The 60,948-nt window shown below is 44.4% G+C and overlaps 2 protein-coding genes across 2 annotated transcripts; one reads left to right on the top strand and one right to left on the bottom strand.

Annotated features, from left to right (window-relative positions):
- Nucleotides 1-29,898: 29,898 nt before the first annotated feature.
- On the bottom strand, nt 29,899-50,987 carry LOC138663995 (zinc finger protein 773-like). Its single transcript, XM_069750393.1, has 7 exons — nt 50,928-50,987; nt 42,533-42,682; nt 42,224-42,403; nt 42,017-42,140; nt 41,836-41,933; nt 41,546-41,636; nt 29,899-31,737 (listed from the first exon to the last, which is right to left on the bottom strand). Exons 1-7 carry the CDS (start codon nt 50,985-50,987, stop codon nt 30,635-30,637), a joined length of 1,806 nt encoding a protein of 601 aa, XP_069606494.1. The 3' UTR covers nt 29,899-30,634.
- A 5,315-nt stretch (nt 50,988-56,302) lies between these two features.
- On the top strand, nt 56,303-57,779 carry LOC138667441 (uncharacterized). Its single transcript, XM_069755646.1, has 3 exons — nt 56,303-56,480; nt 56,641-56,797; nt 56,918-57,779. The coding sequence occupies exons 2-3, from the start codon at nt 56,670-56,672 to the stop codon at nt 57,414-57,416; spliced, it is 627 nt and encodes a 208-aa protein (XP_069611747.1). The 5' UTR covers nt 56,303-56,480; nt 56,641-56,669; the 3' UTR covers nt 57,417-57,779.
- Nucleotides 57,780-60,948: the final 3,169 nt, after the last annotated feature.

Raw genomic sequence — 60,948 nt, forward strand, 5'->3', positions numbered from 1 at the left:
AAATGATTTCTGGACTTTATAAAATGTTGCCATCTAAATATTTGGAAAATTATCCCCTTGTAAGTATGGGTAAATGGAAAAGGGACATTGAGCCCGTTACTGATGACCAATGGACAAACATCCTTGAAGTGGTCAGATCTACTGTATATACACTACCTAAAGTAGCAGTCTGTCACAATTATATAATCCATAGGGAATATATGACCCCTCTGTTTCTCCACAAGGACGGAATACATACGGTGGCCAAATGCCCGAAGTGCTTAGCAGAAGCTGCTGGTCTTATACACATGCTGTGCGATTATACTTTTTTAGAGTTATTACATTTGTGTAATTATAATGAGCAGGTTTGGTTGGAGACACCAAAATATTTTATTACAAGGGGCAAGGTTCCTCCTTGTGGAGAGTGACACACCAGCTCTAGCTTGTCAAGGTAAGGAGGCTTATTCGCCGTGCAATGCTCTTCTGGGAAATTTAATATGCAAATTGCCTCTTCAGAGAAAAAGAGGACTTGAACTCTGTAGGGCCACCTGTTGGAAGTAGCGATCCTACAAGTCACAATCAACCGATAGCAATGCGACTTAGGATAAAAGCCAAATCAGTATCTCAATTCACAGACACGGTGTTTCGGGCTGTTGGCCCTCATCAGTGTGAAGCATGAGAACTAATTTGGCTCGGTGAGAGGCTCCGGATTGGGGTCTAAGGGGTAAAGTTTCTCCTTGTGGAGAGTGACATAACAGCTCTGGCTTGTCAAGGTAAGGAGGCTTATTCACTATGCAAGGCTCCTGTGAGAAATTTAATATGCAAATTGCCTCTTCAGAGAAAAAGAGCACAATAATATCAGATACTATGCAAGATATATTGATGATCTGATTTTCATTTTTTCTTCTCATTATTCTTCCAAATATTTGCATGAGAACAACATAAATTTGAAACTTACAGCAAACTGAACTGCCGTATGAATATGACACCCTTTCTGGATGTCACTCTGGCAAGTAATGTACATACTGCCAGAATTGATACAAAACTTTAAAGAAAACCAGTGAGTGGATATTCTATCCTGCACGCAACTAATTGTCATCCCCCAATGCAGTAAAGAACTTACCAGTTGGAGAACTTATAAGAGCGACCAGTTAGAGAATTTATAAGAGCTCGGCGGGCGTGCCCTGAAGACACCAGTTTTAAAAAGAATGTGTAGTGCTTAACGAGAGACTTCTCACCCGTGAGTATAGTAAACTACGGTTAACCAGACCTTAGGCCATCGTCAACTCAAAAGACAGACACAATCTTTTGCATGGTAAAAAAATATGTGATCAAAAAAAGGAAAAGAGATATTCTTTTCATTGTATTACATTCACCGCCACATCTAGCTCTAATTATTATGATATCCTAAATATTTAAAAAATCTTCTATTATTATACCAAGATCAAGTCCTGCCTAAAATTCTAGTTTCTGAGGTTAATTTTTCAGCTCCCAGAGATGTTATCCTTGGCAATCTCCTATCACCTAGCATGTTTCTCAGTCATAGAAACAAAAATAACAGCACACGGCTGTTGTGTAAAGGTAACTTTAAGGCCACGTACACACGTTCAGTATTTGGTCAGTATTTTACATCAGTATTTGTAAGCCAAAACCAGGAGTGGAACAATCAGGGGTAAAGTATAATAGAAACACGTCAATCGCTTTTGCATTTTTCACCCACTCCTGGTTTTGGCTTACAAATACTGATGTAACATACTGACCAAATAGTGAACCTGTGAGTGTGGCCTAAAGTAGGTAGAATAGATGTGGTTTGTGCAAACATAGGAACAAGACATCTGTGTTCTCATCTTCCTATCACAATCACACATGTGATATCACAAACTTTATAAACTGCAATACAGCCCATGTAATACATTCAGCCATGTGTTCTTTGTGCAATATGCAATATACTGGATGAACGTCTTAAGTTAAAAGCATGGCTGTGGAGTAAGAGTCCATTTTGGTGGACATGGTATAAAATGGACCGACTTCGACTCCTAAGTTATGAAATGTCCAATAAATGTCTGCTCTGTCCCTGATCTAAGCATCTCGGCTTTAATTTGAGATGAATCTGTGCTGCACTTTACGTACATGCTCAGTAGTGACCAGTGCTGTAGAGTCGGAGTCATGAAGTTGAAAGTCAGGGAAAACGAGAAGCCTTTCGGATTTTTTATATAGCCACAAGATTTCTCAGTGGGTTAAATTATAAAAAATATTTTAATGTGTCTTTATTGAAATGCTTAATTATTATGTAAATATGCCATGTTTTTTGCCACTTTGAGAAAGTGGGATCGGGTCTGTCGAGAGAAGAGAATAGAAAATATCATGATTTTTTTCTCACTAAAACAGTTTTAATACAGCTTTGTACACGAGTGAAATAAGTAATTCTGGTATAAAGATATATCAACAGATTTATTTACTTATCAATATGATCATGATAAAAGTAGAAATGCTTTCCTCATGTGATGTATGTTTTCTGAGATTGAGAAGAACATGAGTTATTTGTATTATACATACAGTACAGACCAAAAGTTTGGACACACCTTATTTAACCCCTTCATGACCCAGCCTATTTTGACCTTAATGACCTGGCCGTTTTTTGCAATTCTGACCAGTGTCCCTTTATGAGGTAATAATTCAGGAACGCTTCAACGGATCATAGCGGTTCTGAGACTGTTTTTTCGTGACATATTGGGCTTCATGTTAGTGGTAAATTTAGGTCAATAAATTCTGCCTTTATTTGTGATAAAAACGGAAATTTGGCGAAAATTTTGAAAATTTCGCAATTTTCACATTTTTAATTTTTATTCTGTTAAACCAGAGAGTTATGTGACACAAAATAGTTAATAAATAACCCACATGTATACTTTACATCAGCACAATTTTGGAAACAAATTTTTTTTTTGCTAGGAAGTTATAAGGGTTAAAATTTGACCAGCGATATCTCATTTTTACAACGAAATTTACAAAACCATTTTTTTAGGGACCACCTTACATTTCAAGTCAGTTTGAGGGGTCTATATGGCTGAAAATACCCAAAACTGACACCATTCTAAAAACTGAATAGAAAACGAAGAAAACAAAAGACTCTACTATAAGATGCACACCACCCAACATAATATACAAAATACAAATTTTATTGGCACATAAATTAAAACACAATTTGTGTTTGCAATCAACTTGAATACATAGTACAAATCCCTACAAAATATCCATTATACAGCCTGAGACACAAATACAATAATATGTATACCCTATAAAGTCAAAAACACCCTGCCTAATGGCTCATGGGGTATCTAAATGTGTATGGACACCAATAAACAGAACCATGCAAGGGTTAACAAACGCCGTAAACCAATACAAACCAGCGTTTGAAGAGAACAGGCTGGAGGATACAGGAGGATTTAGCAAGCCATAGTCCATTCTAAAAACTGCACCCACCAAGGTGCACAAAACCACATTCAAGAAGTTTATTAACCCTTCAGGTGCTTCACAGCAGCAGAAATAACATGGAAGGAAAAAATGAAGATTTAACTTTTTAGTCACAAAAATGATCTTTTAGCAACAATTTTTTTATTTTCCCAATAGTAAAAGGAGAAACTGAACCATGAAAGTTGTTGTCCAATTTGTCCTGAGTACGCTGATACCTCATATGTGGGGGTAAATTACTGTTTGGGCGCACGGCAGGACTTGGAAGGGAAGGAGCGCCATTTGACTTTTTGAATGAAAAATTGGCTCCACTCCTTAGCGGACACCATGTCACGTTTGGAGAGCCCCTGTGTGCCTAAAAATTGGAGCTCCCCCACAAGTGACCCCATTTTGGAAACTAGACCCCCCAAGGAACTTATCTAGATGCATATTGAGCACTTTAAACCCCCAGGTGCTTCACAGAAGTTTATAACGCAGAGCCATGAAAATAAAAAATAATTTTTCTTTCCTCAAAAATGATGTTTTAGCAAGCAATTTTTTATTTTCACAAGGGTAACAGGAGAAATTGGACCCCAGTAATTGTTGCGCAGTTTGTCCTGAGTATGCTGGTACCCCATATGTGGGGGTAAACCACTGTTTGGGCGCATGTCGGGGCTCGGAAGTGAGGGAGCACCATTTGACTTTTTGAATACAAGATTGGCTGGAATCAATGGTGGCACCATGTTGCGTTTGGAGACCCCTCAATACTAACCCCAACACACCCCTAACCCTAATCCCAACTGTAGCCATAACCCTAATCACAACCCTAACCACAACCCTAATTCCAACCCTAAGGCTATGTGCCCACGTTGTGGATTCGTGTGAGATTTTTCAGCACCATTTTTGAAAAATCCGCAGGTAAAAGGCACTGCATTTTACCTGCGGATTTACTGCGGATTTCCAGTGTTTTTTGTGCGGATTTCACCTGCGGATTCCTATTGAGGAACAGGTGTAAAACGCTGCGGAATCCGCACAAAGAATTGACATGCTGCGGAAAATACAACGCAGCGTTTCCGCGCGGTATTTTCCGCACCATGGGCACAGCGGATTTGGTTTTCCATAGGTTTCCATGGAACTGTAAACCTGATGGAACACTGCTGCGAATCCGCAGCGGCCAATCCGCTGCGGATCCGCAGCCAAATCCGCACTGTGTGCACATAGCCTAATTCTAAAGATATGTGCACACGCTGTGTTGTGAATTCTGTGGCTGAATTCACTCCTGTGGTCACAAGTGGTACTGCAGCTTCTGAGCTTCCTCCCTCAGGTGTTCTGGTGAGCTCGTTAACTGCTTCATTACTTAACTCCGCCTGATGCTGCTATCCTTGCTCCTTGTCAATGTTCCAGTGTTGGATCTGAGCTTCTCCTACGTTTTGTCTTTTCATCTTACTCACAGTCATTATATGTGGGGGGCTGCCTTTTCCTTTGGGGAATTTCTCTGGGGCAAGTCAGGCCTATTTTTCTATCTTCAGGCTAGCTAGTTTCTTAGGCTGTGCCGAGTTGCCTAGGTAGTTGTTAGGCGCAATCCACAGCCGCTTTTAGTTGTGTTTAGGATAGGATCAGGTGTGCAGTCTACAGAGTTTCCACGTCTCAGAGATCGTTCTTGTATTTTTGGGTATTTGTCAGATCACTGTGTGCGCTCTGATCGCTAAGCACACTGTGTTTCTGGATTGCCTTCATAACACCTGTCATTAGCAAACATATCAGTACAAGGAGCCCAACTAATGATTCTCAATAGAGGGAAAGAAAAAGTTCTGACATCATTTTTTTTTTTTTTCTTCTGCTCTGTGTTTACTTTTTTTTTCCCCTAGACATTTGGGTGATTCTGGACACAGGTGTGGACATGGATATTCAGGGTCTGTGCTCTTCAATGGATAATCTCGTTATAAATGTACAAAAAATTCAAGATACTATTGATCAGAAATCTATGTTAGAACCAAGAATTCCTATTCCTGATTTGTTTTTTGGAGATAGAACTAAGTTTCTAAGTTTCAAAAATAATTGTAAGCTATTTCTGGCCTTGAAACCTCATTCTTCTGGTAATCCTATTCAACAGGTTTTGATTATTATTTCTTTTTTGCGCGGCGACCCTCAAGACTGGGCATTTTCTCTTGCGCCAGGAGACCCTGCATTGAGTAGTGTCGATGCGTTTTTCCTGGCGCTCAGATTGCTGTACGATGAGCCTAATTCAGTGGATCAGGCTGAGAAAAATTTGCTGGCTTTGTGCCAGGGTCAGGATGATATAGAAGTATATTGTCAGAAATTTAGGAAATGGTCAGTACTCACTCAGTGGAATGAATCTGCGCTGGCAGCTTTGTTCAGAAAGGGTCTCTCTGAGGCTCTTAAGGATGTCATGGTGGGATTTCCTATGCCTGCTGGTTTGAATGAGTCTTTGTCTTTGGCCATTCAGATCGGTCGACGCTTGCGCGAGCGTAAATCTGTGCACCATTTGGCGGTACTGCCTGAGGTTAAACCTGAGCCTATGCAGTGCGATAGGACTATGACTAGAGTTGAACGGCAGGAATACAGACGTCTGAATGGTCTGTGTTTCTACTGTGGTGATTCCACTCATGCTATTTCTGATTGTCCTAAGCGCACTAAGCGGTCCGCTAGGTCTGCCGTCATTGGTACTGTACAGTCCAAATTCCTTCTGTCCATTACCTTGATATGCTCTTTGTCGTCGTTTTCTGTCATGGCGTTTGTGGATTCGGGCGCTGCCCTGAATCTGATGGATTTGGATTATGCTAAACGTTGTGGGTTTTTCTTGGAGCCTTTGCGGTGTCCTATTCCATTGAGAGGAATTGATGCTACACCTTTGGCCAAGAATAAACCTCAATACTGGGCCCAGCTGACCATGTGCATGGCTCCTGCACATCAGGAAGTTATTCGCTTTCTGGTGTTGCATAATCTGCATGATGTGGTCGTGTTGGGGTTGCCATGGCTACAAACCCATAATCCAGTATTGGATTGGAATTCCATGTCGGTATCCAGCTGGGGTTGTCAGGGGGTACATGGTGATGTTCCATTTTTGTCGATTTCGTCATCCACCCCTTCTGAGGTCCCAGAGTTCTTGTCTGATTATCAGGATGTATTTGAAGAGCCCAAGTCCGATGCTCTACCTCCGCATAGGGATTGTGATTGTGCTATCAATTTGATTCCTGGTAGTAAATTCCCTAAAGGTCGAATATTTAATTTATCCGTTCCCGAACACGCCGCTATGCGCAGTTATGTGAAGGAATCCCTGGAGAAGGGACATATTCGCCCATCGTCATCACCACTGGGAGCAGGGTTCTTCTTTGTAGCCAAGAAGGATGGTTCGCTGAGACCGTGTATTGATTACCGCCTTCCTAATAAGATCACTGTTAAATTTCAGTATCCCTTGCCATTGTTATCTGACTTGTTTGCTCGGATTAAGGGGGCTAGTTGGTTCACTAAGATAGATCTTCGTGGTGCGTATAATCTGGTGAGAATCAGGCAAGGAGATGAATGGAAAACTGCATTCAATACGCCCGAGGGTCATTTTGAGTATCTAGTGATGCCGTTCGGACTTGCCAATGCTCCATCTGTGTTTCAGTCTTTTATGCATGACATCTTCCGTGAGTATCTGGATAAATTCCTGATTGTTTACTTGGATGACATTTTGATCTTCTCAGATGATTGGGAGTCTCATGTGAAGCAGGTCAGAATGGTTTTTCAGTTCAAAAACCTGACCTGCACATCCAAACATAGACTGAGTGTGAACAGGTGCTGAACCCAGAGTCGCCAACTCGTATATAGTTAAATAAATAGGGCAGCACACTGCAGCGCCAAAACATGCAAACTTGAAAAAACGAAATTTGAACTGCATTACTGCACTAGAAATATGAAAAATGAGAGCTTTTAGTGCACAAAAATGGCCAATTTTATGTGTACCTCGTAGCCACGTTAAGGCATCTCTCTTATACGAGGTCCTACGCTTGACCTACCTCACTGAGAATAAACGTCTCCATCTGAATGGGTACATGTGAAACCTCTTCTTGGACTCAAATTCTCTCTCTATGTGGAGGGGTATTGGACCTACTATAATTAAAACACCTGAAGCTAGGAGGCGGGGAGTGCACGATCAGAAGGCTAGAGAATACATTTCAAAAACCTGACCTGCACATCCAAACATAGACTGAGTGTGAACAGGTGCTGAACCCAGAGTCGCCAACTCGTATATAGTTAAATAAATAGGGCAGCACACTGCAGCGCCAAAACATGCAAACTTGAAAAAACGAAATTTGAACTGCATTACTGCACTAGAAATATGAAAAATGAGAGCTTTTAGCGCACAAAAATGGCCAATTTTATGTGTACCTCGTAGCCACGTTAAGGCATCTCTCTTATACGAGGTCCTACGCTTGACCTACCTCACTGAGAATAAACGTCTCCATCTGAATGGGTACATGTGAAACCTCTTCTTGGACTCAAATTCTCTCTCTATGTGGAGGGGTATTGGACCTACTATAATTAAAACACCTGAAGCTAGGAGGCGGGGAGTGCACGATCAGAAGGCTAGAGAATACATTTCAAAAACCTGACCTGCACATCCAAACATAGACTGAGTGTGAACAGGTGCTGAACCCAGAGTCGCCAACTCGTGCTGCTGTTAACCTGCAATTTCTGAGGATGGTGACTCGGATAAACTTATCTTCAGAAGCAGAGGTGACTCTTGGTCTTCCTTTCCTGAGGCGGTCCTCATGTAAACAAGTTTATTTGTAGCGCTTGATGGTTTTTGCCACTGCACTTGGGGACACTTTCAAAGTTTTCCCAATTTTTTGGACTGACTGACCTTCATTTCTTAAAGTAATGATGGCCACTCGTTTTTCTTTACTTAGCTGCTTTTTTCTTGCCATAATACAAATTTTAACAGTCTATTCAGTAGGACTATAAGCTGTGTATCCACCAGAATTCTGCACAACACAAGTGATGATCCCAAACCCATTTATAAGGCAAGAAATCCCACTTATTAAACCTGACAGGGCACACCTGTGAAGTGAAAACCATTACCGGTGTCTACCTCTTGAAGCTAATCAAGAGAATGCCAAAAGTGTGCAAAGTAGTCATCAAAGCAAAAGGTGGCTACTTTGAAGAACCTAGAATATAAGACATAATTTCAGTTATTTCACACTTTTTTGTTAAGTATATAATTCTACATGTGTTAATTCATAGTTCTAAAGCCTTCAGTGTGAATGTACAATTTTCATAGTCATGAAAACAGAAAAATCGTTAAATTAGGTGTGTCCAAACCTTTGGTCTGTACTAATTATATATATACACACACACACACACACAGTGGGGGAAGTAAGTATTTGATCCCTTGCTGATTTATTAAGTTTGCCCACTGACAAAGACATGGACAGTCTATAATTTTAAGGGTAGGCTAATTTTAACATTGAGAGGTGGAATATCAAAAATAAAATCCAGAAAATCACATTGTATAAATTATATAACTTTATTTACATTTTGCAGTGAGAAATAAGTATTTGATCCCCTACCAACCATAAGGCTGGGTTCCCATTGCGTTATGGGACCGCGTTTAACGGACAGCGTTGCACGGCGAAATTAACGCCGTGCAACGCGTCCGTTAACGCGCCCATTGAAGGCAATGGGAACGCGCTTCACTAGCGCGTGCCATGTTCGGCACGCGCTAGCGACGCGCCAGTGATTCCTGGTGCGCCGCGGACGCTGCTTGCAGCGTCCGAGGCGCGCCCGCGGTCCGTTCCCCGCTCTCGCAGATCGGGGATCTGCGAGAGCGGGGACGTTTTTTTTTTTTTGCTGGAAGCTGCATATTGTGGTGGGGTGTTGCATGCTATTTGCATGCTGTGTGGCTTGTATTATACTTGACTGTGTGCATATTTGTTGTTATATGGTTGTATACAGCGTGTTCATTTCAAATTTTGACTATATATAGTTACATTAATAATATTAAGTGCAGAGGGCAGGGACACGTCTGGAAGATTTCATACGTTTATATATCTATGTATATTTTGGCATACAGTGTTCACAGGGGCATCTGCACGGAGGTTATGTGTGATTTTAGATGTTTTTAATTATGTTCCCAATAAAGCTTATATTATTTTTATCATAACTTTGGTGGTGTGCAGATATTTTGATGGCTCTTGTTTCTTGTGCTTTTGTTAGAGAGCGGGGACGTTACCGCGACCCCGACCGCAGCCCCATAGAAAACATTGCGTTAGCGCAATCCGCTAGCGCTAAACGGATTGCACTAACGCAATGTGACCCTAGCCTTAGGAGTTCTGGCTCCTATAGACCAGTTAGATACTCCTAATCAACTTGTTACCTGTATTAAAGGAAGCTGTCTTACATAGTCACCTTTATAAAAGACTCCTGTCCACAGACTAAATCAGTCAGACTCTAACCTCTACAACATGGGCAAGACCAGAAAGCTTCATAAGGATGTCAAGAACCAGATCATAGCCCTGCACAAAGCTGGAATGGGCTACAAAACCATAAGTAAGACACTGGGTGAGGAGACAAATATTGGTGCAATAGTAAGAAAATGGAAGACATACAAAATGACTGTCAATCGACATCGATCTGGGGCACTTTGCAAAATCTCCCCCGAGGAAGCGACAATTTGAACGCGAAATGCGCGGCGGGGTACGTGGCCGAGGTAAAGGCAGGACATATCATCATCACCATGGGTAATTAACCCTTTTGTTTCTTACTTATACCTTCATGCATTGATACCGGGTACATCAGTGTGAACCTGCTTTCATCTGTGAAGAGCACAGGGCGCCAGTGGCGAATTTGCCAATCCTGGTGTTCTGTGGCAAATGCCAAGCGTCCTGCACGGTGTTGGGCTGTGAGCACAACCCCATCTGTGGACGTCGGGCACTCAGACCTTCCTCATGGAGTCGGTTTCTAACCGTTTGTACAGACACATGCACATTTGTGGCCTGCTGAAGGTCATTTTGCAGGGCTCCGGCAGTGCTCCTCATGTTATTCCTTGCACAAAAGCTAAGGTAGCGGTCCTGCTGCTGGGTTGTTGCCCTCCTATGGCCCCCTCCACGTCTCCTGGTGTACTGGCATGTCTCCTGGTAGCGCCTCCAGCCTCTGGACACTATGCTGACTACCTGAGCCACTTGTGTGGGTTGTAGAGTCTGTTTCATGCTACCACGAGCGTGAAAGCACAACCAACATTCAAAAGTAACCAAAACATCAGCCAGAAAGCATTGGTACTGAGATGTGGTCTGTGGTCCCTACCTGCAGAACCACTCCTTTATAGAGGGTGTCTTGATAATTGCCAATAATTTCCATCTGCTATCTATTCCATTTGCACATCAGAATGTGAAATTGATTGTCAGTGTTGCTTCCAAAGTGGACAGTTTGATTTCACAGAAGTTTGATTTACTTGGAGTTATATTCTGTTGCTTAAGTGTTCTCTTTATTTTTCTGAGCAGTGTATATATATATATATACAGTGCCTACAAGTAGTATTCAACCCCCTGCAGATTTAGCAGGTTTAATAAGATGGAAATAAGTTAGAGCCTTCAAACTTCAAACAAGAGCAGGATTTATTAACAGATGCATAAATCTTACAAACCAAAAAGTTGTGTTGCTCAGTTAAATTTTTATAAATTTTAAACATAAAAGTGTGGGTAAATTATTATTCAACCCCTAGGTTTAATATTTTGTGGAATAACCTTTGTTTGCAATTACAGCTAATAATCGTCTTTTATAAGACCTGATCAGGCCGGCACAGGTCTCTGGAGTTATCTTGGCCCACTCCTCCATGCAGATCTTCTCCAAGTTATCTAGGTTCTTTGGGTGTCTCATGTGGACTTTAATCTTGAGCTCCTTCCACAAGTTTTCAATTGGGTTAAGGTCAGGAGACTGACTAGGCCACTGCAACACCTTGATTTTTTGCCTCTTGAACCAGGCCTTGGTTTTCTTGGCTGTGTGCTTTGGGTCGTTGTCTTGTTGGAAGATGAAATGACGACCCATCTTAAGATCCTTGATGGAGGAGCGGAGGTTCTTGGCCAAAATCTCCAGGTAGGCCGTGCTATCCATCTTCCCATGGATGTGGACCAGATGGTCAGGCCCCTTGGCTGAGAAACAGCCCCACAGCATGATGCTGCCACCACCATGCTTGACTGTAGGGATGGTATTCTTGGGGTCGTATCCAGTGCCATCCAGTCTCCAAACATCACGTGTGTGGTTGGCACCAAAGATCTCGATCTTGGTCTCATCAGACCAGAGAACCTTGAACCAGTCAGTCTCAGAGTCCTCCAAGTGATCATGAGCAAACTGTAGACGAGCCTTGACATGACGCTTTGAAAGTAAAGGTACCTTACGGGCTCGTCTGGAAAGGAGACCATTGCGGTGGAGTACGTTACTTATGGTATTGACTGAAACCAATGTCCCCACTGCCATGAGATCTTCCCGGAGCTCCTTCCTTGTTGTCCTTGGGTTAGCCTTGACTCTTCGGACAAGCCTGGCCTCGGCACGGGAGGAAACTTTCAAAGGCTGTCCAGGCCGTGGAAGGCTAACAGTAGTTTCATAAGCCTTCCACTTCCGGATGATGCTCCCAACAGTGGAGACAGATAGGCCCAACTCCTTGGAAAGGGTTTTGTACCCCTTGCCAGCCTTGTGACCCTCCACGATCTTGTCTCTGATGGCCTTGGAATGCTCCTGTGATGTGCTGCTGCAGTGCAGTATAGAGCAATCTCCACCAGGGGGTGCTGGCTAAGGAAAGGAGGTTGCACACACAGCACAGCAACAATGAACAACAACACAGGTGTCACAGGTAATGAAAGGGACATGAAACAAGCCAAGGTCATACACGGAGATAGCAGCGCGGTACAGAAGGGGCGAGCAGAGAATTGTCGGGGACAAGCAAGACGTCAGAACCTACCGGGAACGTGGTAACCAAAACGTGAGACGGAGACGGAGTCGGGGTACAGGCCAAAGGTCAGAACAAGTCATAAACGGGTGTAGGCAGTCAGAGGCAAACAGGAACACATTAACAGGGATCAGGTCAGGAGCTCAAACCTTGCAGCATGAACTATAGCTGACACTGGCCCAATGGCTACAGAGGACTTAAATAGTTCAGCCAGCTCCAGGGTGAGGCAGAGAGGATTAACTCCCACATGACCAGTCCAGAGACAAGAGCTGAACATAATCTCAGAACTGGATCATGACAGCTCTTTTGTCTTTCCCATGTTGACCATGTATGAGTGCTGTTCACAAGTTTGGGGAGGGTCTTAAACAGTCAGAAAAGGCGATAATTAATCCAAACATGTGAAGCTCATTGTTCTTTGTGCCTGAACTACTTCTTAATACTTTAGGGGAAACAAACAGAATTCTGGTGGGTTGAGGGGTTGAATAATAAATGACCCTCTGAAAAAACTTTTCAGAATTTAAAAAAAAAAAGAAAAAAGAAATAACATTCTTTTTTGCTGCCGTGCATTTCACACTTCCAGGCTGATCTACAGTCCAAATGTCACAATGCCAAGTTAATTCCAAATGTGTAAACCTGCTAAATCTTCAGGGGGTTGAATACTACTTGTAGGCACTGCATATATATATATATATATATATATATCTATATAATTGTCCAACGGTTTTTCCGTCTGTCCGTCTGTCTGTCTGTCTGTCCTGGAAATCCCGCGTCTCTGATTCAGCAGTATGCCTTCAATTTTGAATAAATCCCCAACGGTGTCACCAGCAAAGCACCCCCACACCATCACACCTCCTCCTCCATGCTTCACGGTGGGAACCAGGCATGTAGAGTCCATCTCTTCACCTTTTCTGCGTCGCACAAAGACACGGTGGTTGGAACCAAAAATCTCAAATTTGGACTCATCAGACCAAAGCACGGATTTCCACTGGTCTATCGTCCATTCCTTGTGTTCATTAGCCCAAACAAGTCTCTTCTGCTTGTTGCCTGTCCTTAGCAGTGGTTTCCTAGCAGCTATTTTACCACGAAGGCCTGCTGCACAAAGTCTTCTCTTAACAGTTGTTGTAGAGATGTGTCTGCCGCTAGAACTTTGTGTGGCATTGACCTGGTCTCTAATCTGAGCTGCTGTTAACCTGCGATTTCTGAGGCTGGTGAATCGGATGAACTTATCCTCAGAAGCAGAGGTGACTCTTGGTCTTCCTTTCCTGGGGCGGTCCTCATGTGAGCCAGGTTCTTTGTAGCGCTTGATGGTTTTTGCAACTGCACTTGGGGACACTTTCAAAGTTTTCCCAATTTTTTGGACTGACTGACCTTCATTTCTTAAAGTAATGATGGCCACTCGTTTTTCTTTACTTAGCTGTTTTTTTCTTGCCATAATACAAATTCTAACAGTCTATTCAGAAGTACTATCAGCTGTGTATCCACCAAACTTCTGCTCAACACAACTGATGGTCCCAACTCCATTTATAAGGCAAGAAATCCCACTTATTAAACCTGACAGGGCACACCTGTGAAGTGAAAACCATCCCCGGTGACTACCTCTTGAAGCTCATCAAGAAAATGCCAAGAGTGTGCAAAGCAGTCATCAAAGCAAAAGGTGGCTACTTTGAAGAACCTAGAATATAAGACATACTTTTAGTTGTTTCACTCTTTTGTGTTAAGTATATAATTCCACATGTGTTAATCAATAGTTTTGATGCCTTCAGTGTGAATTTACAATTTTCTTAGTCATGAAAATACAGATAAATCTTTAAATGAGAAGGTGTGTCCAAACTTTTGGTCTGTACTGTATATATATATATATATATATATATATATATATATATATATATATATACTCGAGTATAAGCCGAGATTTTCAGCCCACTTTTTTCGGCTGAAAGTCCCTCTCGGCTTATACTCGAGTTATACCCAGGAGTCAGCAGGGGTGGGGGAGCAGGCGCTGTGAAATTATACTCACCTACTCCTGGCACGATCCCTGCAGGTCCCTGGCTTCCCCGGCGCGGGCAGCAGCAGATTCTTCCTGTACTGACTGGTCACATGGTACTGCTCATTACAGTAATGAATATGCGGCTCCACCTCCCATAGAGGTGGAGCCGCATATTCATTACTGTAATGAGCGGTAACCGCTCAGTACAGGATGAAGCTGCAGCATCGGGGAAGCAGGGACTACACAGCGCCAGGACCAGGTGAGTATACGGGGAGGGGGAGCGCTGCGCGATAGTCACATGCTCCTCATTCCAGGCGTCGCTCTGTCTTCAGCAGTGATGCTCAGGTCAGAGGGCACTGTGACGTGGTTAGTGCGCGCCCTCTGCTGAATGTCAGTGCTGAACATGGAGCTGCACCGGAACAAGGAGCAGGTAACTATTGAAAGTCCCGGGGGCCTTACCGACGGAGAGGTGAATGATTTTTTTTTTATCACAGCAACAGCAAATGGGGCAAGTGTCTGTATGGAGCATCTATTGGGCCATAACATTTGTGCAGCACTATATGTGGCCATAACATTTGTGCAGCACTATATGGGGCCATAACATTTGTGCAGCACTATATGGGGCCATAACGTTTGTGCAGCACTATATGGGGCCATAACATTTGTGCAGCACTATATGGGGCCATAACGTTTGAGCAGTACTATATGGGGCCATAACATTTGTGCAGCACTATATGGGGCCATAATGTTTGTGCAGCACTATAAGGGGCCATAACGTTTGTGCAGCACTATATGGGGCAAGTGTCTGTATGGGGCGATAATCAACGTTTGTGCAGCGCTATATGGGGCAAATATCTTTATGGAGCATCTTATGATCTTATGGGGCCATAATCAGCATTATATTGGGCAAATGTGTCTATGGAGCATCTTATGGGGCCATTATTAACCTTTATGCAGGATTACATGGGGCATATTTTAATATGGAGCATCTTATGGGGCCCATCATAAACTGTATGGAGCATTAAATGGGGCTCCTGATTCAATATGGATATTCAAAAACACTTAACCTACTGATGTCTCAATTAATTTTACTTTTATTGGTATCTATTTTTACTTTTGACATTTGGTAGCTGCTGTATTTCCCACCCTAGGCTTATACTCGAGTCATTAAGTTCTCCCAGTTTTTTGTGGCAAAATTAGGGGGGTTGGCTTATTCTCGGGCCGGCTTATACTCGAGTATATACTATATATATATATGTGTATATATATATATATATATATATATATATATATATATAGATGCTTCTCACAAAGTTAGACTATCGTAAAAAAGTTAATTCATTTCAGTTCTTCAATACAAAAAGTGAAAGTCATATATAATCGTCAACCTTAACGGAAATAAACACTTGGAATAGATCACTGTTTGTAATGACGCTATATAATATATTAGTTTCACTTTTTGATTGAAGAACTGAAATAAATTAACTTTTTGATGATATTCTAATTTTGTGATATGCACTTGTATATATACGGACTTATTTTACAGGATTTAATTTAATCTTGTGAAACATACTTTTTTTGAGGTTAATATTTTTCTCTTGTGTACTATTCTCTTTTTCCGGTTTTTCCTTTCTCACTTCAAATCTTTCTCTCTCCCCCTCCCTTCTTCCACTGTGCATACATAAGGTTAACAATTAAGTACATCTGTGACTGTCTATTCCACACCTACTTTCTATGCTATATATTTTCACGTCCTCCGCATGTTAGTTGTCAAGATTACGAGCTAGTGTAGCTTTAAACCATTTATATGATGCAATCACTTTTGACAGCAAAATCTAAGGGGTTAAACAGATATGGACGTTGTCGCCTGATGAAGATAGGACGCCACGGACTGGACCGCAATGCCCATCGGACCAGAACCGGACCGGGACCGCCAGGGGTGGATTATGGTGTGTGTGTGTGTGTGTGTGATTGACCCTCTGCTAATCCGCCCGAGTGTGACTGTGAATGCTCGCCGGCATTTATGTGCCCCCGGACCTGGTGGGCAGAGAGAGGGGACCCGCATCGGTGCATGCTGGAGGACACACTGGGGCAGATTATTGTTGGAGACACTGGGGCAATGCTGGAGACACTGGGGCAATGCTGGAGACGCTGGGGCAGATTGCTGGACACACTGGGGCAATGTTGGAGGACACACTGGGGCAGATTGCTGGACACACTGGGGCAATGCTGGAGGACACTGGGGCAGATTGCTGGAGACACTGGGGCAATGCTGGAGACACTGGGGCAAAGCTGGAGGACACACTGGGGCAGATTGCTGGAGACACTGGGGCAATGCTGAAGACACTGGGGCAATGCTGGAGACACTGGGGCAGACTGCTGGACACACTGGGGCAATGCTGTAGGACATACTGGGGCAGACTGCTGGACACACTGGGACAGATGATTGCTGGAGACACTGGAGCAATGCTGGAGACACTGGGGCAGATTGCTGGACACACTGACGGCAATGCTGGACATACTGGGGCAGATTGCTGGACACACTGGGGGTAATATGCTGGAGACACTGGGGCAGATTGCTGGACACTGGGGCAGAATGCTGGACACACTGGGGCAATGCTGGATACTCTGGGGCAATATGCTGGACATACTGAGGCAGATTGTTGAACACTGTCTGGGGGCAATGCTGGAGACACTGGGGCAATGCTGGAGACACTGTGGGCAATGCTGGACAATTGGACATACTGGGGCAGATTGCTGGACACACTGGGGGCAATGCTGGACACACTGGGGCAGATTGCTGGACACACTGGGGGCAATATGCTGGAGTCAGACACTGGGGCAGATTGCTGGAGACACTGTCTGGGGGCAATGCTGGACACACTGGGGCAGATTGCTGGACACTGGGGCAATATGCTGGACATACTGGGGCAGATTGCTGGACACACTGGGGGTAATATGCTGGACACACTGGGGGCAGGACTGGAGGCATGGGCAGAATGTAGACACAGGGCATGATTGGAGACACGGGGAAGAATGAAAGACATGGGGCAGGATTGGATCACGGGGCAGGATGGATACGATGGAGACAGATGGGGCAGGATGGGGAGATCATATGGTGTAGAATGGATACTCATGAGTGCAGGATGGGAGAACATATGGCTGGAGCCAGGAATAAGACACACGGGGCCAGGGTGGGGAATATTATTACCATAGGGGCTAATTAAGGGATATTATTACTGCAGTGATGTATTTATTTTATTTTTTGAGTATACTGTTTTAAATGGGGGGGGGGGGGTGGTCCTGTTACTGTGCAGAGTGACACTATATTGCCTTTTTTTCTTCATGTGGTGTAATGTAGAAGTTGTGAAAAATTAAGTAATGTGTTCTGCAAGCAGAGCTCAAGATAACTGTGTTATTTCCTGTAGAAACGAGTCCTGGCTGGAAGAAATGATGGCGGTCTGTGCTGGATGAAAGATGAAGGACTTCACCTAGAGACGTCACTGGTGAGTCAGTGTTACCTATACACTGACACTATACACTGTATACTATATACAGAGGTCCTGTGTACAATGTCACCAGTGATCACTGTATTACCTATACATTATATACAGAGCTCCTGTGTGTAATACCACCAGTGATCTCTGTATTACCTCTACACAGACACTGCATACTAAGTATAATCTCCTGTGAATACTGGCACTTATGGTGATAGTATTGTGTTTTGTTTTTTAATTACTGATCAGTATTGTAGTATTCAGTCACTATGTGGTGGTAATATGTGGTCTGGAAATGGTGTTGTGGTATTTGTGCCTTGTATGTGCTATTTGGTCACCAAGTGGGGGTAATATGTGGTCTTGACATGGTGCGGTGGTATTTGTTCCTTGTATGCGATATTATTCGATCACTGTGGTTGTAATTTGTGGTCTGGTCATGGCGCGGTGGTATTTGTTCCTTGTATGTGATATTATTGGTCAAAATATACCTAAATTGTATTGCAGATTTCAACAAATATTTAATAGGTTACAGTAGAGTAGGGCCCGTTCATTTTTGTCGAATAATCTGGTTCGGGTGTATCATGACCCCCGTCACATGCCCGCGTCACCCCAGGGGGGGGGGGGGGGCCCACAGTGTCTGAACAGCCTGGGGCCCTGGCTACCCTTAATCCACCCCTGGGGACCGCCCCTGGGTGAGTATAATCTAACCTCTTTTTCTCATCTTTTAGGATACATGATGAGGGTGACAGGTTCCCTTTAATGAACCTTGCTGGATTTTCCACATTTTCTCACGGCAGCTTAGTCTATTCCTGTTACCTGGATTACGCCGGAAGGTGGAGATGCCTTTCTATGCTCCAATCTTAACCCTTTTCTGCTTCCTCCCATACTCAGGTACAGTTATATGAAAAAGTTTGGGCACCCCTATTAATCTTAAGCTTAATGTTTTATAAAAATTGTTTTTTTTGCAACAGCTATTTCAGTTTCATATATCTAATAACTGTTGTACACAGTAATGTTTCTGCCTTGAAATGAGGTTTATTGTACTTATGCACCTGTCAAATTTTGTTTGAATGCAGATTGCACATTTTCTGTTAGTACAATAAACCTCATTTCAAGGCAGAAACATTACTGTGTCCAACAGTTATTAGATATATGAAACTGAAATAGCTGTTGCAAAAAAAAACAATTTTTATAAAACATTAAACTTAAGATTAATAGGGGTGCCCAAACTTTTTCATATAACTGTAGGTGTGAAGCCAAAGTGGAAAGGATTACACTAATTAGACAAGGGAATACAGACAGGGATACATGAAAATTACAATCATGCAAAATACACTCACCTATCAATAGAGTGGAATACAGGGGAGGGATAGGTAGGAGACACAAAATAGGAGAGGATAAGGATGAACATCCAAACAAACTCCATGCAGAAATCTCCAGAACAAGTCTCAAACTGCCAAAGTCAAACACTGAACTTCACCTCCCACTTCTAACCAGGAAGCAAAACTATCACTGGCAATTCCCAAGTGCCAGTGGCAAACATATACACCAGAAGGTAGTATCCAACACAGACAGCTGAGGTAATTTCAGGATGGAGAGCTCCAGGAGATCAACTGAACTGATTAACCCTTGCAAATACATAAGGAAACCTTGCACTGTTTAATAGTACGGTGAAGCAAGAGTTAGTGTGACTAAATGCAATGATCTTCTGGCCCCTCTGTTGCATATGTTATCCCCGTGACAGCGGTTCATTAACCCCATAGTGATAGAGCCAATTTGGTACTCAATGACCAGGCCAATTTTCACGATTCTGACCACTGTCAGTTTATGTGGTTATAACTCTGGAACGCTCCAACGAATCCCACTGATTCTGGGACTGTTTTTTCGAAACATATTCTACTTCATATTATAAGTAAAATTTCTTCGATATTACTTGCGTTTATTTATGAAAAAATGGAAATATGGCGAAAATTTTGAAAATTTAGCAATTTTCAAACTTTGAATTTTTATGCACTTAAATCAGAGAGATATGTCACACAAAATACTTAAGTAACATTTCCCACATGTCTACTTTACATCAGCACAATTTTGGAATCAATTTTTCTTTTTGTTAGTAAGTTATAAGGGTTGAAATTTGACCAACGATTTCTCATTTTTACAACACTATTTCTTTAGGGACCACCTCACATTTGAAGTCACTTTTAGAGGTGTACATGACAGAAAATACCCAAAAGTGACACCATTCTAAAAACTGCATGCCTCAGTGTGCTCAAAACCATATTCAAGAAGTTTATTAACCATTTATGTGCTTCACAAGAACTGAAGCAATGTGGAAGAGAAAAATGAACATTTAATTTTTTTCACAAACATTTTATTTCAGAACCAATTTTTTTTATTTTCACAAGTGTAAAAAGAGAAAACAAACGACAAAAGTTGTTGGGTAACTTCTCCTGAATACGCCGATACCCCATATGTTGGGGAAACCACTGTTTGGGTGCGCGGCAGAGCTCGTAAGGAAAGGAGCGCCGTTTGACTTTTTCAACGCAGGTTTGGCTGGAATTGAGAGCGGATGCCATGCCGCGTTTGGAGAGCCACTGATGTGCCTAAACAGTGGAAATCCCCCACAAGTGACACCATTTTGGAAACTAGAACCCCTAAGGAAAATATCTAGATGTTTGGTGAGCACTTTTAACCCTCAAGTGCTTTACAGAAGTTTATAACGTACAGCTGTAAAAATAAAAAAATCATTTCTTTACAAAAATTTTGTTTTCGCCCCCAATTTTTTATTTTCACAAGGGTAACAGGAGAAATCGGACCCCAAAAGTTGTTATGCAATTTGTCCTGAGTATGCTGATGCCCTATATGTGGGGGTAAACCACTGTTTGGGTGCATGGCAGGGCTCGGAGTGGAGAGAGCACCTTTTGACTTTTTGAACGCAAAATTGTCTGGAATCAATGGTGGCGCAGTGGCGCGTTTGGAGACCCCTCATGTACCTAAACAGTGTTAACACCCAATTCTAACTCCAACCCTAACACACCCCTAACCCTAATCCCAACCCTATCCCTAACCACAAACCTAACCCCAACACACCCCTGAGGCTGCCGTCACACTAGCAGTATTTGGTCAGTATTTTACATCAGTATTTGTAAGCCAAAACCAGGAGTGGAACAATTAGAGGAAAAGTATAATAGAAACATATGCACCACTTCTGCATTTATTACCCACTCCTGGTTTTGGCTTACAAATACTGATGTAAAATACTGACCAAAAACTGCTAGTGTGACGGCAGCCTAACTCTAATCCCAACGCTATCCATAACCTTAACCACAACCCTAGCTTCAACACACCCCCAACCCTAATCTCAAACCTAACCATAACCCTAACCACAAACCTAACCCTTACATCTCCTAACCCTAATCCCAACCCTAACACTAACCCTATATTTAGCCCAACTCTAACCCTAATGGAAAAATGGAAATATATATATATTTTTATATTATTTTTTTTCCCTAACTAAGCGGGTGATAAAGGGGGTTTTATTTACTATTCTTTTTAATTTGATCACTGTGATAGGGTCTATCACAGAGATCAAAATGAACCAATAGGAAAAATTTCCTATTGTTGTCAGGTGTCGGCCGGCAGATCTCGACGGGCGCACTGCGCATGTGCCCGCCATTTTCTCCCGGACGAAGACTCCGGCGCCCTGGGGGACGGCAGAGACTCCAGAGGTACAGGGACGTGATCAGGGAACCCTATTTCTCTGTCCTCTGATGTGGTATTACATCAGAGGAGAGAGAAATTAACCCCTTTACCCCCACGGGTGCTTTGCATGTTAATGACCAGGCCAATTTTTACAATGCTGACCACTGTCCTTTTATGAGGTAATAACTCTGGAACGCTTCCATGGATCCCAGTGATTCTGACAATGTTTCCTTGTGACATACTGTACTTCATGATAGTGGTAAAACTTATTTGATATGACTGGCGTTTATTTGTGAAAAAAACTGAATTTTTATGCCCTTAAATAACAGAGGTATGTCACACAAAATACTTAATAATTATTATTTCCCACATGTTTACTTTACATCATCACAATTTTGGAACCAAAATTTTTTTTTGTTAGGAAGTTATAACGGTTAAGGCTAAGTGCACTCGTTGCGGATTTTGATCCGTTTCTGCAGCGTTTTTGGACACGTGGAATTGCATCAAATCCGCAGTGTAGTGCACAAGCAATGTTAGTCAATGGGAAATTGACAATTGGTGTGCACATGTTGCGGAACAAAACATGTGGATTTGCAGCGTTTTATTTTCTGTGGCATGTCAATTTTTTTTGCGAATCTGCAGCATTTCTGCACCCATTGACTTCCATTGATTAGTCAAATCTGCAGGTTTGAATAGATCTGCAGTTTTGCTGTGGAGTTGGGTGCGAGAAATGCTGCAGATCGGGAGGAGACTGTGTGTGTGGGTGGAGACTGTGTGTGCGGAGATGATGTGCATGTATGTGTGCCGGTGTCTGTGGGTGTGCGGCGGTCTGCGGGTGTCTGTATATATTTGTGTGTGGGGCTGTGAGTGTGTGCGGGGGTCTGTGTGCATGTCTGCAGGTGTGTGCAGGGTTGTGTATGCATGTGTGTGTGTCTGTATGTAGGCAGGCATCGTCCGATGGGACTACTAGTCCCATCCGGCTATGCCTGCTAGAGTGACAGCTAGACAATGATGGGACAGTAGTAGTCCCATCATCGGGCTACTATTTAAGTGTAAAAAACAAAACACATACAGAAATATACAGTATATACTCACCACACAGCTAATCCCCCACGCCCTCGATCATCTGTAAAAAAAATAAAATAAATAATAAACCAACAGTATACTCCCTGTTCCGATGTAATCCATTTAATAACGAGTGTCCCACGACGATCTCCCGTGGAGAGCTGTCAATTCGGCAGATGTGACCACTCTCCAGGGGCTCCGGTGATACAATGACGGAAGGTATCCTCCGCAGTGTATCACTCCGCCTTCAGAGGTCGTGGTCACCGGCAACGCTGCATGGCAAAATTCTCACGCAGCATTGCTGTAAAGTGAGAGCCTGAACTTGGGTAACCTGTTCAGTGATGCATTGCAGGAGCCATTGTCGCCTGTCAGTGTGTCACTGGAGGCCTATAGAGCAGTCAAATCTCCTGATGTGATTGCTCTATAGAGGAGATCGTCGTGGGACAGTCATTATTAAATGGACTGCGTCGGACCAGGGATTATTTGTGTTGTTTTTTTATTTTTACTTCCACAGTTGATCGAGGGCATTGCATGGATTGGACGTTCAATAAATATGGTAAAAATGTGTTTACTGTTTTACTTAATTAAAATACTTTTTCTGGCTGTGTGTTTATTTAATCTATAACAACTATAGGATTAGTAATGGATAGGTGTCTTATTGACGCCTCTCCATTACTAAGCCGGCTTGACGTCACCTTACAATACAAAGATGACATCAACCCCCTATTACCCTATATGCCATCGCTACAGGGCAGTGGGAAGAAAGAGGCTAAGTGCTGGAATTGGTGCCATTTCTGGGGCGGCTGAGTGCTGGTGTCTTTAGCGAGGGGGGGGGGGCAATATCCATGGCCCCTTCCTAGGCTATGAATATCAGCCCACAGCTGACCCCACGTCCTTTTTTTTTGGGGGGGGGGGGGGGGGGGGGAGTGTGCAACTGCATGTATTTTCATGTAGCTGTCCGAGTGCCGGGTATTGAGGTGCGAGACTCGTGCGAGTTTCTCGCAAATATGACCCTGGCTTAACAGATTTTTTGTGTGTGTGCGTGTCTTTATTTAACACTTTATGTACCATTTTAATACGTTTATTACTAAACACCGGGCTTGGTATTATCTATCTATCGATCTAACTATATACAGTATATATATATATATATATATATATATATATACACATATAATCTATCTATAGATTGACTATATATATATATATATATATATATATATATATATATATATATATCGTATATACTCGAGTATAAGCTGAGATTTTCAGCCCATTTTTTTGGGCTGAAAGTCCCCCTCTCGGCTTATACTCGAGTCATATACCCGGGTGTCGGCAGGGGAGGGGGAGCGGGGGCTGTGTAGTTATACTTACCTGCTGCGGCGCGGTCCCTGCAGTCCCTGGCTTCTCCGGCGCTGCAGATTCTTCCTGTACTGAGCGGTCACATGGCACCGCTCATTACAGAAATGAATAGGCGGCTCCACCCCCATAGGGGTGGAGCCGCCTATTCATTGCTGTAAATGATCGGTGCCATGTGACCGCTCAATTACAGGAAGAAGCTGCAGCGCCGGAGAAGCCAGGGACTGCAGGGACCGCGCCGCAGCTGGTAAGGGGAGCGCAGCGCTATAATTACCTGCTCCTCGCTCCGGTGCGGCTCCGTCTGCAGCGTCCTCTAGCAGTGACGCTCAGGTTAGAGGGCGCTGTGACGTAGTCAGTGCGCGCCCTCTGCTGAGCGTCAGTGCTGGAGACGGAGCCGCACGAGGAGCAGGTCATTATTGAAAGCGCTGACGTCCTGAGAAGAGAGGTGAGTATGTGATTTTTTTTTTTTATTGCAGCCGCATTCTATATGGCACAGCATTATAAGGAACACCTATGGGGCCATAATCAAAGGTGCAGAGCATATATGGCACAGCATTATAAGGAGCATTTATGGGGCCATAATCAAAGGTGCAGAGCATATATGGCACAGCATTATAAGGAGCACCTATGGGGCCATAATCAAAGGTGCAGAGCATATATGGCACAGCATTATAAGGAGCATTTATGGGGCCATAATCAAAGGTGCAGAGCATATATGGCACAGCATTATAAGGAGCATTTATGGGGCCATAATCAAAGGTGCAGAGCATATATGGCACAGCATTATAAGGAGCACCTATGGGGCCATAATCAAAGGTGCAGAGCATATATGGCACAGCATTATAAGGGGCATCTATGGGGCCATAATCAAAGGTGCAGAGCATATATGGCACAACATTATAAGGAGCATCTATGGGGCCATAATCAAAGGTGCAGAGCATACATGGCACAGCATTATAAGGGGCATCTATGGGGCCATAATCAAAGGTGCAGAGCATATATGGCACAGCATTATAAGGAGCATTTATGGGGCCATAATCAAAGGTGCAGAGCATTATATATGGCACAGCATTATAAGGGGCATCTATGGGGCCATAATCAACGGTGCAGAGCATATATGGCACAGCTTTATAAGGAGCATCTATGGGGCCATAATCAAAGGTGCAGAGCATATATGGCACAGCATTATAAGGAGCATCTATGGGGCCATAATCAAAGGTGCAGAGCATTATATATGGCACAGCATTATAAGGAGCATCTATGGGGCAATAATGAACGGTGCAGAGCATTCTATATAGCACAGTTGTATATGGAGCATCTATTGGGCAATAATGAACGGTATGGAGCATCTATTTTTATTTTTGAAATTCACCGGTAGCTGCTGCATTTTCCACCGTAGGCTTATACTCGAGTCAATAAGTTTTCTCAGTTTTTTGTGGCAAAATTAGGGGGGTCGGCTTATACTCGGGTCGGCTTATACTCGAGTATATACGGTATATATATTGATCTATCTATCAATCTATTTGTGTGTAAACATTATTCTTCAATGGAGTATGTAAATGAAGAGGATGGACAAGAAATGCATCACAATTCTTTTTTTGTTAAATAATAGATCTTTATTTAGTCTACAAAAATGCATACAAATCCGCATGAAAAAAACACATGAAAATCCGCATCAAATCAGCGCGGATTTTTACATGCGTTTTCTGCCAAGAGATGTAGAATCTGCGCAGAAAATTCCACAAGCAAATCTGCAACATGTGCACATACCCTAAAATTTGTCCAGCGATTTTTTATTTTTACAACACCATTTTTTGGGGGGGACCAGATCACATTTGAAGTCACTTTCAGGGGTCTATATGATAGAAAATACCCAAAAGTGACACCATTCTAAAAACTGCACCCCTGAAGATGCTCAAAACCACATTCAATAAGTTTATTAACCCTTCAGGTGCTTCAAAGAGATTTTTTGGAATGTTAAAAAAAAAAATAACATTTAACTTTTTTCATAAAAAATTTACTTCAGATCCAATTTTTTTTTTTATTTTACCAAGGGTAACAGGAGTTGTTGTTGTATAATTTGTCCTGAGTACGACGATACCCCATATATGCAGGTAAACCACTGTTTGGGCGCATGGCAAAGCTCGGAAGGGAAGGAGCGCCGTTTGACTTTTCAGTGCTAAATTGGCTGGAATTGAGATTGGACGCCATGTCGCGTTTGGAGAGCCCCTGATGTGCCTAAACACTGGACACCCCGCACAAGTGACACCATTTTGGAAAGTAGACCCCCTAAGGAACTTATCTAGATGTGTGGTGAACATTTGAAACCCTCACAGAAGTTTATAACGTACAGCCGTAAAAATAAAACATCATATTTTTTTCCAAAAATGATGTTTTCGGACCCAGTTTTTTAATTTCTCAAGGGTAGCAGGAGAAATTGGACCCCAAAAGTTGTTGTGTAATTTGTCCTATGTATGGTGATACCCCATATGTGGGGGTAAATCACTGTTTGGGCGCACAGCAGCGCTCGAAAGGGAAGGAGTACCATTTGACTTTTTCAACGCTGAATTGGCTGGAATTGAGATCGAAAGCCATGTCGCGCTTGGAGAGCCCCTGATGTGCATAAACAGTGTAAACCCCCCAATTCTAACTCCAACCCGTAACTGTAATCCAAACCCCAACTCCAACTCTAGCCCCAACCCTAACTTTAGCCCTAACCCCAACTTTAGCCCAACTCTAACCCTAATGGGAAAATGGAAATAATACATTTCTTTTCTTTTATTATTTTTCCCTAACTAAGGTTGTGATAAAGGAGAGTTTGATTTACAATTTTTTTATTTTGATCACTGTGATAGGGTCTATCACAGTGATCAAAATGAACCAATAGGAAAAAATCTACTGTTGCAGGTGCATGCTCCTGCTATTTTCTCCTGGAAGAAGCTGGCAGCCCGGGGAACTTCAGGGGAGCCAGCATTGACAACGGAGGTACCGGGGGGGGAGGGGGGGTTGATCAGGGGACCCTACTTCTCTCTCCTCTGATGTGCGGAAATACCGATTTTTTTTTTGCGGTTGCGGTTATACCGTTAAAAAGCGGCACTCTGGTTTAAGTACCCTTAACTGCTGCCATTAAAAGGCGTATCAGTGGATGTTAAGGGGTTAAATGTAACTTATCATTCTCCCCTGCTTGTGCCGATCGCAGAGCAGGGAAGAATGACGAGAGCTGTGTTCAGCACCCGGCGTCGGGGAACAGTGCTTACTGCAACGCTTCTTCCCTGGCGCCCGTCAGTGTGGTACTGATGCCACACGTATGCTGCAAGTATTACACACACAGACACTGACATCTCCGGTACCCAAAATATCAGGACATGTGAAAGAGGCGTTATAGGGAGTTTTTATGTTTGGCAGATGTCACACGCTAAAAGATGCTTTGTATTGCAAAAAATAGTTTTTGCATCACCATATTTTGATATGGTGATGTCTTGTTTTTAGCGGGACGAGCTGACGCTTTTATTGATATAATTTACGGCCACATGACATTTTTTGATCGCTTTCTATTCCGATTTTTGGGAGACAGAACGAGCAAAAAGCAGCAATTCATGAATTTCTTTTGGGAAGGGCATTTACAAGGTTCCACGTGTGGTAAAATTGATAAGGCAGTTTTATTCTTCGGGTCAGTACGATTACAGTGATACTTCATTTATATTGTTAGTTTTATATTTTAGCACTTTTATATAGTAAAAACTATTTTGTCGAAAAAATAATTATTTTTGCATCACTTTATTCTGACAGCTATAACTTTTTATTTTTTCGCTGATGACACTGTACAGTGGCTCATTTTTTGGGGGACAAGATGAGGTTTTTAGCTGTACCATGTTTATTTATATCCGTCTTTTTGGTCGTGTGTTATTCCACTTTTTGTTCGATGGTAAGATGATAAAAAGTGATGAGCGAGTATACTCGTTGCTCGGGTTTTCCCGAACACGCTCGGGTGGTCTCCAAGTATTTGTAAGTGCTCTGAGATTTAGTTTTCATCGCTGCAGCTGAATGATTTACAGCTGCTAGCCAGCTTGAATACATGTGGCGATTCCCTAGCAACCAGGCAACCCCCACATATACTCAGGCTGGCTAGTAGCTGTAAATCATTCAGTTACGGCGATGAAAACTAAATCTCCGAACAGTTACAAATACTCGGAGACCACCCGAGCAACGAGTATACTCGCTCATCACTAATGATAAAGCATTGTTTTTTGCCTTTTTTTCGTGATGTTCACTAAAGGGGTCAACTAGTGGGACAGTGTTATAGGTCGGGTCATTACAAACGCGGCAATACCAAATATGTGTACTTTCATTTTTTAGATTTTTTTACTCAAATATTGATTTAGTGATAGAATAAATATTATTTTATATATATTTTTACAATTATTAATTTTTATTATTTTTACTTCATTCTTACTTTTATGCCTTGTCCCACTATGGGGCACTCATTTCTTGCATGCTGATCGCTTCTATAGCATGCAGATGAAGTAGCATCTGCATGCTACAGAAGCTGTCAGCACTGCACTCTGTGCGCATGACAGGAAGTTTCTCAGCTCTGGTAACCCATGATAACATCGGGTTACCATAGCAGCGATCGGGACACCGTGTTATGCCATGGGGTTTCCGATCCAAAGGCAGAGGAGTTGTCAGCCCTCTGCCTGCTCCCGAAATGCTGCGATCGTGTTCGATCGCAGTATTCCAGGGGTTTAGGTGCTGGGAACAGTACACATGAGAATCAGCTGACACCCAGCCGCACACCCCCCATGTGTGTGGCTGATCACTAATGACGTACTATTCCGTCCATGGGAATGAAGGCCCAGGTCACATGGATGGAATAGTACGTCTGATGGCAGAAAGGGGTTAAATGGAAAATCTGACTTTTTTTTTTGGCGGTCGCCGTTATACCATTAAGAATGGCGATCGCAACAGCAGGGTTGGTAAAAACCGACCCGAATCATGTTCTCTGGGGTCTCAGCTATCCCCGGCAGCCGAGACCCAGGAGAAATTCCGACACTGGGTGGGCACTATAACCTTAAACCTCAGCGCCATTAAAAAGCAGTGCTGTGGTTTAAGTACCCTTAACAGCCGCTGTTAAAAGGAGTATCGGAGGTCGTGAAAGGGTTAAAATAGTATTTGCCTAAATATGAGGACCTTTATACATCATTGTATAAAGAATTATATATACCCTATTTTTCACATTATAAAATGCTCAGGATTATAAGACGCATCCCAAAATTTTGAGGAGAAAAATAGGGACATATTTGTTTTTAATAAAATGGTGATACTTCTTATAATGCATGTGTCTTATTGCTTACCGGGGCTGATGGCTGCGGTGAAGTGGGGTCCCAGGGTCGCTGCTGGAGGCAGGAGTGTGCAGGATGCTGCAGGAAGCAGGCTGGGATGAGGGGGTGTTCTGATGTGCGGCACGCCGCTGCGGGTGTCCGATGCTGCTTTGGGTGTTCAGCACTGCTGCGGGAGTCTTCGAAGCTGCTGTGGGGGTCTCCAGCACTGCTGCAGGGGGGCTCTGCTGACATTTTGTGAAAGGCCAGGGCACCCCCGCAGTTCCATGGCTTCCTGTGCGGTGGACTTCGAGAAAATGGCCGCTGGGGGGCGGCGCATGCACAGATGGAGATCTTAGCACCAAGATCTCGGGAGATCTCCCAAGATCTTAGTGCCAAAATCTCCATTAGCACATGCACTGCACCCCGGCGGCCATTTTCCCGGAGTCCACCGCACAGGAAACCATGGAACTGCGAGGGGCTCTGGCCTTTCACAAAAAGTCGGCAGAGCCCCCGGAAGCACCGGAGACCCCCGCAGCAGCGCCAGACACACCCGCAGCAGCGTCGGGCACCCGTAGCACCGCCGGACACACCCTCATCCCAGCCTACGGTCTGCAGCAACGGTACCAGTAAGGGATATCCGCATTATAAGATGTACCCCAAATTTGGGGGGAAAAAAGTGTGTCTTATAATCCGAAAAATACGGTATATATCGCTACTCTTCTGTATAAAATATGTGATGTTGCTGTAGCCCTAATATTTCCATACATGAGGTCTCTGAATAGATAATCTTACTCTGGCATTACAAATTTAGATAAAGGAGATGGGAAGCAGGAGTCACTTTATTTTAATTGGAATGGATAACACCAGATGATCCAACAAAGAAGGAATGGATCGTACATATAAATAGTAATTTGCAATCTGAACATGTTTATTTTTGTATTATAGAAAAGTTAAAGACTTTGTTCACACATGGAGATTATGGATGGAATGGGACTGATGAATTGCAGATAGTTGAGGTTGGGAGTTAGGAAGAAGAGGGAGAAGGGAATATTGGGTATTTTTGGGTAGGTTTAAGGTGTTGCAATACTCTTGTCCATATAGTGAATATATAAATACTTAACTGTGAAATATTGAAAGGAATATTGCATTTAATTTGATTTTTTGATAACAGATGTATATTAACTTACTTTTCTCATTTACATATTTGTTGTTACTTTGACTCTCTGTCATGTGTTCTGTTGTACAGTTTGACAAAAATATATGGTTTATACCTGTGGAAGTCTTGCTTTGCGGTCATCAAAATATGAATTTCAAGTAAAACATTTCCAACATTCTAAGTATGATAATGGCTTCTCCCTTTGTGAGATATTTGATGTTTAGTAAGATGAGTTTTCTTGGAAAAATATTTCTCACATTCTGAACATGAATATGGCTTCTCACCTGTGTGAGTTCTTAGATGTATAACAAGACTTGATTTATATGCAAAACATTTTCCACATTCTAAACATGAAAAAGGCTTCTCCCCTGTGTGAGTTCTCTGATGTTTAAAAATATCTGATTTATATAAAAAACATTTCCCACATTCTGAACATGAAAATGGCTTCTCTCCTGTGTGAATCCTCTGATGATTAACAAGATCTGATTTATATCCATAACATTTACCACATTCTGAACATGAATATGGCTTCACTCCTGTGTGAATTTTCTCATGTTTAACAAGACTTGATTTATATGCAAAACATTTACCACATTCTGAACATGAAAATGGCTCATTCCCTGTGTGAATTCTCTGATGTCTAATAAGAGTTGATTTCTGGCTAAAATATTTCCCACAATCTGAACATGAAAATGGCTTCTTCCCAGAGTGAATTTTCTGATGTCTAATAAGAGTTGATTTCCGGTTAAAATATTTCCCACATTCTGTACATGAAAATGGCTTCTCCCCTGTGTGAGTTCTGTGATGTGCAACTAGTTTTGACTTAATTTCACAACATTTCCCACATTCTGAGAATGAATATGGCTTCTCCGTTGCGTGAATACTTTTTTGTTTAACAAACTCTAATTTTGGGTTAAAATATTTCTCACACACTGAAGAAGAAAAACTTTTCTCCACTATGTGAATTTTTGGATGTGTAACAAGAGATGTTTTGAGGGTAAAACTTTTTTCACATTCTACACTTGAAAACGTCTTGTCTGTTCGAAGAGCAGTTAGATTTTTAACGTCTCTTTTGTGACTTTCATTTTTTTCTATAGTCTGTGATGTATCAGAAGATAGGACCTGTTTAAAAGTATCGGATGATAGATTTTTGCTGTGAATAGATGACTGGATTTCTGGAATAGTGGCATAAATATCAGTTATATCTTGAGTGATATCAAGGTCGTCTGATTTAAAAATTGAAGATGTCTCTTGTCCCTCTGATATCTTGGTGCAGTCACCTGCCAAGAATAAAGATTATTTTTGCATAAACTGAATTAGTTTTAGAAAATTTCTAAAATACCCAAATTGAAAGTTATGTATCAAAATTAAATTATTTACCCTGCTGTATGCCCAAATACTGTTACTATCCACATTTATAGCATTGCTGTAGCAAGAAGAAGCCACTTAAAAATGTATGGTGGTCATTTCTCCTGAAGCACAAGCTGGGCTCCACTTATTGAAAACTAAAATGGCATATATGAAATTTTCACTCTCCAGCAACCACTGCGTGCTAGTTTCCAGAGATTACCCGTGGAGTCAAAATAGTCACTACTCCTAAAGATGAATTACGTGATGGTATACAGTCACTTTATGTGGATTGCCACCATTCTTTTTACTGTAGTTCTGGCTGTAACAAAATGTCAGCCTGCTTTTTGGACCATACTGTGATCATGCTGACATACTTAGCATTTCATGTCCTCCATCTGGAGGGGGCATGTGTGTCTTTGTTTCTCTCTGCAGGGGGCCTCAATCATATACAACTTTTCAGACTGACTAGAGACTGGACTTCTGGGACCTTCTTTCCCTCTTGGAATTAAATGTAGCAGATGGTTAAGAGGCTGCTTTTGAGCACCTCTGTGCAACCAGGGGGCTGATCTGAAGAAATAAAGAACAATAAGCCACATGTTTGGTTTTCCCACATACGCACTCCAATGGATGTTGTGCAGTACTTAGAGCTAACCAGGAGATGTCACTTCCTTTTTCCTGTATTCAAATGCACTAGCATCTTTTAGAAACAAATACATTTTAACACTGTAGTGCTGGGACAGAAGCAGCGCAGCGCTCATCAGCCCCCCCAACGTGCATTGGCGTCATGAGGTCAGCATGATACTGACCTCATCACACTGCTGCTGGAGCCAGGCCGCAGAGGTAGCGAAGACGCAGCGGGCATTGGTAAGCTCTATAGGAAGACCCAAAGATCAAATAAGTTTTTTGTTTGATGTTACTTTCTAGGGGACATTATGGATCAATTGGGGACATTATGGGGCAATTAAAGGGGGTGAAAGGGGACTTTACACTGTGTTCCAAATTATTATGCACAAAGAGTTTAGGAGTGATAAGGTTAGAATTTTTTTGTCATTTAAACTCATTGATGGTGATGCGTGTCAGGGCTCTTTATATCACTGAAAGCAATTGCTGATACCTGTGCAAATTAGTTTGGCAGGTGTGTCCAAATAAAGGCAAGACTACTTAAGAAGGCTGTTCCACATTATTAAGCAGCCTACATTTTTGGCCAAAATGGGAAAGAAAAAGGATGTGTCGGCTGCTAAGAAGCAACAAATTATGGAGTATTTAGGTCAAGGCATGACTACAATCAACATTGCCAAGACACTTCATCGTGATCATCGCACAATCAAGAAGTATGTAGGTGATTAGCAGCACACACGTGTGCGTGTTGATAAGGAAAAATTGAGGACTCTTTCGAACAGGCAATTGCGTAAGGTTAAAAGAGGAGCTGCAAAAATGCCTTGTCATAGCAGCAGACAAGTTTTTGAAGCTGCTGGTGCCTCCAACGTCCCCAGAACAAGATGCAGGGACCTTCAGAGGTTTGCAGCTGTGCGTAATCCATCCTGTCGACCACCTCTATCCACTGCACACAAGCAGAAACAGCTCCAGTGGGCCAAACGATACATGAAGACTGACTCCCAAACTGTTTTGTTCACCGATGAGTGCCGTGCAACGCTTGATGGTCCAGATGGATGGCGTGGAGGATGGCTGGTTGATGGACACCCCATGAAAACACAGCTAAGGCGCCAACAAAGAGGAGGTGGAGTAATGTTTTGGGCTGGAATCATGGGGAGAGAGATTGTCAGCCCTTTTATGATCCCTGAAGGGGTAAAGATGAACTCCATAATCTATGTGGAGTTTCTAAAACAACACTTCCTGCCATGGTTCAAGAGGAAGGACCGTGCTTACCGCAGCAAGATCATAATGCACTGTCTCATGCTGCATAAGACACATTTGCATCTCTGGCTGCTATGGGCATAAAAGAGGACAAACTTATGGTGTGGCCACCATCTTCCCCTGACCTTCACCCCATTGAGAACCTCTGGAGCATCATCAAAAGGAGTGTCTATGATGGCGGGACATCTAAGCAACAGCTCTGGGAGGGTATTCTGTCCACATGCAAAACAATTGAAGCAGAAACCATCCACAAACTGACAAATTCAATGGACGAGAGAGTTCAGAAGCTTCTTTCGAACAAGGGGTCCTATGTGCAAATGTAACATCACCTAGAATAAAGTTTTCACTTGAAAACTGTTTGATTTAATTTTGTAATAAGCTGATAATGCTTATAACTTCACAAATGACCATTTTTTAGTTCAAAATTAAATACAAAAGGTTGAAAATTCTGCTGTGCATAATAATTTGGAGCATGCATTTTGAGTGTTTATTTTTTTAAAAAAGATACTTTTTTCATAGGCAGTTTGTTCCAAAACATTGCAATTATACTAGAATAGTAGATGACTGGAAAATAAAAATGACTGCAATTCAGATAGGTAATTTAGAGAAAATATGAGGAAATATTATTTGCATAATAATTTGGAACACAGTGTATGCAGAGAGACAGAGTGTGGGGAGATGTTATTAAAAAGTGCAGTTAGTAGGAAACATTATGGAGAGCAGCAGTGTGAAGGAACATTAAGAAGAGGAATGGTGTGGAGGGGATAATATACACTGCTCAAAAAAATAAAAGGAACACTAAAATCCCACATCCTAGATATCATTGAATGAAATATTCCACTTGTAAATCTTTATTCATTACATAGTGGAATGTGTTGAGAATAATAAAACCTAAAAATGATCAACGTAAATCACAACTAATATCCCACGGAGTTGGAATGATACTCAAAACCAACTTCAACCAACTTCAGTGGAAATGCCTCGAGACAAGGAAATGATGCTCAGTAGTGTGTGTGGCCTCCACGTGGCTGTATGACCTCCCTACAACGCCTGGGCATGCTCCTGATGAGGTGGCGGATGGTCTCCTGAGGGATCTCCTTCCAGACCTGGACTAAAGCATCCGCCAACTCCTGGACAATCTGTGGCGCAACCTGACATTGGTGGATGGTGCGAGACATGATGCCCCAGATGTGTTTAGTCGGATTCAGGTCTGGGGAACGGGCAGGCCAGTCCGACTCCATGAGGATGGTCTGAGTGCCCGACGTCCACAGATGGGGGTTTTGCTCACAGCCCAACACCGTGCAGGATGCTTGGCATTTGCCACAGAACACCAGGATTGGCAAATTCGCCACTGGAGCCCTGTGCTTTTCACAGATGAAAGCAGGTTCACACTGTTTTCAACAGCAGAAAAAAAAAGGCAGCAACCCTTACCTGCCCAGATCTTAGAACAAATGCACTGCAGAGTGCAGCCAGCCCATAAAGCAAGATGTTAGAAACACAGGTGCAAAATACCAGATCAACAGCCACTCTCCACATACCCACTCCTGGAGGGGGTGACTGCCCAGTATACAATTGCACAATAAAGGCCCACATAGGGCGTTGTTCACACAATGGTACTGCATAGTGGTTCACAGTCTATTAGTCACGCCCCTACTTTTCGATTAGGCGGGCTGGCCAGTACACTCTCAATGCATCCCAGTGCGAACACCCCTCATGTGAGACCGAACGTGTTTGGGCTTGGCTGCACCCCGAAAAATATAGTGCAAAAAATATTCAAAAATAGTGAGGTATTGGTTGATATTTTGTTTTGCTAACATCTTGCTTTATGGGCTGGCTGCACCCTGCAGTGCATTTGTTCTAAGATCTGGGCAGGTAAGTGTTGCTGCCTTTTTTTTTTCTGCTGTTGAAAATTGAATTTTTGTAGACCTTGAGTCTCTAGTGGCTTTGCTATTTAGTTTAGTGTAGGACTCGTAAGCGTGGGGACCCTTGGCGTGGGTTACGAGCTTGCGTATTTTGGCCAAAATATCAACCAATACCTCACTATTTTTGAATATTTTTTGCACTATATTTTTCGGGGTGCAGCCAAGCCCAAACACGTTCAGTCTTGCATGAGGGGTGTTCGCACTGGGATGCATTGAGAGTGTACTGGCCAGCCCGCCTAATCGAAAAGTAGGGGCGTGACTAATAGGCTGTGAACCAGACACTATGCAGTACCATTGTGTGAACAACGCCCTATGTGGGCCTTTATTGTGCAATTGTATACTGGGCAGTCACCCCCTCCAGGAGTGGGTATGTGGAGAATGGCTGGTGATCTGGTATTTTGCACCTGTGTTGCTAACATCTTGCATTATGGGCTGGCTGCACCCTGCAGTGCATTTGTTCTAAGATCTGGGCAGGTAAGTGTTGCTGCCTTTTTTTTTTCTGCTGTTGAAAACAGTGTGAACCTGCTTTCATCTGTGAAAAGCACAGGGCTCCAGTGGCGAATTTGCCAATCCTGGTGTTCTGTGGCAAATGCCAAGCATCCTGCACGGTGTTGGGCTGTGAGCAAAACCCCCATCTGTGGACGTCGGGCACTCAGACCATCCTCATGGAGTCGGTTTCTAACTGTTTGTACAGAGACATGCACATTTGTGGCCTGCTGGAGGTCATTTTGCAGGGCTCTGGCAGTGCTCCTCCTGGTCCTCCTTGCACCAAGGCTGGGGTAGCGGTCCTGCTGCTGGGTTGTTGCCCTCCTACGGCCCCCTACACGTCTCCTAGCGTACTGGCCTGTCTCCTGGTAGCGCCTCCAGCCTCTGGACACTACGCTGACAGACACAGAAAACCATCTTGCCACATCTCGCATTGATGTGCCATCCTGGATGAGCTGCACTACCTGAGCCACTTGTGTGGGTTGTAGAGTCAGTCTCATGCTACCACGAGTTTGAAAGCACAACCAACATTCAACAGTGACCAAAACATCAGCAAGAAAGCATTGGTACTGAGATGTGGTCTGTGGTCCCCACCTGCGGAACCACTCCTTTAGTGAGTGTGTCTTGATAATTGCCAATAATTTCCATCTGTTCTGTATTCCATTTGCACAACAGCATGTGGAATTGATTGTCAATCAGTGTAGCTTTCTAAGTGGACAGTTTGATTTCACAGAAGTTTGATTTACTTGGAGTTATATTCTGTTGTTTAAGTGTTCCCTTTATTTTTTTGAGCAGTGTATAAAGGGGCAGTATGGGAGGATACATTACTGAGAGTCGCAGTGTGTGGGGGACATTATGAAATGAGGTACAGTGTGGGGGTGGGGTATATTATATTATTGAGAAGTGTGGGGGATTATGGAGAGGGGCGGTGTGGGGGGACAGTATGGAGAGAGGCAGTGAAGGGGGATATTTTGTGCAGGAAGCACAGTGAAAGAGCAATTATATACTCAGGGGCACAGCATGGGAGATATTTATGTAACAGAATAATGATTCCTTTATTCTAAGGGCACTGTGTTGAGAAGTGGTGCTGCAGACGAAGAAGATGGAAATCTGTAGAGCCAAGCTCTGGGCATGAAATCTCATCATGGTGTCTGTACTACATGGAGACACAAGGGATGGGAATGACTTGAATCAGAGAAGATGTCACCTATATGTTACCTGAATGTAAATGTTTACTTCTGATCCTGCCAGCATCTCATTAGCACCGTGGCTCCTGTCTGATATGCAGTCTGATGATGGCTGGTAACAACAACTCCCAGCATGTCCTTACCATAGTTAAGAATACACTGGGAATTGTAGGTTCAAGCAATACAATTACAATTGACCGGTGTACTAAGCTTGGTGCTGCATACATGTATGGATGGTGGCTCTGGCAGTGCATTCATGTACTGACGGTGGTTCTGGCACTGCATTCATGTACAGATGTTGGCTCTGGTGTCACATACATATGATGATAATGGTTCTGATCTTGGAAACATGTAACAATCCATAATGTGCTTCATGATTTTGATAAAACTTAAAAATTCTCAAAACTTAGAGACATGAGATTATGAGGAGGATTAGGCAAGTTATCTTGTGTCATACTGATTTTGTTTTTAGCAGAACTTGGTTATGGTGATATTTAATGTTCTGATGGTTGTTCTACTGATATATTCATAGTACCCCTTTAACTTTTTTTGGTGGCCCTTGGAATTGGTTCAGTACGGCAATGTGGCCCTTGGAGCAACACATGTTGTGCACCCCTGAATTAGAGTATGGGACATTGTAGTACTTGGCAATCTAACCTATCATAGGGGACAATATTTTCTCTTTGATGAGCTTCTTTAAGAAATATTAGACATTTAGAGACAGCTTTTCAACATTAGTACTCCCCATTTTAGGAGAGATTGTGGAGTAATTTTCATTCCTTAGGATTGAAAACATCATGAAATTCATGAGATGGAGTCATTAGAGCAATCAACCGCACACAGCTTAGAGATATATCATGACATAGGTATAATATGTGTTTTACTGTAGTTTATCGTGAACGTCTTTGAAGTTAGACAGGTCCTTTCTCACAGAAACTGAAAAGTCAAGATAACGTGGAAACTCTGCTGTTACTGTACAAAAATTCACATTTGCTCAAGATTAAAAATTATTACATTTAATTTACTCTTCTAATAAGGGGGATATTTTATGTTCTGGCCTTGCAGATTCAACATTTGATGGCTCCTGTACAATTTCTTATACAAAAGCTCAAACTAATAGACAAATTGCCTTTTCAAAGAGGAAAAAAGCTTGAACTCTATAGCGCCACCTGTGGGGAACAGCGATTCTATAAGTCACTATTGACCCTTTAACAAATCTTGCAATATGACTTGGGATAAAAGCCAAATTAGAATCTCAATTTAGCGCTATAGAGTTCAAGTCTTCTTCCTCTCTGAAGAGGCAATTTGCATATTAAATTTCCCACAGGAGCATTGGGTGGCGAATAAGTCGCCTGACATTGACATGTCAGAGCCGGTATGTGACTCTCCACAAGGACAAATATTACCCCTTAGACCTCAAACTAATAGGGACAGTTTTGTGTGGAGAATAGAGTGGTATAGTGGCAAAATGGTGACCTTTAATTGTGACATTAAAGGTAGGATATAAAGGGAGGATATTAGCGAAGGGAATGAGGATGTCGAGTCCATATGGGTTGAAATTCATGGAGGGAAAAATGGTAACAAAATTCTCATTGGGGTCTGTTACAAACCCCCAAATATAACAGAAAGCATGGAAAGTCTACTTCTAAAGCAGATAGATGAAGCTGCAACCCATAATGAGGTCCTGGTTATGGGGGACTTTAACTACCCGGATATTAACTGGGAAACAGAAACCTGTGAAACCCATAAAGGCAACAGGTTTCTGCTAATAACCAAGAAAAATTATCTTTCACAATTGGTGCAGAATCCAACCAGAGGAGCAGCACTTTTAGACCTAATACTATCTAATAGACCTGACAGAATAACAAATCTGCAGGTGGTCGGGCATTTAGGAAATAGCGACCACAATATTGTGCAGTTTCACCTGTCTTTCACTAGGGGGACTTGTCAGGGAGTCACAAAAACATTGAACTTTAGGAAGGCAAAGTTTGAACAGCTTAGAGATGCCCTTAATCTGGTAGACTGGGACAATATCCTCAGAAATAAGAATACAGATAATAAATGGGAAATGTTTAAGAACATCCTAAATAGGCAGTGTAAGCGGTTTATACCTTGTGGGAATAAAAGGACTAGAAATAGGAAAAACCCAATGTGGCTAAACAAAGAAGTAAGACAGGCAATTAACAGTAAAAAGAAAGCATTTGCACTACTAAAGCAGGATGGCACCATTGAAGCTCTAAAAAACTATAGGGAGAAAAATACTTTATCTAAAAAACTAATTAAAGCTGCCAAAAAGGAAACAGAGAAGCACATTGCTAAGGAGAGTAAAACTAATCCCAAACTGTTCTTCAACTATATCAATAGTAAAAGAATAAAAACTGAAAATGTAGGCCCCTTAAAAAATAGTGAGGAAAGAATGGTTGTAGATGACGAGGAAAAAGCTAACATATTAAACACCTTCTTCTCCACGGTATTCACGGTGGAAAATGAAATGCTAGGTGAAATCCCAAGAAACAATGAAAACCCTATATTAAGGGTCACCAATCTAACCCAAGAAGAGGTGCGAAACCGGCTAAATAAGATTAAAATAGATAAATCTCCGGGTCCGGATGGCATACACCCACGAGTACTAAGAGAACTAAGTAATGTAATAGATAAACCATTATTTCTTATTTTTAGTGACTCTATAGCGACAGGGTCTGTTCCGCAGGACTGGCGCATAGCAAATGTGGTGCCAATATTCAAAAAGGGCTCTAAAAGTGAACCTGGAAATTATAGGCCAGTAAGTCTAACCTCTATTGTTGGTAAAATATTTGAAGGGTTTCTGAGGGATGTTATTCTGGATTATCTCAATGAGAATAACTGTTTAACTCCATATCAGCATGGGTTTATGAGAAATCGCTCCTGTCAAACCAATCTAATCAGTTTTTATGAAGAGGTAAGCTATAGGCTGGACCACGGTGAGTCATTGGACGTGGTATATCTCGATTTTTCCAAAGCGTTTGATACCGTGCCGCACAAGAGGTTGGTACACAAAATGAGAATGCTTGGTCTGGGGGAAAATGTGTGTAAATGGGTTAGTAACTGGCTTAGTGATAGAAAGCAGAGGGTGGTTATAAATGGTATAGTCTCTAACTGGGTCGCTGTGACCAGTGGGCTACCGCAGGGGTCAGTATTGGGACCTGTTCTCTTCAACATATTCATTAATGATCTGGTAGAAGGTTTACACAGTAAAATATCGATATTTGCAGATGATACAAAACTATGTAAAGCAGTTAATACAAGAGAAGATAGTATTCTGCTACAGATGGATCTGGATAAGTTGGAAACTTGGGCTGAAAGGTGGCAGATGAGGTTTAACAATGATAAATGTAAGGTTATACACATGGGAAGAGGGAATCAATATCACCATTACACACTGAACGGGAAACCACTGGGTAAATCTGACAGGGAGAAGGACTTGGGGATCCTAGTTAATGATAAACTTACCTGGAGCAGCCAGTGCCAGGCAGCAGCTGCCAAGGCAAACAGGATCATGGGGTGCATTAAAAGAGGTCTGGATACACATGATGAGAGCATTATACTGCCTCTGTACAAATCCCTAGTTAGACCGCACATGGAGTACTGTGTCCAGTTTTGGGCACCGGTGCTCAGGAAGGATATAATGGAACTAGAGAGAGTACAAAGGAGGGCAACAAAATTAATAAAGGGGATGGGAGAACTACAATACCCAGATAGATTAGCGAAATTAGGATTATTTAGTCTAGAAAAAAGACGACTGAGGGGCGATCTAATAACCATGTATAAGTATATAAGGGGACAATACAAATATCTAGCTGAGGATCTGTTTATACCAAGGAAGGTGACGGGCACAAGGGGGCATTCTTTGCGTCTGGAGGAGAGAAGGTTTTTCCACCAACATAGAAGAGGATTCTTTACTGTTAGGGCAGTGAGAATCTGGAATTGCTTGCCTGAGGAGGTGGTGATGGCGAACTCAGTCGAGGGGTTCAAGAGAGGCCTGGATGTCTTCCTGGAGCAGAACAATATTGTATCATACAATTATTAGGTTCTGTAGAAGGACGTAGATCTGGGTATTTATTATGATGGAATATAGGCTGAACTGGATGGACAAATGTCTTTTTTCGGCCTTACTAACTATGTTACTATGTTACTATGTTACATGGTCCAACTACACAACCAATAAAGTAATGACAGCCGGTGACTGAAGAGAATCTGTGACTTCTCTACATTTAGTGGTTACTACTCACCTGGGAAGTCATATGTAGGAATCTCCTCTTTACACAGCTCATCACCCATCAAATAGGTCTCTGTAGTATTAATATGGGTCAGATCTTTACCCTGAAACAAATAATGTAAAAGTCACAGACAGGATGGAGAAGTCCCTTCTATGATCAGCTCTAATCCTGCCATCTCCACCGTTCTCATTACACAAGTATTAAACATATAATGCTGGTGGCTAAAACAAGACTGAGCACAAGACCTTCACAGCCGTCTACACATCATAGGGGAGATCTCATGACACCTTCTCTCCACCTACCTGATGATCCTGAGGAACATTGGGAATTTCTTGATTACAGTCCTGTGGAAGAAGAGGATGGGGACATCTCTCTGGTGTTGTCCTCTTACTGGATAGGACTAGAGGAAACACATACAGGGACTGAATTCATTCATTACATACAGATAATTATAGACCATGTGTATTTAGTCCTGTCTGTTACCTGGTGATGTGAGGGACTGGGGAACCTCCATCATGACGTCCTTGTATAAATCTTTGTGTTCTTCTAAATACTCCCACTCCTCCATGGAGAAATAGACGGCGACATCCTGACACCTTATCGAAAACTGACACAGATTACAATACTGTCATTCCCCCGATCCCTTCATAGCGTTACTGTATAAAATCCCAGCATTCCCAGAAGTGTCACCTCTCCAGTCAGCAGCTCAATCATCTTGTAGGCAAGTTCTAGGATCTTCTGGTCATTGATGTCGTCATGTATCAGGAGGTGATGTGGAGGCCCCATGATTGGGCTGTGGGTTCTTCTCGATCCCTCAGCCACAGGGTCCTGACATCGCTCACTAGAGGTCTTCTTCACCAATGTGTAATCCTGGTTATGGAGAGACTCATTAAGAAATCTCACTACAGACATTTCCAGAGTCCTCACCTCAACAGTTCTTTCCATCTATTATTCCCATAGATAAGAATGATGTAATGTGACGTCATCAGAATCTCTCACCTCTCCAGTAAGCCGGAAGAGGATCTCTAGGGTGAGGTGTAATATCCTCTCAGACATCTTATCCTTGTGCATATCCATCCTTGACGAGCCAATCAGGAAAATTCTCTTATATAGAAGATTTCCACTGAGAAGATCCACTATTGGAGGGACCTATATGGGAAGAACGTGACAATGTAACATCATAAAGATCTCATGTAATAACACAATTACACCTCTCGTGTCTCCCCTTTTTCCTCATAGACTGTAAGCTTGCGAGCAGGGCCCTCACGACTCTTGGTATCTGTTTTGAACTGTGATTTTTGTTATGCTGTAATGTCTATTGTCTGTACAAATCCCCTCTATAATTTGTAAAGCGCTGCGGAATATGTTGGCGCTATATAAAATTATTATTATTATTATTACAGGAGATAATGGGAACATATCAGGAGCTAGAGCAGGAATTTAGTGATGAGTGATCACTAAAATGCTCAGATGCTCGTTGCTCGAACTAAGCAATTCCTAATGCTCAGATGCTTGTTTCGAGTATACGAAGATATAATCTATATATATAATTGTCTAAGGGTTTTTCCGTCTGTCTGTCTTTCTGTCTGTCTGTCCTGGAAATCCCGCATCTCTGATTGGTCGAGGCCACCAGGCCTCGACCAATCAGCGACGGGCACAGTATCGACGTAGAAATCCCGCGCCTCTGATTGGTCGAGGCCGCCAGCGGGCACAGCGACGATGATGTCATAAAGGACGTAGAAATCCCACGTTTCTGATTCAGCGACGGGCACAGTATCGACGTAGATGTCATAATGGTTGCCATGGCGACGATGATGTCATAAAGGTTGCCTCGACCAATCAGCGACGGGCACAATCTGCCGCGAATTCTGGAATCATCATTGTCCATATACTACGGGGACATGCATATTCTAGAATACCCGATGCGTTAGAATTGAGCCACAATCTAGTATATAATAAGAGGCAATGGGAAATCCAAGCATTTTTCCGGCAGACCCTACAAGGAGGCCTGGAGGGCAGTGAAAATATTGAAATGGATGAACGGAAGGAGAACAGCATCTGGAAGACCCCTGGAAGCATCTCTGTCTTCCAGATTGCTGCTGAGAACAATGGTGTCACACTTTGACTCCGCTTTAAGTACGGACAATATAACATTCAAAATCAATGAGAAATTGGAGTGTGCAGGAAAATAAATGTTCAGAAACATTATTTCCTGTATAATGACTTTTATATAAGGCAAAAATGTAAAAAGGATTTTTTTAAAAAACAACAAGTTACCCGTATATACTCGAGTATAAGCCGACCCGAGTATAAGCCGTCCCCCCTAATTTTGCCACAAAAAAACTGGGAAAACTTACTGACTCAAGTATAAGCCTAGGGTGGGAAATGCAGCAGCTACTGGTAAATTTCAAAAATAAAAATAGATACCAATAAAAGTTAAATTAATTGAGACATCAGTAGGTTAAGTGTTTTTGAATATCCATATTACATAGTAACATAGTAACATAGTTAGTAAGGCCGAAAAAAGACATTTGTCCATCCAGTTCAGCCTATATTCCATCATAATAAATCCCCAGATCTACGTCCTTCTACAGAACCTAATTGTATGATACAATATTGTTCTGCTCCAGGAAGACATCCAGGCCTCTCTTGAATCAGGAGCCCCATATAATGTTCCATACAGTTTATGATGGGCTCCATAAGATGCTCCATATTAAAATATGCCCCATATAATGCTGCACAAATGTTGATTATGACCCCATAAGATGCTCCATACAGACATTTGCCCCGTATAATGCTCCACAAATGTGGATTATGGCCCCATAAGATGCTCCGTACAGATATTTGCCCCATATAATGCTGCACATGGCCCCATAAGATGCTCCATACATATATTTGCCCCATATAATGCTGCACATGGCCACATAAGATGCCCCATAGATATTTGCCCCATATAATGCTGCACATGGCCCCATACAGATATTTGCCCCATATAATGCTGCACATGGCCCCAAAAGATGCTCCATACAGATAATTGCCCCATATAATGCTGCACATGGCCCCATAAGATGCTCCATACAGATATTTGCCCCATAGAATGCTGCACATGACCCCATAAGATGCTCCATACAGACATTTGCCCCGTATAATGCTCCACAAATGTTGATTATGACCCCATAAGATGCTCCATACAGATATTTGCCCCCATATAATGCGGCACATGGCCCCATACAGATGCCCCATACAGATATTTGCCTCCATATCATGCTGCACATGGCCACATAAGATGCCCCATACAGATATTTGTCCCCATATCATGCTGCACATTGCCGGATAAGATGCCCCATACAGATATTTGCCCCCATATAATGCTGCACATGGCCACATAAGATGCTCCATATGCTGTTGCTGCGATTAAAAAAATAAAAAAAATTATATACTCACCTCTGAGGCCCCCGGCACTTGCTATACTCACCTTTCCCATTCCACCGCTGACCGCCGCTGTGCCTTCCCATCCTCTACGCTGATGTTCAGGAAGAGGGCGGGGCGCACTAATCAAGTCACCACACACTCTGACCTGAGCGTCACTGCGGAAGACACAGCGGCGCCGACGGTGGAACGAGGAGCAGGTGAGTATCGCCCACTGCCCCCCGTCATATTTACCTGCTCCTGGCGCCGTCGCTGCACGTCTGTTCCCCGGCACTGCATTTTATTCCTGTAGTGAGAGGTCACCGTTACCGCTCATTACAGTAATGAATATGCGGCTCCACCTCTATGGGAGGTGGAGCCGCATATTCATTACTGTAATGAGCGGTACCATGTGACCGCTCACTACAGGAAGAAGCTGCAGCGCTGGAAGAAGCAGGGACGTGCAGGGACCGCGCCAGGAGTAGGTGAGTATATGTAGACAGCTCCCGCTCCCCCTCCCCTGCCGACCCTGGGTATGACTTGAGTATAAGCCGAGGGGGGGACTTTCAGCCCAAAAACGTGGGCTGAAAATCTCGGCTTATACTCAAGTATATACGGTAAGTAAATCAAAATTGATTTTTTTTTCTAAAACAATTGGAACTTTGGGGAGGGATTGGGGAGGGTTAGGGTTCTGGGGACAGGTTATTGCTACATGGTAAGCTTAACTATATTGTTTATATGCCATGTTATCTTTAAATTAATAAAAAGAATAAAAAAAAAAAACAATTGGAACTCATAAAGGCTCTGCATACAGTGAAAAGCTAGGTAAAATTATAAGCAGGCTCATCCAAAGACCCTTGATGGCAACAACTTGAGAGCCTCATTAAAATATTGTGAAAGTGTAGTTGAAGTACCTCTACACTCAAAGGCTTTTCACAAACTGCAAAGCCAGGAAAAAAATGTAAGTAGGGTCATCCAGTCATCAATAGACCCTATCCACAATACTGTATGGATGAGTAATTGAATCTAGAAACATTATTCAACACTTTTTGAAGTGCTTTACACCAGGGGTCCCCAACTCCAGTCCTCAAGGCCCACCAACAGGTCATGTTTTCAGGATTTCCTTTGCATTGCACAGGTGATGCAATTATTACCTGGGCAAGACTAAGGAAATCCTGAAAACATGACATGTTGGTGGGCCTTGAGGACTGGAGTTGGGGACCCCTGCTTTACACCACCAAAATGTACCACAAAGCACGTAATATTCTATGGATGAAAATTTAGTCAATTTTTTCACAACCCCCTCCCCCCCCAAAAAAAAAAAATTGGTCAAGTGCATCAGATATATATTTATCAACGTACTGCAAACCCTAAGCCCTGACTAGAGACTGTATTTTGCCACTCTCCTTTCTCCTGCAACTGTCCCTCCCCGGGCTAAATGCGGAATGTAACTGACACAAACATAGATTTAGCTCTTACAAGGACTGTTAGGCCTCTATCACACTTCCGTCGTTTGGCATCCATCACAATCTGTCGTTTTGGGCAAAAAAACGGATCCTGCAAATGTGCTCGTAGGATGCGTTTTTTGCCCATAGACTTGTATTAGCGACGGATGCGCGCACGTCGCATCCGTCGTGCGACGGATCCGTCGTGTTTTGGCGGACCGTCGTCACAAAAAAAGTTCAAGTGAACGTTTTTTGTCCGTCGCATCGGCCATTTTCGACCAAGCATGCACGGCGAAACTCCGCCCCCTCCTCCCCGAACTGCAGAATGGGCAGCGGATGCATCAAAAAACTGCATCCGCTGCCCACGTCGTGCAAAACTTTCACAACGTCCGTCGGTACGTCGGCCCAACGCATTGTGACGGACCCGTACCGACGGAAGTGTGAAAGAGGCCTAAGTAAGATGGTTCAGAATCGGCACCAGTATCAATGCTAGAGGACTCAGGCTCTTTCAACTTTGCACACACAGCCCTGGGCAAGCACTTTCTCCCTCCAATAAGAACTGTCCCTGAGCTGTGCCATGTCGTCAGTGTGCCAAGAGTGGCAGTGCCTGTCCTTTTATAACCCCTGAAAATGTCATACAGCCAGCCAATCACAGTACTGCCACTACCAAGATGTCTACAGCATTACAATGACTCGCAGGCAAGCCTCACATGATTTTTGGCTGTGTAACAGGCGTCAAACATGCGGGGCAGGGATTCGAGTTTCAAATTCAAGCATCGGATAATGCTCGCCGAGTGCTGAGCGTATCCGAGCACTCAAATAATCGAGAGACATCCGAGTATCACCGAGCACATTCGCTCACCCCTACTGAAATTTCGTAAACATCAGCCACTCTCTGCATTCATAACTTGGATGTATTTGTAAAGGGGACAAAGTCATCTCATACTGTATGGAGGGATGGCGGCACTGTGGGGACATTATACTGTGTGGGGATGGCGGCACTGTGGGGACATTATACAGTGTGTGTGTGTGGGGATGGCGGCACTGTGGGGACAGTATACTGTGTGGGGGGATGGCGGCACTGTGGGGACATTATACTGTGTGTGTGGGGATGGCGGTACTGTGGGGACATTATACTGTGTGAGGGGGATGGCGACATTGTGGGAACATTATACTGTGTATGGGGGGGATGGCAGCACTGTGGGAACATTATACTGTGTGTGGGGATGGAGGCACTGTGGGGACATTATACTGTGTGTGGGGGATGGCAGGACACTGTGGAGACATTATACTGTGTGGGGAGATGGTGGCACTGTGGAGACATTATACTGTGTGGGGGGGGATGGGAGCACTGTAGGGACATTATACTGTGTGTGGGGGGACGGCGGCACTGTGGGGATATTATACTGTGTGTGGGGGCATGGGAGCACTGTAGGGACATTATACTGTGTGTGGGGGGACGGCGGCACTGTGGGGACATTATACTGTGTGTGGGGGATGGCAGCACTGTAGGGACATTATACTGTGTGTGGGGGGATGGGAGCACTGTAGGGACATTATACTGTGTGTGGGGGGATGGCAGCACTGTGTGGACATTATACTGTGTGTGGGGGGATGGCGGCACTGTGGTGACATTATACAGTGTGTGGGGGGATGGCGGCACTGTGGGGACATTATACTGTGTGTGGGGGGATGGCGGCACTGTGGAGACATTATACTGTGTGTGGGGGGATGGCGGCACTGTGGAGACTTTATACTGTGTGTGGGGGGATGGCGGCACTGTGGGGACATTATACTGTTTGGGGGGATGGCGGTACTGTGGAAACATACTGTGTGTTGGAGGAGATGGCGGCACTGTGGGGACATTATACTGTGTGTGGGGGATGGTGGCACTGTAGAGACATTATACTGTTGGGGGGATGGCGGCACTGTGGGGACAATATACTGTGTGTGGGGGATGGTGGCACTGTGGAGACATTATACTGTGTGTGGGGAGGATGGCGGCACTGTGGAGACATTATACTGTGTGTGAGAGGAGATGGCGGCACTGTGGGGACATTATACTGTGTGTGGGGGGATGGGAGCACTGTAGGGACATTATACTGTGTGTGGGGGGACGGCGGCACTGTGGGGATATTATACTGTGCGTGGGGAGATGGGAGCACTGTAGGGACATTATACTGTGTGTGGGGGGACGGCGGCACTGTGGGGACATACTGTGTGTGGGGGGATGGCAGCACTGTAGGGACATTATACTGTGTGTGGGGGGACGGCAGCACTGTGGGGACATTATACTGTGTGTGGGGGGTGGGAGCACTGTATGGACATTATACTGTGTGTGGGGGGATGGCAGCACTGTGTGGACATTATACTGTGTGTGGGGGATGGCAGCACTGTGGGGACATTACACTGTGTGTGGGGGATGGCAGCACTGTGGGGACATTATACAGTGTGTGGGGGGATGGCGGCACTGTGGGGACATTATACTGTGTGTGGGGGATGGCAGCACTGTGGGGACATTATACAGTGTGTGGGGGGATGGCGGCACTGTGGGGACATTATACTGTGTGTGGGGGGATGGCGGCACTGTGGAGACATTATACAGTGTGTGGGGGGATGGCGGCACTGTGGGGACAATATACTGTGTGGGGGGATGGCGGCACTGTGGGGACATTATACTGTGTGAGGGGATGGCGGCACTGCGGGGACATTATACTGTGTGTGGGGGGATGGAGGCACTGTGGGGACATTATACTGTGTGAGGGGATGGCGGCACTGTGGGGACATTATACTGTGTGGGGGGATGGCGGCACTGTGGGGACAATATACTGTGTGGGGGGATGGCGGCACTGTGGGGACATTATACTGTGTGGGGGGATGGCGGCACTGTGGGGACATTATACTGTGTGTGAGGGGATGGCGGCACTGTGGGGACATTATACTGTGTGTGAGGGGATGGCGGCACTGTGGAGACATTATACTGTGTGTGGGGGGATGGCGGCACTGTGGAGACTTTATACTGTGTGTGGGGGGATGGCGGCACTGTGGGGACATTATACTGTTTGGGGGGATGGCGGTACTGTGGAAACATACTGTGTGTTGGAGGAGATGGCGGCACTGTGGGGACATTATACTGTGTGTGGGGGATGGTGGCACTGTAGAGACATTATACTGTTGGGGGGATGGCGGCACTGTGGGGACAATATACTGTGTGTGGGGGATGGTGGCACTGTGGAGACATTATACTGTGTGTGGGGAGGATGGCGGCACTGTGGAGACATTATACTGTGTGTGAGAGGAGATGGCGGCACTGTGGGGACATTATACTGTGTGTGGGGGGATGGGAGCACTGTAGGGACATTATACTGTGTGTGGGGGGACGGCGGCACTGTGGGGATATTATACTGTGCGTGGGGAGATGGGAGCACTGTAGGGACATTATACTGTGTGTGGGGGGACGGCGGCACTGTGGGGACATACTGTGTGTGGGGGGATGGCAGCACTGTAGGGACATTATACTGTGTGTGGGGGGACGGCAGCACTGTGGGGACATTATACTGTGTGTGGGGGGTGGGAGCACTGTATGGACATTATACTGTGTGTGGGGGGATGGCAGCACTGTGTGGACATTATACTGTGTGTGGGGGATGGCAGCACTGTGGGGACATTATACTGTGTGTGGGGGATGGCAGCACTGTGGGGACATTATACAGTGTGTGGGGGGATGGCGGCACTGTGGGGACATTATACTGTGTGTGGGGGATGGCAGCACTGTGGGGACATTATACAGTGTGTGGGGGGATGGCGGCACTGTGGGGACATTATACTGTGTGTGGGGGGATGGCGGCACTGTGGAGACATTATACAGTGTGTGGGGGGATGGCGGCACTGTGGGGACAATATACTGTGTGGGGGGATGGCGGCACTGTGGGGACATTATACTGTGTGAGGGGATGGCGGCACTGCGGGGACATTATACTGTGTGTGGGGGGATGGAGGCACTGTGGGGACATTATACTGTGTGAGGGGATGGCGGCACTGTGGGGACATTATACTGTGTGGGGGGATGGCGGCACTGTGGGGACAATATACTGTGTGGGGGGATGGCGGCACTGTGGGGACATTATACTGTGTGGGGGGATGGCGGCACTGTGGGGACATTATACTGTGTGTGAGGGGATGGCGGCACTGTGGGGACATTATACTGTGTGTGGGGGGATGGTGGCACTGTGGGGACATTATACTGTGTGTGGGGGGATGGCGGCACTGTGGGGGCATTATACTGTGTGTGGGGGGATGGCGGCACTGTGGGGACATTACACTGTGCGTGGGGGATGGCGGCACTGTGGGGACATTATACTGTGTGGGGGGATGGCGGAACTGTGTGGACAATACACCGTGTGTCAGACAGGGGCGCTGTACTATTGGAGCAATATGTGTTTCCTGACTTCTGGTTCTTCATAGTTGGGTCGTATTTATCTATCAGAGGAGAGGGCAGAAAGCGTTATAGCTCTTAGTAATGGGGAATCTCCAGCACCTACCTCCACCTGCAGAGCCGCACACCACACATATGGTGAGTAAAGGACCTTTGCTGACGTCATGCCCATGTGACGGGGGCGGGGCCTCCAGTACAGACCTGATGCCAGGAAGCTGTGGTGCTGAGGACACTGAGGAGTCCGGGGACAGATGAGGGATGTTCCTTCCTGTGTGGGGGCTGCACAGGGAACGGGGGATTGTGTGTGTGGGGGGAAGGAGCACGAGCTGGTGCTTTCTTGTGGCTGCATGTGGGGGGTGCAGGGAAGTGTAGTGTTACTTGCATGTGGCTGCATACTGGGGGTCTACGTGGGGTAGGAGGTGGTGTAGGGTCTGTGTGTGGTGCTGAACAGGGAAGGGGGTGATGAGGGATTGGTATTACTTCCATGATTCTCTTCCTGTAGGGGGCGCTGAGGACTGGTTTGTACATAAAGCTCTTTTTCTCAGTAATAGTATTGGGTGACACAGGACTGCAGGTTTCTGCCCGACCACCAGGGGGCACCAAGCTGTGTAGTAAAAGTCGCCTCCACATAGCGGGCTATAACCTCTCCTCAGACTCTGCGCTGCTCAGCTTAGCCCCGTGTCCATAGGAGTGAGGTGCAACATGTATCGAGCCTTCTGGAAGATTTTTTGTTCTGTTATATTCTAGGTAGTGTGGATTTCCCACCATTTTTCACCATCTTGTGCCTCCACGGTAGTGCACCTATAGTTATACGTGTATCAATAAGGCTTCTTTCACACTAGCGTCGGAATCTCCCCGTCGCAATGTGTCGGGCAGAGATTCCGACGCTAGCGCTTGATGCACTGCACAACGGGTGCAGCGGATGCATTTCTCCGGCGCATCCGCTGCCCCATTGTGAGGTGCGGGGAGGTGGAGGCGGAGTTCCGGCCACGCATGCGTGGTCGGAAAAAGCGGTCCGTCAGGAGCAAAATACATTACATTTAATGTTTTTTGCTCCCGGCGGTCCATCACAACACGGCGCAACCGTCGCACGACGGTTGCGACGTGTGGCAAAGCGTCGCTAATGTTAATCTATGGGGCAAAAACGCATCCTGCAAACAACTTTGCAGGATGCGTTTTTTGCCATAAATGACGCATTGCGACGTCTGGCAAGAAACGCCAGTGTGAAAGTAGCCTAAAACATCTGCGGGCTGAATTTTCATTTCTATAATTACAAATCTCGGTGTGACATTAGTGATGAGTACAACTTTTCATGTCTTACGCTTTTAAAAACTCCATTTACTCCCAAAAAATAATTAGAAAGCCATGAAATCATAAAACTGGTAAAATAAAGGGAGCACTAAAATCCCACATCCTAGATCAGGGGTGTCAAACTGCATTCCTCGAGGGCTGCAAACAGGTCATGTTTTCAGGATTTCCTTGCATTGCACAGGTGATAATTTAATCACCTGCAGAGAATGATTCCAGCACCTTGTGCAATGCTAAGGAAATCTTGAAAACACGCATGGTTTGAGGCCCTCGAGGAATGCAGTTTGACACCCCTGTCCTAGATAGCACTGAATTAAATATTCCAGTTGTAAATCTTTATTCATTACATAGTGGACTGCATAAAGAAAAAACATTAACATGATCAATGTAAATCAAAATGAATATCCCATGGAGGTCTGGATTAGGAGTGATACTCAAAATCAAAGTGTAAAATCAAATAATAGGCTGTTGTGGCCTCCACGTGCCTGTATGACGTCCCTAAAATGCCTGGGCATGCTCCTGCTGAGGCAGCGGATGTTTTCCTGAGGGATCTCTTCCCAGACCTGGATTAAAGCATCCGCCAACTCCTGGAAGTCTGTGGTGTAACATGGCATTGGCGGATGGAACGAGACATGATGTCCCAGATGTGCTCGATTGGATTCAGGACTAGGGAACAGGCGGGCCAGTCCATAGCATCAATGCCTTCATCCTGTAGGTACTGGTGACACACTTCAGTAACATGAAGCCTAGCATTGTCATGCAACAGAAGGAACCCAGGGCTCACTGCACCTGGCTATGGTCTCACAATGGGTGTAAGTAGGGGCGTAACTGCCGAGGTCGCAGCTGCGTTGGGGCCCGCAGTGCTTAGGGGCCCGGAGTGCTTAGGGGCCTGCCCAGCTCTGCGCGTTCATGTCCTCCCTTGCTCCAATTCCAAGCGCACTCCCGGTGTTTGAAATCTGTGTGCTGTTTCTTCCTAGTATGACGTTCGTCGGCGTCATTTCCGGTCCTGTGCATTGTGGGGGAGTATTGGGTGTACTTGCCAGCTTCAGAATGTGGGGGTAAACCACTATTTGGGCGCATGGCAGAGCTCGGAAGGGAAGGAGCGCCGTTTGACTTTTCAATGCAAAATTGACTGGAATTGAGAAGGGACGCCATGTCGCGTTTGGAGAGCCCCAGATGTGCCTAAACATTGAAACCCCCCACAAGTGACAACATTTTGGAAAGTAGACCCCCTAAGGAACTTATCTAGATGTGTGGTGAGCACTTTGACCCACCAAGTGCTTCACAGAGGTTTACAATGTAGAGCCGTAAAAATAAAAAATCATTTTTTCACAAAAATAATCTTTTCACCCCCAAGTTTTTATTTTCCCAAGGGTAGCAGAATAAATTGAACCCCAAAAGTTGTTGTGCAATTTGTCCTGAGTACGCTGATACCCCATATGTGGGGTAAACCACTGTTTGGGTGCATGGCAGAGCTCGGAAGGGAAGGAGCGCCGTTTGACTTTTCAATGCAAAATTGACTGGAATTGATAGGACGCCATGTCGCGTTTGGAGAGCTCCTGACGTGCCTAAACAGTAGAAACCCCCCACAAGTGACCCCATATTGCAAACTAGACCCCCAAGGAACTTATCTAGATGTGTTGTGAGAACTTTGAACCCCCAGTTGTTTCACTACAGTTTATATCGCAGAGCCGTGAAAATAAAAAAATCTTTTTTTTTTCCCACACAAAATTTGTTACCCAATTTGTCCTGAGTACGCTGATACCCCATATGTTGGAGTAAACCCCTGTTTGGGTGCACGGGAGAGCTCGGAAGGGAAGGAGCACTGGTTTACTTTTCAACGCAGAATTGGCTGTAATTGAGATCGGACGCCATGTCGCGTTTGGAGAGCCCCTGATGTGCCTAAACAGTGGAAACCCCCCAATTCTAACTGAAACCCTAACCCAAACACACCCCTAACCCTAATCCCAACCCTAACCACACCCCTAATCCCAAACGTAAATGTAATCCAAACCCTAACTTTAGCTCCAACCCTAACCCCAACCCTAACTGTAGCCCCAACCCTAACTGTAGCCCCAACCCTAACTTTAACCATAACCCTAACTTTAGCCCCAACCCTAACCCTAACTTTAGCCCCAACCCTAACTTTAGCCCCAACCCTAACTGTAGCCCCAACCCTAACTGTAGCCCCAATCCTAACTGTAGCCCTAACCCTAACTGTAGCCCTAACCCTAACTTTAGCCCCAACCCTAACCCTAATGGGAAAATGGAAATAAATACATTTTTTAAATTTTATTATTATTCCCTAACTAAGGGGGTAATTGGGGGTTGATTTACTTTTATAGCAGGTTTTTAGTGGATTTTTATGATTGGCAGCTGTCACGCACAAAAGACGCTTTTTATTGCAAAAAATAGTTTTTGCACCTCCACATTTTGAGAGCTATAATTTTTCCATATTTTGGTCAACAGAGTCATGTGAGGTCTTGTTTTTTGCGGGACGAGTTGACGTTTTTATTGGTACCATTTTCGGGCACGTGACATTTTTTGATCGCTTTACATTTTGATTTTTGTGAGGCAGAATGACCAAAAAACAGCTATTCATCAATTTCTTTTTTAGGGGGTGGCGTTTATACCGTTCCACGTTTGGTAAAATTGATAAAGCAGTTTTATTCTTCAGGTCAGTATGATTACAGCGATACCGCATTTATATATTTTTTATGTTTTGGCGCTTTTATACGATAAAAACTATTTTAAATAAAAAATTATTTTTGCATCGCTTTATTCTGAAGACTATAACTTTTAATTTTTCGCTGATGATGCTGTATGGTGGCTCGTTTTTTGCGGGATAAGATGACGTTTTCAGTGGTACAATGGTTGTTTATATCCGTCTTTTTGATTGTGTGTTATTCCACTTTTTGTTCAACGGTATGATAATAAAGCGTTTTTTGCCTCGGTTTTTTTTTTTTTTTTTTAATGGTGTTCTGTTCACTGAAGGGGTTAACTACTGGGACTGTTTTATAGGTCGGGTCGTTACGAACGCGGCGATACTAAATATGTGTACTTTTATTGTTTTTTTTATTTAGATAAAGAATTGTATTTATTGGAATAATATTTTTTTTCTTTATTTAGGAATTTATTTTTTTTTAAATTTTTTTAGGGTGGTTTCACACTTGCGTTTTTGTCTGCAGCGTTTTTTACCAAAAAAACGCATGCGTTTTTTTTCCCTATATTTAACATTGAAAACGCATGCGTTTTTTGGTGTACGCGTTTGCACGCGTTTGTGAACGCATGCGTTTTTTTACTGCATGCGTTCATTTTCTAAAATGCAACTTGTAGTATTTTGAGGGGCGTTTTTTTCCCCCAAAAAAACGCATGCGTTTACATGCGTTTTTTTTTTTGACAAAAAATGCATTGGAGTCAATGGGGACGCATGCGTTTTTTTGGACATGCGTTTGCATGCGTTTTTTTGACGCATGCGTTTTTTTTGGCACCATTGAATTAACTGTAGATAAGGATGTCTAGACACTGATAAGCCTCCCCCATAGCAGCAGGGTTATAAAAGGAAGGTTGGGGGAAGTTTCTGGTCACTTCTCATCAGACTCCAAAGAAGACAGCACCCTGCCCGGACGCATTGTTGGACAAGACACAGAGCAATGTGAGTATATCCTAGCCAATGCATTCATTTTCAATTTTTTGGATCTACATGTCCTAATTTCTTCAATTTTTTTCTTTCAACACGCATCAGAATGTCTTCTCCGGTTTCTTCGTCTGATGAGGAGTTCCAGCCACGGCAATCAGAAGTGGATCACGTGAGCGAGGTAATTTTTTTGTCCGTCAGCTTGGTAAGTATTGACTGTCACATCGACACATGAGGCAATTTTTTTTTTTTTATGTTATAGAGCACTTCAACTGAGGGACAGAGAGGTACTGAGCAGCGGAGTCAAGGTCCAGGTGGATGACGGCAGCGGGTATGTATACCAGGCAGACTGTCCTTATTGTAATATTCTTTCCTTTTCTGTACCCTTGTTTTTCTTTACATTTTTCTTGTATCATCCTTTTCTGAAAGTTGTCTTTCATATTCCTGCCCTTTCTCATCTTCGTGTCTTATTTTTTCCAAATGTGGTTGAGCAAACTTAAATGATTTTCTTTTAATTTTAGGTTTCACAACGGGACGACGACCGGATTGATAATGACCTGCTGATCAGTCTGGTCCAGGAGCGAGTCCCGTTGTGGGACAGCCGGGATCAACAGCACGCCGTCAATAGTGTTCTCCGTCGTTTGTGGAGTGAGGTGGCCCAAGCGTTGTGGGATGGCTGGGAGAATTCCCCGCCACGGGTCCGTAATGCATTTGGTAAGTATTGCACGGTAGTGTGAAGCAACAGACCTTGGCCATTCTCTCTTGACTGTGTGTGATGAAAGAAACTTTTCGTAGTTTCTGTCATCACACACAGTCACGAGAGCACGGCCAAAAGTCCTTATTCTGACCATTATATTTTATTGTTATTTCACAGTGGACAAAGTAAGGACACGTTGGCGTTCCATGAAGGACCGCTTCAACAAGGACCTGCGTGCAGAGAAGAGTGCAGCTAGTGGTTCCGGAGCAAGGCACCGGCTCTACAAATACCACCGTGTGTTGGCCTTCCTGAGACCGGTCCTTCTCATGAGAACGTAAGTATTTCTCACATGCCTCCGGTTGTATTGCATAGACATAATATGTCATTTTTAATTCCACAGGATGTACCTTCTTGTTATAGCTTGGTATTAATTTTCTGTTTTCTTTTTTCACAGCACACACTGCACGACTGTCGCCACAGGTTCTGGAGCGGTCCTTCAGCCGGCAGCCACGGACCAGTCCCAGCCATCCAGCAGCGCAGCACCAGGTGGGTCTTCCACACTCACTGGAGACCAGGGGGCTGGCCCATCAGGTCTTCCCCTTTCGCAGTCCTCTTTCGCTGCACCCATTTTTGCGGGCTCATCCCGGCAGCGACAGAGGGCTTCGGATAGGTCCCTCATGCCCGAGTTTTTGCACTTGAGCTCGGTTTTACACGAAGCTATCAAGGCTTTAGGTGACAGAATGGATGTGTCCCATAACCTGTTAGAGTGCCGCATCCAGGATGTCGCCAAAAGCGTTGATCAAGTGAAAGCCGACCTCCAGAGGCCAGCTCATCATTTTTTTAATCAAATCGAACAGGGCATGTCGGAACACCTTAGCCCTGATCTCCAGCTGAGTGATGCAGGCCTGCAATGTTGCTTTTGTGCAGGCTATGCAGCAGAGTCAGAGTCGTAATGTGGCGGCATATCCAACTGTGCCGTCACTGTCACAAGTAAACACTATTCCTACCTCTGCTGCATACCACTGCACGGCCACCTCTATTCCCTCTACAGGTGTACTCCACTACAGCGCCAACACGATGACGAGTGCTGTTGGACATCCCACCGCCACCACCGTGACGACCGCTGCTCCGGCTTGGACCTCCTCCGCTCACACCACGATGACGCAGGACCCTGGCGTGGCTTATCGGCCCGGCACCCTCCCGATGCAGCAGGACCCATCCATGCAATATCGGACCGGCCCACCCCCGATGCAGCAGGACCGAGGCCTGGCATATCGGACCGGACCCACCCCGATGCAGCAGGACCGAGGCCTGGCATATCGGACCGGACCCACCCCGGATGCAGCAGGACCGAGGCGTTGCTTTCCGGGCAGGACACCCCCCGATGCAGCAGGACCCATCCATGGCGTATCGCACCGGGCCCCCCATGATGCAGCACGACCAAGCCATACCTTTCCGGACAGGACCCACCCCGATGCAGCCCACCCCGATGCAGCAGGACCCATCCATGGCTTTATGTTCCCCCCCCCAACGATGCACCAGGAACCTGGGAGGGTGTTATGTTCCCCCCCCCAACGAGGCACCAGGATCCTGGGAGGGTTTTTGTTTCCCCCCCCCCAACGAGGCACCAGGACCCAGGCGGGACTTTATCTTTTCCCCCATTGGACTCTGACATTGCCGAGCGCTCCACAATGGAGACTGACTGTTTAATTGTGGAGCCGGGTCCTGACGTGTCTCCCGCCTACACTTTACAACCTAGCCCCAGAAGACTTCCCCCAACCCGGAAAACCCAACGTAAAACTGGCAAAACTCATAAAAAACAAAAAACTTTGATTATTCCTCCCCCATCACCTACCGATGTGTCTCAACCTTCCAGTGTGTCTCAAGCCCCTCATGTTTTAAGCCCCATCCCCGAACTTGCAGACCCTTCAAGTTTTCTTGCCCATTCTCCTGCCACCTCTGCCTCCTCCACGGTGAGCCAGGCTTCAGTTCTGAATACCCCCCAGTTACGTCACTCAACCCCAAGCCGGCGTGGTTCAACCCGGCGCGGTACCAAAAAATAAATTGTTGTTTTCTCTAGTCACCTTCCACGACAGCCACTTCGGAGGTTGTCTTCCCCGCCCTAATAGGGGACAGGAACACAAGAGGTTAAATACCCCTTCCTGCACCGCCAGTGTTTTCCTGTCCCCTATGGGGCATGAAGAGTTTCTGAAGGGGCTGCCGTGGCCGGCGACGGAGCTCCACTTACCCAGAAGCCGGGCGGCATGAAGGTCGGGTTTCCCTCCTTGATAATGCCGCTCCCGTCTCCTCTCTTCGGAGCGACTCGGGACCCTCCCGCCCCTCCGGCGCTCCCTTTGGGGGCAATGCGGGGCGGTGATGTGCTTGCCGGGGGCCTCCTGCAGCCCCCCGGTTCCCTCCTCCACAGCTGCAGCGCTGGAGGTGGCGCGCGTCCCGGGCTGGGGCCGGAGAGCCTGATGACTTCCGGGTTAAAGCGCGCCACTTCCGGTTCAACCAGGAAGCGTGCCATGGAGCGCACGCCGGCCGGCAATGGCGTCCAGCAGCAGAAACAGCGTCGGGGGCGTTCTTGGACCTACCCCAATCGGGCCACACGTGGGGGGAGGAGCACTGCACGCTGGACCACCGATCCTTATAAAAAGATCCGGGTAACAAGGTAAGCTGTCTGACTGTTAGCAACCTGACGGACATGAACAGTGACAGACCCCCTTGCTCTGCATCTGCAGATGCCAGCGTTCCCCCTCCTACCAAAGTAAGTAGCAGGTGTTGGGCCCAGCTATCCCCTATATACATATGTGCTTTTATGTATATATGTATATATAGATATTCCTCTAAGTGGCTTAGCAAACCCTCTCTCTCTCTCTCTTAGGGAGAAAAGGTTTCCGACCCTAAAAAGTCAAGCCGCAAATGCAAAGTGTGTACGGCCAAACTCCCATCAACATACGGGAAAAAGCTCTGCCAATCCTGTACGGATGAGGTCCTGCGCGCCGAACAACCCTCGCTGTTGGATAGCATTAGATCCCTCATTAAAGATGAGGTCCATTCTTCTATGGCTACCTTCTCTCAGATGTCGGTGCCTCAGCCACCCCCTCCAAAAAAGAGGAAAAAAGCCCCAGTAGAATCCGACCCGGACTCGGGAGAAATCCAGTCCTCAGGTTCAGAGGATAACTGGGAAAACGAAGGCTCCACTTCTACCCCCACCTGTAGATCAGAAAACAAAAAATATTATTTTAGTTCTGAGGACATGAGTGAACTAATCGGTTTAGTAAGAAGCACCATGGGGGTAGAGGATGAAGAAGTTACACTCACAGTACATGATGAGATGTTTGAGGGTCTGAAACCCAAAGACCAAAAAGGGTTCCCGGTGCATAAGAACTTACGAGATCTAATTCTGCATGAATGGGACCTCCCTGAAAAAGGTCTGACTATACCATCGGAACTGAAAAACCGGTACCCATTAGATGGGGATAACTCCTTATGGGAGACCCCGAAAGTAGATGTTCAGGTGTCTAGGGTAACTAAAAAAACTGCCCTCCCCTTTGAGGACTCTTCGCAACTCAAGGATCCGATGGATCGTAAAATAGAGAGTTTATTAAAAAAGTCCTGGGACACCTCCACAAATCTGCTAAAATCTAATATAGCCTCTACTTGCGTGGCCAGATCTCTATTTATCTGGTTACGCAAACTTGAGGATCACTTGACTCAAGGCACCCCAAGAGAGGAGATTTTAGACTCCCTATCCTTACTACAGAAAGCTACAGGGTTCCTAGCCGATGCATCTGCTGAATCGGTTCGAGTAGCCGCGAAAGCTGCCGTTCTCTCTAACTCGTCCAGGAGAGCACTCTGGATAAAATCCTGGGGAGGCGATTTTGTCTCCAAGTCCAAATTATGTAGCATACCCTTTCAGGGTCATAATGTATTTGGACCCGTCCTGGACGATATTTTGGATAAGGCGGCAGATAAAAAGAAATCTGGACCACGGTGTGAATTACTGGTATGATGGACTCCTCGCCAGAGACGGACTACACCTCAACAAACCTGGGAAACACACATTCGCCAGAAGACTCGCTACACTCATCAGGAGGGCGTTAAACTAGAAGAAGAGGGGACGGGAAGAAAAACATTAGACTCGAACAAAGACGACCCAGGAAAACATACTCAGAAGGGAGGTAAGAACATTTCTAAAACAATCCACAGTGAGGAGATTGGAACAAAACAAAATCCTCTAAACTGCATGCTCGCAAACGCCAGAAGCCTGACAAACAAGATGGAAGAACTAGAAGCAGAAATATCTACAGGTAACTTTGACATAGTGGGAATAACCGAGACATGGTTAGATGAAAGCTATGACTGGGCAGTTAACTTACAGGGTTACAGTCTGTTTAGAAAGGATCGTAAAAATCGGAGAGGAGGAGGGGTTTGTCTCTATGTAAAGTCTTGTCTAAAGTCCACTTTAAGGGAGGATATTAG

The sequence above is a fragment of the Ranitomeya imitator genome, chromosome 2, assembly GCF_032444005.1.
Source record: "Ranitomeya imitator isolate aRanImi1 chromosome 2, aRanImi1.pri, whole genome shotgun sequence".
Classification (NCBI taxonomy): Eukaryota; Metazoa; Chordata; class Amphibia; order Anura; family Dendrobatidae; genus Ranitomeya; species Ranitomeya imitator.

Coding starts and splice junctions, on each gene's coding strand:
- LOC138663995 (XM_069750393.1), bottom strand. CDS start 50,987: ATGACGTCAGCAAAGGTCCTTTACTCACCATATGTGTGGTGTGCGGCT. Junction 42,404..42,532: donor TCTTCCGGCTTACTGGAGAG/GTGAGAGATTCT, acceptor CTCCATAACCAG/GATTACACATTGGTGAAGAA. Junction 42,141..42,223: donor TTGAGCTGCTGACTGGAGAG/GTGACACTTCTG, acceptor AATCTGTGTCAG/TTTTCGATAAGGTGTCAGGA.
- LOC138667441 (XM_069755646.1), top strand. CDS start 56,670: ATGAAGGACCGCTTCAACAAGGACCTGCGTGCAGAGAAGAGTGCAGCT. Junction 56,798..56,917: donor CCGGTCCTTCTCATGAGAAC/GTAAGTATTTCT, acceptor CTTTTTTCACAG/CACACACTGCACGACTGTCG.